Below are 72,089 nucleotides of genomic sequence, written 5' to 3' on the forward strand. Positions count from 1 at the left end.
ACTTCACTACTGTCTTCTCTCTTTGAAATTACAAATAATTTGTTTTTAACAACAACTAAACTGTGGTCATACTTACGGGAGTTCATATTTGGCATTGTTGACCATTTATTTGGTAGAACATCGTATGATTCAACAGAGTTTAAAGTATTTTCATTATCAATCCTTCCACCAGAAACTACAATTCTTTCTTTAAAAACAACACAAGCTGCGTTTGATCTTGACTCATTCATTTTAGCAACTTCTTTCCAACCGTTATCACTTGTATCAAATTGTAAACAAGAATTAATTCTAGGTTCATCTTTTTTACCTCCAATAACAAATATTTTATCTATGAATGAACACACACAAAAATATTTACGATCATCATTCATTTCAGCTACCTGACTCCATGTTTTAGAATTAATTGAATATTTATCAACAGACTTTAACCAATCACTATTTTTATTATAACCACCAAAAACATATATATAACCTTTTAAATAAACTACTTTTAGACTATCACGTTCCGTTTTCATTGGTGGATAATCATCTACATCTCCTAATCTGTTAACATCAATGCAACTTACATTGCTACAATTCATGTATGTTTCTAGGTTATAACCTCCACAAACCAGTAGTTTAAAGTGTTTTTGGTTACAATACCTACTAATGTGACAACTACTTGAAGGTTTGTAAAAACAATTCAATCGGTAGTCTAGCATTTTGGTTAAAAATTTTACATAACCATTATCTTTTTTCAAAAATATTGAATCATTTAAAAGATATCTTATAGTTTCTGTTGAAAGCAAATGTAGACGAACTTTTAATAAAAGATCTTCAGCATACTTGCTTCGTTCTTCAATGTTGTGGTTTAACCATTTATTAACTAATTTAAGTACTTCAATTTCTGAAGTAATTAGAAGTTCAGAACTTGCAAGTATTTTAGAAATAAAGTTATAATCTATATCTAAAAAGCTTTTATTATCACTTACAATTGTAAAACAACGTTGTATATAGCTAAAGGTTGAATTTTTGAGGCTAGATAGATTGAACAGATTCACAAACTGGTAAACAGAAGCAGCATTTTTAATTTGTATTTTTTCTTCTAAGACTGCAGAAATTGTACTAATTGCATTTTCGTTGAGGGAAAGTTTGTTAAATTTTGTAGCTGTAATTATTTCAATTACTTCTCGGTTCTCTATATCTAAATTTGTTTGTTCATTTTTACTGGATAAATCAAATGCTATAAATTAAAAACAGTTATTAAAATTCATCAAATCATTCATTATTACATAGCTTTGTTTAAATAACATTTCACACTTAAAACAAAGCTTATTTCCTTAGACTAATTTATAAACAAAGTTCATCGTTTTAATTAATAATTTAAAGTTTCGTTGATCGATGACGTACTATTGTTCTAAAATAAAGCTTGATAACTTAACTATTCTATTCCTACGCTTTGAAATAAAATATTCAAAAATTGATAATTTTTTAACTTAAGTTTACCTAAGTTAAAGTTTTGGATTTATTTTTTCTTAAAGGCGTTTTTGTTTATAAGCTTAGTAATAATGAGTACTATTTTATTTAGTTCTATCACGACCATGTAGTAAAGTTTTCTTAGAGTTACATAATGATTATTTCTATAAATATACGAAATTAATAACACAAACCTAATTTATGAAGCTTATTTAAAATGGATAATTCATCTAACTGATTTTTTTTAATCCCATTTTCTCTGCAATACTTCAGAATAGCAAGCCTTTTGTATTCTGCAATTCTGCTTACATCTTCAACAACTTCATCGAGTTTTATTTTCTTCATAGTATTTTTATTTTGACTATATTGTGTTGACATATTATATCTATTATAAATATTTAAATAACTTGTAAAATAATATTTTTTAGTAAAAAAACTTTAAGAAGATTTAAATACTGTATTTATTTTTGAAACTTGAATTATTCAATTTATCTTATAGATTTTTTATGGTTTTTAATATTTATAAAGTTTAAGTTTATTCAAGTTAAATACTTTTATTATGTATTTTTTGCTCAGTACAAAACAACTAAAAATTTTTTTATAGTGTATTTAGGTTAACTAGGTAGGTGTCAAATATGCACAAAAGAACACTTTTGCATCAATAGACATTTTTCATGACGTTAATTTTGTACGAGGAGTCACTTTTGCACGAAGACACTTTTTAACTGGTTGAATTGCCATTTTTTTAATGTTTTTGTTATAAATTGTTATTATTATTTTTTTTTACTATAACTCTTACCCCTAGCCCCCACCCTCGGTCGGTAGCTTTTTATTTTCTTCTTTTTTGATTTTTTATTAATATCTATTTATTTTTTCATTTTTTTTTAATTTAATTTGTACTTGATATTTTTTTTTTTTACTAAAACTTTTACCCCTAACCCTTACCCTCGGTAGGTTTTTTTTTCTTTTATTTTAATATTTATTAATTGTGAAAATGACCCTTCGTGCGAAAGTGACTCTTCGTGAATAATTGTCTTCTTGCGAAAGTGACCCTTAGTGCAAAAATTCTTGGTGCAAAAGTGTCTTCGTGCATATTTGTCCATTCGTGTAAAAATGTCTTCGTGCATATTTGACCCGTACCTAGATTAAGTATTTATCAACAGTATAAGAGGTCATAAAACATTGGGAACGGGTTAGAAATGCACAAAGAGTCATTTTTGCACGAGAGAAAAAAAAATATGTAGAACAAATAACTAATAGACAAAAACTAGGAATAAAAAACAAAAATATAAATTAATAAAAAACAAAAACAAAGTAATACATATATAAAGATAAAGAGATAACAAGTACCAACCAAACAAAACTAATCTACCATGTAACATAAATTACTCAACCAAAGCACTACGAGCCTACTCAGTATACTGATGAACCTTTTGTAGCTGTATCTAAACTAATCCTTTTTAAGGTTTTTAAAAATTTCTTGAACACCAGACCTTAACTTAGGACCCGAATACCTGAAGGAGTTTAGGCCAAGCCCCTGGTCTTTTAATACAATAATTAGTTGTTAAAAATAAAAAAGAAAATCAACCCGTGCAAAAGTGCATCCACATGCAAAATTTACACCGTGCAAAATTGTCTTCGTATTAGAGTGACCCTTTGTGAAAAAGTGTCCTTTCGTGTATATTTGACACCTACCTTTAAATTATAGATATCAACTTAATTTTTGCAACACTATAGACCAGGGTTTCCCTAGGGGGCCATGACAGATACTCAGGGGGCCATGAGCAGCAAAGGGGAAAGGGGGGGGGGGGGCATGAGCAGTAAAGGAGCCACAGGGGGGCCATGAGGAATAACTTGAAACTTACACTAGATCAGTGCTTCTGAACCTTTTTCTAGTGGCGGAACCCTTTTCCAAAGTTCAACTTTTCCGCGGAACCCCTAATTTTAATTTTGCATAAAATGTTTGATTAAATAAATTTTCTTTTTTAAATTTCGAAAGGCTTCGCGGAACCCCTGAGAGGCGTCGCAGAACTCTAGTGTTCCGCGGAACCCCATTTCAGAAGCACTGCACTAGATATTCTTGAGTTGCAGATGAAGAGCAAAAAAAAAAAAAAAAAGGTCTTATGTGTATTTTATCTTTATGGCAGTTTAGAAACTTACACTAGATATTCCTGAGTTTCAGATGAAGAGCAAAAAAAAAAAAAAGGTCTTATGTGTATTTCACGTAGTTTATGAGTAATCTATATGTTGAAGGGGGCCATTACTTTTTCAAACTCTTTAAAGGGGGCATTAGCAAAAAAGTTTGGGAAACCCTGCTATAGACAATATTGATTATCTTTCAAAAAAAGAACATTAAGTAATAATATGTATAGAAACTGAGATTACTTATATAAAAATAAAAAACTAAAGTTTATACTAATCAGGGTTGCCACTAGTTTCTGAAAAGTTTCTTCCAGGTTTTCCAAATTTCTCCCAGGATTTAAAAGTACACGTTTTAGGGTGTAATTTTAGTTTAAAATTAAGTTTAAGGTTCAAAACTGTGCTAAGTAGCATAACATTATTAAAAAATTTCTGTAAAGCTACTTAAAATATGACTTTTATTAAAACAGTTTTTGCAGATGACAAAAATTGTTATCAATATGATAGATTTTTCGTGTCAACTAATATTTTACTACTTACCATGAAAAAACTGTTCAAAATTTCTGTTTATCCAGGTTTTTTAGTAATTTTTGTTTAAAATTTAGACTTTTCCAATACTTTTTTCAAAATTTTTCAAAATTCCAAGTTTTCAAGGTTTTTTAGCACAAATTGTCACAAATTCAAAGTTTTTCAAAGAATACAGGTTATTTTGCCATCCTAATAATTCTTGGATAAATTTTTAATAGTCTATAATTTCTTTTAATTCTACAAAATAAATACCATGTAAAAAATTTTTTAAACATTTAATTTATTTTATTTTATTTAATAAAAAAGTTTTGGTAAAACCTTATTCAAAAGCTAAGTATAACATTGTATGTATACAAATTGTTATATTAAAGGGTAATTGTTTATAGTTTATGAAATTAACTAAAATAATAATGATACTTGTAGAAATCTTTTTTGATGTAACTCTTGTATGTACTTAGACATCTAAAAATTATTTAGTCAAAGCACTTAATTTATTAATAACAATCATTATGTATTTCATATTTAACATCTAACTATTTCAACAAATACATTTTTAGTTTAAAAAAATGTATAAAATAAGATAAAACCTAAAAAAAACTAACTAACTTTAAAATTAAAAAAGCATTATATTTTTAAGACAAAAAGAATTCTATGAAGTGAAAATTGATAAATTTTTTTTGAAACTGTTGAAGTGACAGTTTTGGCTAAAAACATTTTATATAAAAAATTTAAAGGCCCATTTTTAATGAAATAAAATATATAAGAAAAAAAAAACAGTTATAAGCTATAAAATAGAAAAAACTTAAGAACTAAAATGTTGAAAAAAAAAATATTGTTTTTAATATAAACACATCATTTTATTTAATTAACTTGTTAATTGCTCTGTGATGAAAAACAAGTATGTAGTTACAGTTTATATAAGTAAATTGTTTTCTATTTGTTGTTAATTCTATTGTAGTTAATTGTTAATTGTTCTAATAGTTATTCTATTTGAATAAGATTTATTTAAGCACTGACGAGGTCTTTGACCGAAACTTAGTTTGCAAAATAAATTTCTGAAAGAATAAATATATTACTTCTCCTCCAGCAGTTGAGATCTCTCTATTTGTTTTCTTAAAACCAAAACATATAATAAGTAAATTGTTTTCAAACATTAAAACTTCAATTTAAACTCTAGAGGATAGTTTCCAAATTAGGATGAAAAAATCGGCTAAAATTACTCGTGCATAGAATTTTTAATTTAAAAAAACCTAAGTTTTCAGTATTCATGGTTGTTTTTACAATTAAAGCTAACCTTATTCACAGCAACTATTTATTGTGATATTTTAAAATTAACAACATAAGTAAAACTAATCAAACAATATGTGTATTAAGTTATGCAAAATACTGGACTATTTAAAAAATAGTTATTGTAAACCATTAAATTCGAAGCGCAGTCAGTTTTTAGTTTTAGCCATTAGTTCACTGACTTTCGCTTTTAAATTCAAGCTAGACAAAGGTAGCCTAGATAAAAAGTCAAATAACTATGAATGTTAAACAATTTTGTTACACACGAGAGTTTAAACATTTGTGTATGGTTTTTAAATAATTTTTGTAATTGTTATGGTGAAGTTTATTGTGAATTTTTTTTTCAAATAATTGTGAGTTACTTAAAAGTGTTATTTTGTGTGAGTAATTAAAATAAGTAAATAACAAAAGTATGCTTATTTAATTGTTCTTATTAAAATACATAACCTACTTTAGTTTTCATTTTAGCACGGTGCGTCACTTTAGCACATTGGGTCAATTTTGCACGGTGTGTTAATTTTGCAACAATTGAAGCTTTTTAATAAGAGGATATTTGAAATTTTTTATTTATTTGATGAAAAATAAATGTTAATGCTATAAGTTTGTAGGATTTTTAAGTTTGAATTGTTTTTTTATTTGTCTATTAGTTTTTTACGGAAAACTTGTTTTTATATTTTTTAGTACTTTGTAGATGAAACAGTATCAAATATCTTAACACTATTTAATATTAAACCTAAAAGTGTTTAAGTTTGTTAATTAGTAATCATATAAATTTCAAACTAAAATAATGATACGATAAGATAGTAAAGATAATAAGTGTACGATACGATATGTTTTTTTAAATAAAAAGAAAGTTGAGATTTTTTAAAACTTTGTAAAAAAGTCAAGAATACAAAGTAGAAAAATTGTTTAAAACAAATTTAAGTATGTTTTTAGACGCTTTTAACGTACTAATAGTTACTGATTTTATAATTAATGTATAATATTTTTTAATTCTTTATACTACTTGGTAATATAATAATCTTAACAATCTAATTTTTTTTTTTGCTAGAAAAATTAGTAAAACAAAAAAAAATATTAAGTATTAATCCTATTTTATTTAAGTAAACCTTATAAATTTAATTATGTTGACCAAAAATGTTGAAAAATATATTATTATATGTATATGTATTATGCATAACAACTATATTTTTCAAGTACTGATTCTAGTTTTATACAAACATAAACTTGTATTATATTAAATTTTAATTAATACTACGTGTAAAAACTATTAAAATACTTGCAAAATAAAATTGTAATTTAAGTTTGATTTTTTTTGTAAACCAAATGCGTGTTTAATTTTAATTTTATATTTAGTTTTTAAACACGTGTTTTATATATTACATAATTCTAAATGCTTATATTTTAAAAACTATTATCGAAAAAAATTCAAATGAAGGTTTAAAAGGTTTGGTTTGTGCAAAATCACGCTCAGTCAAAAACAAAACTTCAAATACGGTTCAAGCCAAAATAGAAGATAAATAATTAAAGCAAAAATGACGCTTAGTGATAAACTGACGCCGTGCAAAAGTGACCAACCATGCTAAAAAGACAACGTGCAAAAGTGACCAACTGTGCTAAACTGACGCTTTAGGCTAAAGTAACACCGAGCAAAAGTGATGTCGAGCAAAAGTGATGCCGAGCAAAGTTGACCCACCGTTCTTGATTTCCAAACTCAACAAAATTTGATCGAATATTTTTCTTGTCAAGGGTTAGTAGTTAATTTTAGAAGCGAAAAGGTTTTATTAAAATTAGGTATGTACGAAATAAATTATTCAAAAAAAAATTAAGTTCATAGTTTTTTATATAAAAAACTTTCGTTACATAATGAACAATTGTAAATATGCTTTTTTATTTGGAAATTTTTTACTCAAACATTAAGTATAAAATTTATTTTCGAATACTGCCATAAATTAAGATTGTTTTTTATTTACAGAATTTTAAGCAACAGCATGAAAATAACTGCACGTTACAGGACTTCAAGACTTTTGTCCAGAAACCTAAACTTCAACATGATAGACATAAAAAGGTGATTATTACTATTTTGTTTTACATTTTGAAACCTTGTTCCAATTAATTAACTAAAAATAAGTTAAAATAAAATCTAAAAGGTGCTGTAGCAACTGCGTCTACCCAAGGGCCTGTAAGCCCCAGAAAAGTGTTTCCAGCAGATCGGTAAGGACCTTCCTGAGTTTGAAAGACGGATGAGGCAATACGTTCCTTGTGAACTTATTCTTTTAAAATGAGTGTTTTTCTCCATTATTTTTTTATAATTTCACAATTAATTAGTCAAAAAGCACCTTAAACGATTTACTTTGTTTCATGATTCTCCTATGTTCTTATTATATTGAAAACAAAGAGCAAATAAATCTTTTTTTACTACCCTTAATTTAAAATATTTTTTTATATATTAGTTCTGTATCAAAGTTGATACATTTTTTATTAATCAGTTGATTAGCTTTTAAATTAGTTTTCTTTTATATAGAACAACAAGTAGAACACTATTTTAGTTATTCGGTCGTATAAACAGATTTGTACGGTCTTTGTTATTGTTAAGTTTTCTTAGCATCTCAATTTTTATTTATAAACTTATTTTAAATCATTATTATAAAAAGAAAAACATATTTTACCTAACTGCTAAAAGTATGAAGTCACAGTTAGTGTAAATTAAATTTTCATTCAAGTTTTGATACATATCAGGGGTTTTGATTGGTTTCATGTTTCCTATGCGATACCTAAACAAAACTGGAATAAACGTAATAAAAAAGAAATAAAATGTAGTTTTTTTTTTTAAATAGTTTACTAAACTCATATCCATTAGCTTACTTTTTGCTTACATTTGCAAAGTTTGCAGTCGAACTTAGTATTGAATTTCGATTTTTTCTGTTTAGTTTTTCCCATTTAACTTTTTAGTTTATATTGTTATGTTTTAAATTCCATATATAGTTTGCTACTTTTTGTATGTCTTTTGTTAATGTTGTTGAATGATGATTTGTAGGTTCTATATCTTTGTTTGAAAGTGTTACCTCTTGATCCTAAGTACTGTTTGATTTTTTTACTTAAAGTTATTGTTGCTCTATTTATCATGTTTGAAACTAGGCATTGATTGTTTAGAGGACAAGGTTCTTTGCGGCAATTGCAAAGTTTAACTTCTGCTTTGCTTTAATCGTTTATATTGATTTTGTTTAATATTTTATTGTTGTGTGCTGTTATTTTGGTTCTAAAATTACTTGTACAATTGTATGATATTTTAATTGTGTTGAGGTTGAATATTTAATTGTATGGGTGCTTTTCGTCAATGTATGTGATGATCAGATTTAAAAGTTGTTTGCCTAAATTTAGAACTCACAGTTAGACTAAACGGTGGGTTTAAAAATATTAAATCTATGTTTCTTTTTATACTATTTTTTGATAGGAGTGGTCTTATCGTATTTTAAGGCATAACTGTATTTCCTTTATTAAAATGATGAAAAAGTTTATTGACAAATTGCTTACAATTCTGAAACTTTTCACCACTATTTAACATATAGTTAAGTTAAATTTAGAGTTAATAGATTTAGCGAAGGATACTAGAACGATTTGTTAGTTGTTATTAATGTTGTTATTAGAAGTAAAGTTGTTATTAATAAAGGTTCTTTGAGACTAGATGCTTTAAAAATTTCAACTTTTTGATCATAATTTGTCGAGAATATATTCTTAAACATTTAAGTTTACAAAAAAGATATCCATATACGCCTACAGTAGGCCTACTAGACTAACGCCATACTTAAATTCTAGCATACACACTTTAGAGCATTATTAGTTATAACAATTACCATCTTTAACATGTTTATTAGCTTTTTCTATTTAAATGTTTTTTATTGGTACCTTAAGTTTGTTTATTAAAAACCTATTTGCTATACATTTAGACTTTAGAGGCTATTCTAGTTCAACTCTGTCGAATACTTTTATAGATTCAGCTAACAAAAATGTAAAAGATGAAACTTGTTTATAAATAATAAAAATTATTAAGTATAGATATTTTGCTTTACTACATTATTAGCGAAAATTTTCGTATGTTTTAAAATAACTTAGTTGTTTGTAAACCTTTTTTAACATTTGTTTACTAAATTAAACCAATGAACAGTTGCGAAGTGATTATTAAGCTTAAGTACAAAATTAATAAGACCACTTTCTACAATGTTCTTTTGAATGCTGAATTGGAACCAAATATAAGATTCAATTAATTTTAAACTAAATTTAAACTCAATTAAAATTTACAATAAATAATGAAAGTTCTTTAAAAATCGCTTAATTTTGATTATGTTCATGTTTTCCAAGTTTTATATGAATTTATAACCACAGCTTTTTGATAAAAAATCTCATCAAATAAACAGTTTTAATATTAGACAGTATAACAGTATTAATTAGTACAAGGATATATGAAAGTTCATTCTAACAATTTATATTAAATTATTTGCAAACTTTCACAAGGTTTGAACCCAGTTGAAAATGTATTTACCTTTAAAAATAATACCATAAAAAAGACCTAAATATCCATAGTTTTTTCTAACTATTTTACATATATCATAGTTGCCCCAAACTCAAGCCACTATAGCCAATTTGAAAAAGTTTGAAATTTTCAGATCTTTAGAAAAAATAAAGGTTATGATTAACTTTAGGTGGGCACCAATATCGAAGTGAAATTCAATGTACAGGAATTTTTCAGATTTATTTTAATAATTTTCAGTTTTGTTTCGCCCTGCTTATGTACTTGTACTACTTAATGCAACTTTAGATGACTCTTCAACTGTATAATATAATACTATACTAATCTATAATTTTAGATGACTCTTCAACTCTTTAACAGTGTCATTTCAACATTGCGACTTTTAAGCTATTTTTTATTCTTTTAGTATTATGATTTGTGTAGGTTACATATTGCTGTGAATTAATTATAAAAATTAAGTCGGTTTTTAGGCCTAATGATAGTGTCATTTCAACTAAGTGTCATTTCAAATTATATTTTACATTAATAGATAATGTAAAATGTTTATGTAGGTTACATATTGCTTAGTTGTAATGACACTATAGTTAGATTTAAATAAGGCCTAAAGACCAACTTAATTTTTATAATTAATTCACAGTAGTATTTAACCTACATAAACCATAATACTAAAAGAATAAAAAATAGTTTAAAGTCGCATTGTTGAAATGACACTGTTATATAAAGTTGAAGAGTCACCTAAAATTACATTCAGTAGTATAAGTATACTTTCAAAATAAAACTGAAAAATTCCTGTATATTGAATTATACTTCAATATTGGTGCCCACCTAAAGTTAATCATAACTAAAATAAATTTTGTTTTAAGATTTTGTAAAGCAAAAATTATTTGGTAATTATCAGAGGACAATGTTGCACCAACATCAAACTGAAATTATATTATATTTGATATCTTTTATAACAATGATTTTAGGCAAAAGTTATATATTATAAATACACAAATAAAATTAAACTCAATTATGATAAATTAATAAAAATCAAATATTTAATTGCTTCTATTTTAGAATAAAAAGCGATTATATCTATACAGTAATTTGTGTCGATTACAATATTGTAAAATAAAATCAATTAAACATTTTGGTTTAAATTATATAAATAATTCATACTATGTATTTATATAGATTGTATAAAAAAAGTATCTATTTGAATTAAGCATATTAGGCTTAAAACTTTAACTTTAATCTAAATTATGGTTTAAAAAGACATCAAATACAGTTTCAGATTGATATTGGTCCAACATCATCCTAGGTAATAATCACCAATAAATTTATTTGTTTATTTAATATCAAGCTAATTTATATAGCTTAAAGGCCATTATTTTTTACTTATAAGTTTTTGTCTTGGACATGACTTTAAACTGTATCCTGGTGTATGACTCGATAACCAAAAGGTTTTTTGTACACCAGGTCCTTAGACCAAATATTTGAGCACTTTTTATTTTTATTAAATAAACTTTTATATAAGTAACAAGCATATATAGAGTTTAAAGGCATGGGGGGGTAAAATCACCTTTTTAAAAATTTAGTCTTATTTAATTGAGTTTTAACTAAGCTACTAGTTGCTTTTTATAGATTTTTAAAACTCAAAATATTTTTGAGATATAGCTGGTCAAAGTTGAAGACTACAATAGGTTCCTTATGGGAGGCGCAAACTAAAACGGCAAATAACTAAAAATACTAAAAATCTATCTTCTCCTATGTTTATTGAGATAAATACCTCAAACTTTTAGGAAATGATCCTTGAAATATTTAGAAAATTCTATCAGGACAAAATATATTAAAATTAAAAAATAAAAATTATAAAGCTAAAAAAAAATGTTTTTTTTTGTATTTTATATATAAATTTGTAACTTTTTTTTTCAATTTTGTTCTGACAAAATTTTCTAAATATTGCAAGGAACATTTCCAGAAAGTTTTTCGTGAAGTAGTCTGTTATTGCAGTTTTAGTTTGTTCCTTTCTCAAGTAACCTATTGTTGCTTTCAACTTTGACCAGCTATATCTCTAAATTCATTTTGAGTTTTAAAAATTTGCAAAAAGCAACTTGTAGCTTAGTTAACCCTTAATTGAATAAGATTAATTTATGAAAAAGGTTATTAACCCAACCCCTCTATGCCCTTAAACTCTATATATGCTTGTTATTTATAAGAAAACTTTGACCAGCTTTAACTCAAAAATTATTTTGAACTTTCAAAATCTGTAAAAAGCATTTTGTAGCTTAGTAAAAACTATACAAAATAAGATAAAGTTGTGAAAAAAGCGATAACCCCCCTATGCCCTTAGGCTTAATTACTAAAATTGTTTTTCAAATTTGATGTAATCTTTTTACATAAATAGATAAGTTCCTTGTCATTTTTCACTGCTTGTTAAAATTCAAAGTAACTTTTGAGATATAAGATATCAAAGTAAAAGTGTTCAAAGATTGTTTATGGGAGGTGGAAACTAAGAAGGAAAAAAGGGAACTATTTCACTAAAAGTCTATCTTCTTTGGTTTTTAAGCAATTGGTTTGAAAACTATTTTTTGAATAATCTTTGATAAAATTAAAAAAATTGTTTAAACTTAATAAAAAATATATATAAAATTAAAAATAAATATTTAAAATAAATTTTAATCATAAATTTTTATGTGGTTTTTTTTTCAAAAATCTTCCAATAAGTTGTTTGTAGTATTGAAAAGTATATTTCCCAAAAATGTGAATGAAGTTTTTTTAAATGAAGGAGGAGATAGATTTTTAGTAAACTTTTCACTATTCCAAAAGAATGGGATTCTATAATGTTGTATTAGAATTTTTACAAAACTTATTACATCTCAAAAATTAGTTCAAGTTTTTCTGTTCTCAAAAAATGAACATTTATTATAATACTTAAAGCTTTGAAATATGTTAATATGTTAATTTTTGTAAAAAAGAAATGGATCCTCTGTGCCCTTGAATTTAAATTTTGGTAAAAATAATATTTTACAGCTGACAATTTCATTTATTTATTAAATATATATTTAATAAGGCATTAATTCTTAGAGATTTAAACAAGGAGAGCCTGTAAAAAATAAAGCAACTGTTTCTGTACACTAAAACTTAACAATTTTGATATAATAATATTAAGACTTAAGTATTAAGGGCATAGGGGGGTCCACCTTGATTTTCACAAGTTGATCTTATTTTGTAGTGTTTTACTTGAGCTATCGGACATTTTTAATTGCTTCAAAAATTCAAATTAACTTTTGAGATGTAAGCAATTAAAGTCTGTGTGATCAATAGATTCCTTATGAAAGGGGCAAACCAAAAACACAAAGAAAATATTAGATCTACCCTTTCCTTCATTTTTTAATCAATAACTAGAAAATGATTGTATTCAGTAAAAAAAATGAGTATAGACAAGTCTTTTCGTATCTTTAAAAGTATGTATCTCATAAGTTTAGTGAACATTGAATGTAGAATCATACACATACAACATTTCCTTTAATTATTAAGAAGAAAAATGAACATGAGATATAAGTAGTTTGCGCCATTGGCAAAAACCTTTTTGTTAAGTATTTGAAAAAAACTAGATGACTTTAGAGATTTTTTGACTTTGACTCAAAGAGTGGCAACCCTGTTAAGGTAAATAAAGCTTAAATCTACTCAGGCCATTCAGTCTTTTAACAAGTTTTAAACTTAAAACTAAACCTACTAAGACTAGTTAAAATTAATTCAGGTTATTCTAAAAATTAAAACTTCTTTTAAGTTTTTAGCAAAACAAAGAGTTATTTCTATGACTAGGCAACAGACTTCTTTCAAATTCAATTTTTTCCTCGAAATTTGAATATTTTTTTTTGCTATCTTGATATTTCATGATGCTTAACTAACATTTTCTGTTTCAGTTCAAAATTTAACAAACTCAGTTGGTTATTTTGCCTCTTAATATTATTTTTTCAAATTTATAGTAGACTCACCAAGCTATGTTTTTTGTTACTCAGGCTAGATTTTTTACTTATATAAAAAGTATACTTTAAAATTTACTTAAAAAATTTCTTCAACAAGTTAAAAAATTGCCACCATGATTTTTATAACTGCAACTCTTTTAATTTGATAAAAAACTTGATGGGATAATTTTAACAATATGATTTTAAACTTAACAAGACTTTTAAAATATTTTAGTCTCATTTACTATTTTTTCAACAAACAACTTTTTTGTTCACAGTTTTTCATACTTGTAATATTAAACATGGGAAGCTACCTCAGCAAGCCGAACACAAAGACAGTGGACGAGGAAATAGGATCGAACGGGAGGTACGAGTGCGGCATTTCGGGAATGCAGGGATGGAGAACCTCTATGGAGGTTTGTTTGTTGCTTTTCTCAATACAAAAGTTACAAAGTTTTGATTTTTAAACAAAAAATAAGTTATTCTGTTTGAAAGCTGTTCTCAGTGTGATAAAGATGGCAAAAATGTTTATTTTAAACAAAAATGGACTTTAATGTGAAAGCAGAGTTTAGCAACACATGTCCTGCATACCATATTTGACCTGTCATTTAAAATATCTAGCTCTAGTTCTGCATTTGTATTGAAAAATAATTTGATGAAAAACAGCAAAATTAATTTTTTAATAACAATTATTTACAAACTTGCTCTTGCTTTGGTTTTAGTAAACAATAATGCTTAATGAATTATCAGTTTATCACTGTTTTGATTTTTAAAGGTTAATTTTAATACTTAAAATTTTTCAAAATTCCAATGGCTAGCTAAGACTTTTTATATTAAATTTAGCGTTTACTTTTAACTGCCTGCTGATCCCTGATATAAAGGTTTTTTTAAAAAAGTATAAAAGTTTAATTTAGCTTTTGTGATACAATAAGTTTTGTAAAAACTTTTGTAAACAAAACCAACTTTTTTATTTAATAAATTAAAATATTGACCAAAAGTGTACCTCTAACTTTGTTTCTGGCTGGCTACTTAAAATTTTTAAGAAATGTTTCCTTAACAAATTAAACAAACTTATTTGACGAAAAATTACAAATTTTAAGTATAACAAAAATTTAAAATGTTGTAAAAGTAGAAAATATTCATAAATAAAAAGTTTAAAAAAAATTAAGAGTAGGTAAAGACATTTAGTATTAAAAAAATAATAAAATTATATTTATGTGTAGAATAAATGTTTTTAAAGAAATATATATTTTAAAATTTTACTATATACCATTTATAAGTTACCTAATTATAACTATAAACTTAAAAAACTTATAACCTAGAAGATACTTTAAATTACTTCCTTTTGCTTTTGGGCATAGGGGGGGGGGGGGGGTAAACACCCTTTTTTGGTTTTTGATCTTATTTTATATATAGTTTTTACTAAGCTACAAGATGCTTTTTACAGATTTTAAAAAAACAAAATAGTTTTGATATAGCCGGTCAAAGTCGAAGCGGACAATAGGATCCTTATGGGAGGCGCAAACTAAAACGGCAAAAATAGACTATTTCACTAAAAATCTATCTTCTCCTACGTTTTTTGAGATAACTACCTCAAACTTTCAGGAAATGTTCCTTGACATATTTAGGAAATTCTGTCGGAAGGAATTTTTTTAAAAATAAAAAATAAAAATTTTATATAATAAATAAACAAAAAAAACCGGTTTTTTTTTGTTTTTTTGTTATAAAATTATTATTTTTTAGTTTTTTTAAATTCTGTTTCGACAGAATTTTCTAAATACTGCAAGGAACATTTCCTGAAAATTTGAGGTAGTTGTCTCAAAAAACGTAGGAGGAGATAGATTTTTAGTGATTTCTAGTTATTTGAAGTTTTAGTTTGCGCCTCCCATAAGGATCCTATTGTTGCCTCTGACTTTGACCGGCTATATCTCAAAAATTATTTTGAATTTTTTAATCTGTAAAAAGCATCTTGTAGCTTAGTAAAAACTATATAAAATAAGATCAAAAACCAAAAAAGGGTGTTTACCCCCCTATGCCCTTAATAAGTTTGGTTTTCTTATTTAAAATATACAAAAAGACCTACTTATATAATTAAGACTATATGTAGTGTCATCCATTTTTTCTAAAAAGTTATTTTTTGTTATAACATAGCATTTTTATATAAACAGTTTATGTCTTATAACAAGTAAACTAAAACTTAGCATTTTGACAAGGTTTCAAACAAACTTTATCTTCAAATTAATAAAAAAATCCTGTAATACTTTCTAAACTATGCACTTTTTCATAGTTTTGCTTTATTTTTAAACTATAATTTACTTAAAGGACGCCCACTGTGCTGAGTTGGACTTTGATGAAAAAACTGGATTGTTTGGCGTTTTTGATGGGCATGGAGGTAAATTAAATACAAAGACTAAAATTTTTTATCAGAAAATAATTAAATAGTTTTAATACTATAATACTTTCTTTATCTCATAAATAATATTCAAACAAGGAAATCATGTATGGACATAAATTAATTTTACAATTTAAACTTGTATTTTTTTCACAGGTTGTGACGTGGCAATGTACGTGGCAATTCACATCGCTAAGGTCCTCCATGAAACAGACAGTTACAAGAGTGGAAAGTTTGAGAAAGCCCTAAAAGACACCTTCATGGAACTCGACAAAAACGTCTTGGACAAGAACACAGAAGATGTTGGTATTAATTCATAATAAATTTTGTTTATTTAATTTTTGTTACTTATGTAGTTTTATAACAAGTGTAGCACCACATACCTTACAGTTTTAAAACATTATTGCCCTTTTCCTCCCAAATTGTTTTTATTTAAAGTATAAGTTATAAACTATAAGTTCTGATATATTTTGGTTTAGAGCAGGGTTTCCCAAACTCATTTTCTAAATCGCCCCCTTTTCAGAAATTTGAAAAATAATCGCCCCCCACGATTTTACAAAGTAGTTTTTCTCTTTAGTACAAACTTTTGAGTCGAAAAAATTGCGTTCAAATTTAATTTAGTCTAGTACTTCTTATGCACGCACTTTTGAGCTGTGTTCAAAGTAGTTTTCAGGGCTTGAGAAAATAAGTTACAACCGTTTTCTTATAAGCCCAGTAAAATTTATTAAAATACTTAGTTATCCAAAAGCCTTGTGTAATCTGTAATCAATCCTGTTTAGATATGAAATGTTTAGAAACTAATGGAACTTTTAGGGTAGTGGTAGACAACTTTTGAAGACAGCAATTCATATTTACTAAAAAATATTTTCTAGTTTTAACTTGTTAAAAAAATGTAATTGCGGGCTGCATAATTTAAAAAAATAACATATAAGAAGTTAAAAAACTCGAGTAAAATTGTAATGAAATGATTTAGTATTATTGTGATCTAGGAAATACTATTGTGAACTGAAAACCAAATTGAAATGGATTTCAAAATATTAAGTATCTAAAAACTAAATTTTGTTTATTTTGCACAAGTAGTATTCAAGTTACTTAGCGGGTCGAAATTTGACTGGATCTTAACCGTACGTTACCCATCTGAAATGTTAACTGAAACCTGACATTAAAAAAATCTTTCATAAAACGAATTTCGGAGATTTAGAAGTTAATATGTACTAAGTAACTTATTTAAGCCGCATAAAATACTAAAATTATTTTATAAATAGGCATATTCTAAAATTACTATACCAGAGTAAAAAAACTACAAAAGAATGAACAGCTTATTTTACACATAATAAAATGATATTGGAACATAATTTCTGATCTAGTTATAGGAAGTTTGACCGACTGGTTGATTATCACACATGAAAAGTGGTTTCATCAACAGCTTCAGTTGATGCAATAAAATTATTAATTTCAATGCTAAGATATATTATAAGCAAGTTAGTTGCAAAGTTTAAAAATTAATTTTTAAATTTTTAACTATATGTTTTGTAGTAGAATACCATTAAATAGTATTTGATTTGGAATAACCTTTAGGAAACTAAACCTTAATTTTAACATTTTCTTTTCTCTTAATTTAAATTAAAAAAATCAAAAGTCTTACAGTTAATTCTGTGAGCAGAAAGTAATCTATTAAAAATTTGTTTTAATTAGGTTAAAATTTTGTTTTGTAACTCTAGCAGTCTTGTTGATGGCTTATTTAATACTGTTTAATTTTTTTTAGTTATTAGCCTATAATAATTTACCGAAACAAAATAATGAAAAACTAAAAGCTAGTGTTGAACTATTAAAATAAACAACACATTCTAATTGCTAATATATTAAAAATTAAGATAAAACAAAAAACAGTTGTATTAATAGTTTAAAATTCATTATTATATAGATTTTTTAACAATAATAAATCAAGTTAGGAAATAAAATTGAGTTTAAGAATCTTTTAAATGAAAAATTTGAAGTCATTTCAAATAGAGACCTCAAATCTATATTCTTTTTAAACCAAAACAAATACTTCAATCACTATGCTATAAAAACTTTTAGTGTAATGTAAAACAACAAATATAAACTACAAAATTAAAAAGGTCAAAATAAAACTATTAACAGATTTAAGACATAAACCATTTATTAAATACAGTAGACTTCCGCACTTTGAACAAAATCAAAAGGTGCAAACTCAAAAACTATTACCCTTTTTTTACAAAATGATAAATTTAAATATGTTATATGCAATAACGTTATGAGTAAACATGAAATCAACTAAAACATAAAACAAACATTACTTAAAAAATATATCTATATAAGCTATTAAAAATTATGTATTTATAGTTTTGTTAATATTTAGTTAGTAATAGACCTTACTTAAGTTAAATTTTAGAAATATAAATTTGCACTTTTTTTTGGGTAAAAAGTACGAACTCAAGGGGAAGTCTACTGTAATCAATATTTATTAGGCATTATGCAAACCTGTTGTAGAATAAATAACTTAATAAAAATAAAATTAAATCTTAATATAAAAAGACTACTGAAATACAATACAAACCAGGTTAAATAAAAAGTATTTTAAAAGATCAAATAAAATAAAAAACTTTCATAAAGTTATGTCTGCTACTGAAGTCTAATATAATGTGAAGGATGAGGTTAATGACTGCTTGCAAGTTTTTTCTAATCTGATTCTTAATCAGTAAAATAAAACCTTCGTTACAAATATCTAGATTAGATCTTTTGCTTAAGATGTTGATAACTGAACCGAAAGCTTTCTCAACAACATAGCTAGAAGGAAAACTATAAACAAAATTCGTCTCAAATGATTGGATACTTTTGCCTTAGTTTTTGTTGAGTCCAAAAGCTTTTATATCGGTCTTTGGAAAAATTTACTTTAAGTTCATGGTCAGTTTTTAAATTTGGGAAGGTTTTCTGTAAGTCATTTACTTCAAAAAGATCTGCCTCGAAGAGATCCATAGTTTTACCTATATGATAGCTTTTTTGTGTCAAATAGAAATTTTACTACTTAATATGTTGAAATTGTTAAAAATTCCAGATTTGTTAGGTTTTTTTGCCTAAATTGTCAAATTCCAGTGTTTTTAGGTTTCTAGGTAAATTGGCAACCCTGTACAGTTTTATTTCTTAGTCTAACTTAGTGACTTTTCAAAAAACAATTGGAAATATCATGAGATGATAGTTAATAATATATAACATAGATTTTTACCAACCATTTATGATCCCAATTAACATATATATATATGTCAGGTTATTAAATGGTGAGAGGGATTCCGATCGTCTGTGATCTATGTAATTCTTTAATAAGAAAATATATGAATGAAAATATGTAATTTACTGAAAGTAGGAGTCTTAAGTACTTTTTTTTTTCTCTGTTTTTTACATAAACAAAATAAACTTTTTTTGTTTGAGTTTTACCTCAGAGTAAAATATTTAATAGCAAGCTAAAATTAGTAAAATAGCAATATAAAAATTAAAATTTTTATGACAGATATAAATTTTAAAATCGCCCCCTTACCAGTTATCGCCCACCCTTTCGCCCCCTTACTAGTAATCGCCCCCCGACTTACTAAAATCGCCCCCAGGGGGGCGATATCGCCCACTTTGGGAAACCCTGGTTTAGAGTTATAAGACTTAGTAAAAATAAAATTGTACATTAATTGTAATAATCATATTAAACTTAAGTTTTTCATCATTTTCTTGTTTAACAAAATGTAACCTATTTTCTGAACAACCTATCAATGACCCTACTGTATTTTACAAATTATATTTTTCTTATAACCTTATCTGATTTTATTCCAATTTTTCTCACAAGCAGTTACAAAGCTTTTAATTTAATCTAATAATTTCTTAAGGCATTGAAGTTCTTGCAAACTTACTCTTCAAGCGAAAAGCTGCCAAACGTTGAAGAATTAAAAAAGCAGATTAAAGAATACAAAAAGGAAAGCCAAAAGCAACATAAAGAAGGTTTTACTTTTTGAGAACTTTTATCAAAAAATTTTGATACAAATGAAAACAATTATAGTATCAGTAAAATTAGTTACTAAGAATTAATTATGTTTGCATTAATTCAACATAATTTATAGTTTAAGATTATATTATTGAAATTGACTTCAAAAAAAGTGCTCAACTTACACAATGTAAAGAGCTAAATATAATAAAAACAAATGTTTAAGCACTGCTTTGGTTTATTACCGGTTTCGGTGGGCCTTAGCCGACCTTTTCAAATAATTTCAAAACAGTAAATAACATTTAGACATTGGCAGTAATGTGAATCTGAACTCATTGATGCGTAAAAAATAAACATTAACTATTCAAATTTTAATGAAAAATATTGGTATTAATTAATAAAAATAAAAGAAGTAATACTAGTTTAATTAATACTAGTTTAAGATTATATTAAAAATCACAACAAAGAAAACACTGTTATACTTATATTCTTGAGAGAGAAAAAAAACAGGCTTGAGTAAATAAATTTTTGCACTTTAATTCATCCTTTTTAGCTAGTTTTTAATGTGATAGGATTTTTAATCTGAGTGTTGATAATAACTCAAGTTTTTTATCTTAAATAAATACGAAGTAAAGTTTGCAGAAGTATTTGTTTACCAAGAACTATTTTATTTTTTTTATCTATGATTTTTTTTTTGTTAACAGTAGGCATTTAAAGTTTTAAAAAGTGTTTTGATCAGGGTTGCCACTCGGTCAGGAAAAGTCAGGAAATCAGGAAAAGTCAGGAAATTTTTTTTAAAATGACAAAAGTCAGGAAAAGTCAGGAAAATATGGGGGGTTTTGAAAAAAAGTCAGGAAAAGTCAGGAAATTTGATAAAATTAAAAAAAAAAAAAAAAAAAAAGTCAGATTTTGTGAGTTTAAATTTACAAAATTACTTGTTTTCCAAAGCCTTCAAATGGTAAAAATTAATTCAAAGTCCTATAAAGTCAGAAAAAAAATCCAAAATTTTCCTGAAATTTACAAAAATATTTAATTATATTTTAAATGCCTTCATCTGGTATAAATTAGTTATATATCCATTATAAAACAGCAAAAATTTTCTATTATCATATTGAACAAGTACCCTACTTGAACAAGAAAATTTTGTAAGCTTTTTAGTATTGATGATCTGTAGCAAGGACACATTCATAGTGAAACTGTGATATATAAACAAAAGTTTATCTAGCATAATTATTAAATCAAAGTGTTTTTTGTTGAAGTAAATGATTCAATAATTCATTAGATGAAGAGGTTAAAGTGCTAATAAAAAAACGGAGAAAATAAATTTTAGTACATACATTAAAAAAAAAACAGTATTTGATTTAGTTCTTTATTGATTCAATGTTTTAACTGTAAAAGTTCGTTATTGTTTTAAGATTTGAGTTGTGAAAGTTCCTTATTGATTTAAGGTTTTAATTGTAAAAGTTCCTTATAAATTGTTTCGATTATTTAGATACATTCATGTTAGGAAATGCTAAAAAATTTGTCTTTTTTCAGACAAGCTGTGTTTATAAAGTGATAATACAAGTATTTTGCTTATAGAGCTGTTTATTACAAACATCAATCATACACAGATGATTCAAGTGATGTACTGGAAGTCTGGTGATTGAATTCAGCAAAAAACTGATGTTTTTAACCGGTATTAAAATTATATTGAAGGCTTTATATAGTTTCAAGTGTTAGGTTATGTATTTTAGAATAAGTTTAATTTAAGAGTTTGATTTAAAAAAGTCAGGAAAATTTTTGTAAAAAGTCAGGAAAAAGTCAGGAAAAGTCAGGAAATTTTTCTCAACTTGATCAGTGGCAACCATGTTTGATACTTCTTCTTGATAACTAAGTACTTTAATAAATACGTGGACTTGATAGCCATTTAATAAAATTCCCAGAAACCAATTGCAGTTATTTGCCAAGGATTAAAGTAATTTTATTTTTATAATTTCATTACAGCGGAAGACGAAACGCAGAAGTTGTGCGAAGAAGCAACGATGAGCATCGAAGAAGTGTTGAAGAGATACGAAGTCATGGCTGTGGTGAGATTTTTATTTATAAATTTGTACTTTGTAAATGGTGAGATTTATTTTACAAATTTGTACTTTGTAAATGGTGAGATTTATTTAACAAACTTGTACTTTGTAAATTGTGAGATTTATTTTACAAATTTGTGCTTTGTAAATGGTGAGATTTGTACTTTAACAAAGTTTGCTGTAAGATTATTGTTTATAAATTCGAGCCTGGTGTTTTAGTTGATGATTTTGAGTGTATTGAAAACTTTGTAGTAATGTGATAAGTTGGTAAAAAAGTAAACCACTGATAAAAATATACGAAGTCATGGCCGTGGTGAGACTTGTTTTACAAATTTGTAAATGGTGAGATTTGTACTTTAACAAAGTTTGCTGTAAGATTATTATTTACAAATTCGAGCCTGGTGTTTTAGTTAATTTTTTTGGGTATATTGAAAAATTTGTAGATATGTAATAAGTTGAGTAAGCAGAATATTCGAAAAAAGTAAACCACTAATAAAAAAATACGACAAATTAGTTTTACCTGCATATATTTTAATCTTGATTTTAGTTTAATAACCTTGTGTGTTTACTTCAAATTTATAGCTCCAATTACATGAAAATGGCAATATTAAACGGTTATCTGAGTCTTCCGAATATTTATTGCTAATTGAAGCTGTATTTGCTGTCAATTATCAAGCTTGTAAACTGTTTTAATTTTTGCCATAAAATTTCTTTTAAATAATTTAGTTTGTGTTCTGAAAATACTAGATTTTTTAAATATTTAAAAAATCTTCAAGTTATGTATGAAGAAATTGTCTCAATTATTAATTGTTTGTTAGTTATTTTTTCTCAGTTATATAAATTTAATAAACATATTAGCTGCTTTGGCACACTTTCTTCTTTTCATTTGAATTGGCTGTGTTATTTACACTACTATCATCTATAATTTTTTTTTTAGTTTAATTTATTATAACATAAAACAGAAGAAGGCAGTAGAGGATAGCGTTGAGCCAGAAAAAGCCACCAAATCTTCAGCTAAACACGAAGAAAAGAAGGAAAAGTTGGAAAAAGCTTTGGACGACGCCTCAAAACCAGGTTATTTGATTAATTGTGTTTTTTATCTTGAAAACAAATTTCTTACTTGAATAAGTTATGTTATTTTTGTAAAGTCTTATCAATTTTATTGCCATATAGGTACCTAGATAACTGAGTAATAATAAAAAGTACTTATATAAGTGCATAATAAACCGACAGAAGCTAAATAATTTTAGTAACTAAAAAAAAAGCTTAAAAACCTATTAGAAAATTTGATCAAGATTTCAAACTTCTAATAATACGAAATTGTTAAATTACTTTTGGCATAAATACTTAAAAGCCAGTAGGCTTGGTTTTACTAGTCTCTTAAAATTTTGCTAGCTCGTTTTTAATTAAAAAAATAATTATCAATTTGTAGTAAGAACTTTTGAGTATTATTGAAAAAATAAAAAATTATACATAAATATGTACATTTTAAATTAGTCCCTTTTGTAATCTTTTTTAATGTTATACTGAGCCTAGTACACTGTTAGTGACAACACGAAAAGTACATGATATTATCGGTAAGAAAATTAAATGTTGATTTTATGAGTGTGATGAGAAAATATCCTTTGATGTTGTTATTGGTATTCATTATAAGCAATTAATTATAGTTTATGGCTTAAAAATTTAAATTATTTGTCCAGGAAAAATAGTTTTGTTGTGTCAAAGATGGTTTCTTTTAAAGAGTACAAATTTTAATTTTACACTCTTGTTTTAAATTTGTTGCAGTAAAATTTAAAAGGTGACCATGCAGATTAAGACCAAGTTTTTTTAATTTAAAAAATATTTACACGAACAACAATGCAGCCTACATCAGGGTTTTCCTTTACTTACTCTTATAAACACCTGCTTGGCAGAACTTAAATAAATAATCGTTCACATTTGTTAGATGTCGCCTACATATTCATAACATAATAATTAGTCTTAACTTGAATTATCTAAAAAGCTGTTTAATAAGTAAGTTTTCCATTAATTAATATTTATGTTTTCATTGAAAAAACAGTACTAGATTATGCTAAAAGAAAGTTTTATATACACACACAAAAAAAAGGTGTTAAATAAGTGACATATCAATAAAAAAAGACAAACCATCATTTTTTATTTCCACAAACAATACAATTTCGTATATGTCGGTCAAGTTTATAGTAATTTTGAGAAAATTAATTTTTAGAGTTTTCAAAAATGATTTTGTTATAAATTGCTGTAATTTATCATACTAAAAAAATTCAAACAAAGTTCAAATATTTTAGTATTATATATAAAGTTTTTTGTGATATTTGCATATATAATAAAAAATTAGCTAACTTTATTCAATTGACCATATGTTTTTTATCAAGATGTACTTTTTTGCTGAGCAATGTATTTTTTACCTAATTAAACAACCTTGTTAAAAAGATTGACTTAACAAAAACAATAAAGTCTAACGGAACTAGAAGGAAAAAAAAAAAGAGCTAGCCCTAATTAGTTTATTTCTTTGAGCTAAACTTATTTTTTAGAAATTATCACTTCAGTAATTTGTATTGAATTATTTACATTGAAATTATAGCTTTGAGATTACGTTTTGTAAAACCAGAAAAATATGTGCTTGAAAAATTTATCTTAACTGAGTCTGGTTACTAAGATTTTACAACTTTTTGATTAACTGAGTTACATTTTAAGTAGTTTAAAGGCAATTTAAGTTTAAAAAATATTTTAGATAAAATTAAAGCTACTCTTCACGTGAAATTTTCAATAATTTAATTTTTACAATATATTTGTGGATATAAAGTTTAAATAATGATACAAAAGGTGTCAATAAAATGTCAAAACAAACTTGTTTTGTAAATTTGAAAAGGATAAAATTAACAGTGTAAAACAGTTATAACTTTTTCGGAACTCATTTTGAAAGAACTTTACCTCACTAGCGTCTCAATCTATTCTTTGTTTGCTTTTAACAACTTGACCATAAACCAAAATAATCAAATATATACTTTTAAAGTATTGTTCAAAAATGTAAAACAGACTTGCTTTAAAAATACTTATCTACTTAATGATTTTTTTCAAGCATTGAAAGTTGTTATTGTTTCAGTTAAAGAAGAAAGCAAAGAAACTTCTGAAGAAAAAACTGAAACTTCTGAAGAAACTACTGAAAATTCTGAAAAAAACATTGAATATTACACTCCCAAGCCTCAAAATGGTGTTAAAAAGGTTGTTTAGTTAAAATTCATGAAAACAGTATTTGATTTTTAACACAAGAAGATTTAAAAACAGTTCGAACAAATTACGTTGTAATGTTTTATGTCAACACCCTTAATATTTGTTAACAGTCATTAACAATTTCCATGAAGTTCAATATCGTTAAACGAAAAACTATTTTTTTCTGTAAACAAAAGAATCATAAAACATAAACAAAACATTAAGAATAGAAAAAGTCTTCTATTTGTATAAGACCTATTTACAACAACTGAGGATCTCCTATATGTAAATATAGGAGTGAAACATTGTTTTGTTAGTAATAAACTGTTAGAATAAATATTGGATAAATAAAAGAATTAAGTTTTATTTATTTTTTGCAATTTAACAGGAAGACGACTCAAAAGACGTGAAAAGCTGCGGTGATTCGTTGGTGAGCGGCTCGGAAGAAAAATCCGAAGAGAAAACGAGCGAAAACGGAAGTCCCTCAAAAGGTTATTATCAGTTTAAGTAAAATATTAAAGACTGTACAAAAAAATATGTTTGATTTGTAGCTGATTGATTACTTTGGTTGTGGAAAAAAGGATCTGCATTGAATAAATCAAATTGATAACACCAATTTATATATTGTTATCACTAACTTAACTTGTACGGATAGCACTAACCGGTCTTAATATTTTAAAGGAGAAACTCCCAAAAAGCTGACGAAGGTGAAGCCGGAAAAAATCAAGAAATCACCGCAAAAAGTTGAACTTGACGATGAGGAAGAAGACGAAGAGGATGATGCAGGTAAAAGAAATAATAATAATAATTATAAAATAACAAAAAATAAAATTATAAGGAAAATTTTTCTTACTTTTACGGACCATTCTTTCGAAATAACGATAAGATTTGACCACTCTTTTGAAATAACAGTTAGAAAGGAGAGTTTCAATTTGTTGTTGAGGTGATTTTTACATTGGCTGTTATCAATGAGTATAAAGTACATAAATATAGTATTTTGTATTCTTTTTTATGTTTTAAGTTTACTTAAATTGATACAACTTGTATATTGTGTTTTATGTCACATACCTGTGCTTGGATGGTATAAAATGTAAAAAAAATAAACATCATATTTTTCTATTGAAAAAGTTATTATAAGTAAAAATAGGTTTACTTCAGTCCTTTTTATACTTAAAAGTTTAGCAAATCAATATGATATTTGGTATTGTTAGTATAATTTAAAACATGAAAAAAAGTCAAAATAAACAATAACTCACAATAGAGTAAGACTTGCAAAAAAACTGTTCAAAGTAATATATAAAAAAATTACTGACAAACACCATAAAATTCTTTGGGAGTTATACAAGTTTTTTTATTACTTACCTACTAAATTCATTTCCCCAGTTTTAAGAATTTTAACCATATAGATAATAAGAGTTCAGGGCATAGGGGGGGGGGTCCGACATTTTTTTTACTTAAAATAACATTGTATTTTATATGAAAGCTTAAAGTACAAACTACAAGCCAGTTTTTATAGAATTAAAAAATCTTATTTAACTTTTGAGATATTGTAATTACTATATAAAGCTTCCGATGCAAACGTATGGACCACAAATTTTTCAACGTCAATTTTCTCAAAAAATTAAAAAATCACTAAAAACCTATCTTCTCCTTCGTTTTTTGAGCTAGAGACCTCAAACTTTCAGGAAACTTAACTTTTGTAATTTAGAAGACTTTGAACGTTAGAATTTTGAAAATATAAAAAATAAAAATTTAGATAAAAAACACAAAAAAATAAGTGGTTTTTTTTATAAAAATTTTATTTTCCAAAATTAAAAAAATTCCTGCATTCAATCTTTTTAAAATTTAATAATACATTTTCTGTGAAATTTTGAAGAAAATTGTTTTACAAACGAAGGAGGAGATAGATTTTTAGTGAAATAGTCTCATTTCGCATTTTTAGTTTGCGCCTTCCATTAGGAACCTATTAAGGTCACCGACTTTGATCGCTCATATCTCAAAAAAATACTTTGAATTTTTTCAAGGGGTTAAAAATGTCTGATAGCTCAGATAAAACTCTATAAAATAAGATCAACTTGTAAAAATCTAGGTGGACCCCCCTATGCCCTTAAACAGTTTTACTTTTGCTAGGTTATTTTGTTTCTCAATAAGATATATTCATAATGTCTGGGTCCGAAGTTAAAGAAGTAGTGGCTACATGCTATAGTATCTTTGATTATAGTAAATCACTTTATTTTAGGGTCAATTAGGTATTATAATTTTAGGTTTTATATTAGGGCCATTTAATTAAAAATTACATGTTGTTGTGTTTAATGATTATGATTGAGTTAAAAGACTCATATTATACATTTAAGGTTTAAATGTTATTACTAAGGGTAAGGCAAGCAAAAATGAAACAAATTTATAAGCAACTAATTGTTTATAAAAAATACTTCTGAAAAAAAAGTGTTTTTTTTTTTGAAAAACAAATGGCTTATAAACAAAAAAAAATAGCGTTAGTTGAAAATTGTATTTTCTCAAAAACATCGAATAATATTTTAAAAAACATTTCAGATTTCCAAGTCATTATTAAAACAGTATGCTAAGTGAAAAGATTGCAAAAAATCACACACACACAAAGTCAATCATTTTGTCAATCATACCATATATTTCAGACTTCCAAGTCAACACGAACGACGACGGATCGGAGGAGGAATCCGAGGAGGAGGAATCGGAAGATGAGGACAGCGAGGAAGAAGATGACGATGAGGACAACTGGGAGGATATGGACGAAGCCGACAAGAACTCCGCATTTATGCTCAACAAGTTCATACAGGAGTCGAGTTCTGTGGAGCAGCCCGGCCATGATAGGTTTGAATAATGATAAGTATAAATTAGTTTATATAATTTAATTAGTGTTTGCTCAACAACCCTTTATGATAAATTGGGTATTATCAAATAAAGTAATATAAAATTAAATTAAGTATTTCAAAAATATTAAGTTTAATGTTTATATCATCGACAAAAAATTTGTTGAAAAACCTGTTTATGATATGTTGAATAAGAAATAAAAAATACTTTGATTTTAATACTAATTTAATGAAATCTGTTCAAAAATGAATCAAGCTCTGTGGAAAAACCTGTTCATTATAGGTTGAATTAATTATGTGCTTTTAGAGCATGTTAACAATAATTAGTTTTGTTTAAGTAAATAAAGACCATTGTCTCTCAAAGTGTGCACAAAAGTGCTTTGTACCCAACCCTGATAAGTTGGATATAGATGTATTTAAAAATTATTTAGTTGCAAGTTTTATATATTAGGTGGTTTGTATATTTCTATTGACAGGATTTTTTAATTCCATGGATTTTCATGGATTTTTAAATTCTACAAAAAAGCACTGAACTTCCCTGGATATAATTTAAATAATTATGAAAATCTTGTTTACAAATTTTTTGCGTAGTGTTGAAATGTTGCTGATAATGTACTGTATAAAGTGTTTTTTGTTGTTGTAGTACATTTGTGTTTTAGAGTTAAGGTTAAAAAAAGTATACTTTTTTATATATAAATAAATTTAAAGGGAAATTAAACAGTATTTTTATTAAGAATTTTGTTAGTTTTGAATCAAACTTATGTAAAAGAAATAAAGAATAAAGGGTAAAGTATTTAAGTGGTTTTAAGAAAAGCTAATATTTTGCTCAACGAATAGTACTTTACCTTAAAATATTAATCAAAATTGTTTTTGTTTAGAGATTAAAGCTAGCTGATATTTATTTTGATTGGTGTATATTTTATTTATTGAAGCTCAAGATTTGAATAAAGTTTTTCTTATTTTAAAAGTTGAAATTAAAAGAAAGTTGTTAATTATTTTAAAATTAAAGACAGCTGCTGAGCAATTTCAACTGATCTACTTGGATTAACCTGCGCACGATAGGTTGGCATATATTAAAAATAAATAAATAAATTATTTTTAATTTTTAATTAAAAGAGAGTTGCTGAACAATTTCGTCAACAATCCCATCTACTTGGATCAACGTGCACATGATAGTTTGGCATATTAAAACAATTTAAGTATACTAATTTAAAAATAACCACAGTTATTAGGTTAGATGTTGAAAATGTTTGTAAACTCATTTTGAAAAAAAAATCCACATTTTATAGAGGATAAAACAATAATTAGTTGGTATATAGAGACCATCACTTTCAAAATAGTACATGCTAAACTTTCTAGTGTGCACAGGTTTTTTGTAATTTATTGAGCACTGCATTTGCAACCATTTGAGGAGTATTTGAGAAGTTTTTTTTATGTTTTGTTTGGTTTAAGAATATGGATTTTAGTAATAGTTTACTGAATCAATTAGGTTTTTAGAACATTCAAATTTTTTTAGCTTTTTGAGGAGCTAAAACTTTGCAATAAGTATTGATTTATTAATGTTGACCTCATTGAAGTATATGCTAGCTTTTTCAAACTAATTTTTGCAAATATTTTCTATTTCAGCAAAATTAGAATGGTCTAATATAACAGTTTTTTTATTAAAGCTGAAATTTTTAAGAAATTTACTTAATTTTATGGTTTTAAAAGATTTGGATGATTAAAAATAGGAAAACTAAAAAGATGAATTAAATTAGAATTGGTTAAATAATAAAACTATCATCCAACGCACTTAACAGTCAGCAGTTCGATATTTTTTTTTTGTATTTTTCCATTTTACAAGCTAGCATATCAACATTAAGCTGAGAAGTAGTTGAAATTGCTAAACACATTAAAAAAAAAACTCAAACTGGAGAAGTATAAATATATTACTGTCGGTTGGGCTTTGAACAGTTTTATAAGCAATCAAATCAGCAGATTGTGTATGGATACATCATTTCTCATATATTTGAATAAATTACTTCAAAACTTTGGTTATACAAACCGAATAAAGTTTTATTTAATTCAAATTTCTTGCAGGAAAAGATGAGACAATAAAGGGTTTCAACACACATATTGCGACTTAAAAAACGGACACATCAATAAGAATCATGATTAAATCGATCTTTTTTTATTTGATTAAAATATTAGACTGCGTCCTTCAAAATAAAAATAGCTGTTTACCCCAATGACCTTAGTCTGTTTAATTTATTAATATATAGTTTATCTAAAAGTTCAAATTAAAAAAATTTAAATCTTTACTTCAAGCCCTTAAGTTGTTAATTTTGGAATAATTTTAAAGCACACAACAAAGTTTGACATATTGAAATAAGTAACAACTTAAGTTTTATCAAATTATACAAGCGCAGATAAATTAAACATATATATCTGTATATAATAGTATGTATTTTTTTTTTGAGACACAATAATAGTTATTTGTATCTTTTAACTCTTGTCTGATCAATATTTATTTATTATTGTTTAAAAATAAATTGAACCATTGCTGTTAAAATAATTTAAACCTATTTTTATTTTGTTAATAGACCAACATAATGTATTAAAATAATGTATTTTATTGTTTGGTATTGTATATTGAAAGCAACTCTTAGTTTAAACATTATTAGAGTTATGTAATTTATTGAAAATAGTTCTGACAGTACATGGAATAATCTAAACTAAAACATTTAAAAGTCTTGATATACTACAAGGATGAATTTTTAGAATAAAGCTTCCTATAATGAGTGAACTAGTACAAAAATATTACTTTTCATCCATACTTGTTAATTTAATGTTTATAATAAATAGCAATGATTTACATATATTATCATTACTGTTTTTATATTGTACTTGAATTTTAGTGTTGTGTAAAACATTATCAATTAATTGAGCACAACACGCATAGCTGATATCGGACATACTGTTATTCTTATCACTATTTTTATTATTTCAGGGTTGCCAAAAAACCTGGAATTCTGAAAAAAACCTGGAGTTTGAGAAATTTAAAAAAGTCCGGAGTTTTGAACAAAAATCACTGAAAAACGTGGAATTTTAAACTATTTTTACATGTAATAAAAAAAAATCAATAAGATACGAAAAATCTGTCATAAAGATTAAAAAAATAATATCATTACAATTTTTTTTTGACAGCACAATCAAAGTAGCTTTACAGTATCTTTTCAATGTTGTTCTGCTATTCAAGACAACAAATTCAATTTTATTTAATTTCAAAATGAACCAAAACACTTGTATCCAAAAACCTGGTGGTAGTTTAGAAAACTTGGAAGAAAATTCTCAATAACACCCTGTGTTATAGTTATTTTATTATAATAATAAATAATAATTATTATCACAGCGGAACAACGGCCACGGTGGCGCTGTTGGTCAACAAGAAGTTGTTCGTAGCGAACGCGGGCGACTCAAGGTGCGTGGTGAGCAGGAAAGACGGGAAAGTGCACGCCATGAGCGAGGACCACAAGGTTTGTTTAATTTTTTTTTTAAGATAAGTAAACACTAAAAGGGTTGTAGTTTGCTGCACATTGCTCATTAGTTATAGATAAATACTATAAGGATTGTGTTTGAGTAAACTTTTTATTTGCTCGATCAGCAATAAGTTCAATTGTTTTTTTGTTACAAAGCAGCTCACACAGCCATGAGTGAGGACCATAAGGTTTGTGCTACATATTATTTATAAGTAATAAATATATAGTTTATGTTTTCTATAAATGATAAGTGAACACTAAAAGTTTTGTAGTTGGCTGCATATCGTTGATTAGTTGTAAATAAATTTTATAAGATTTGCGTTCAAGCAGTTGAAGTGTTTGGTTGTTAAAATATGCGTATATAAAATCCGTTGAAGTGGTTTTCATTTTGCCATTAAATTTATTGAATGAAGAGGTTTTCTTTAAAATTATGTTATAAATCAGCCTAGACCCTCCTGTATAATATGATTTAACTTGTCTTTTTTGTACTTAGAAGATTGCTTATAAACAGGTTGAGTTTTCATAAAAACAGTCAAGGATTTTATTGTACTTAAAACCTGGTAATTGTTTTAATGAACACAAGTACTGTACTTGGTAAGTGTTCATGTATTTACATATCTTAAACAATGATTCAGTTATTGGGTGAGCACGTTGTATAGTAGTGGATCTTTTTGGTATACTTTTGTATACAGTTGGCAGAAATTAATAGAAACATACTTTCGTTGGCTGCTTAACTTTCGTAAACTTAAAGTAGAAGATTTTAATTTTTGTAACTAAAACTATAGCAATATAATGATATAGTTATCATCCAATCACAGTAATACAATCTTGTTATTAGATATATTTCAATACAATTTAGTGAAATTTTAATTCAGTGGTTATTCTCGTAATTTTATAAAACTTAGTTTACAATTATAAAACTTACTATTTGATTAATTGTTTTATTATTTAAAAACTATCAGCTCACCTTATGTCTGATATGTTTATTGTTTTGATAAATTTCTTATATTTTCAGCCGGAAGACGAGATAGAAATGAAGAGGATACATAAGGCAGGTGGTGAAGTGAGCGAACAAGGAAGGATAAACGGTGGATTGAACCTAAGCAGGGCTATTGGTTTGTTATTATTTAATTTAAATATATGTATTAAGGGTTGCCACATAGTTAGAAAATCAGGAAAAGTCAGTTAGAAATGGAGGTTTTTGAAAAAAAAATCAGGAAATTTGACAAAATAAAAAAACATTCAGTCAGATTTTGTCAGTTTGAATTTACAAAATTCCTTATTTTCAAAGCCTTCAAATGTTAAAAATTAAACAAAAAATCCTTAAACGTCAGACTGAAATTGCAAAATTTTCCTAGAATTATAAAATTGTTTAATTTCCAAAACCTTCATCTCGTAGAAATCAATAAAATATCGTTTGTAAAACTGCAAAGTTTTTCTATTAACATATTGAACAACTACCCTACTTGAACAAGCAGTATTGTAAGCTTTTTAGTATTGATGATCTGTAGCAAGGACACTTCATATATAAACAGTGATACATACACAACAATTCATCTAGCATAATTTTAGAATCAAAGTGTTTTTTGTTGTAAATAAATGAGGCAGCAAAATTTGAAGTAAAAATAAATAAAAGCAAAAAGAAAAGAAATGATGCCCACAAACTTTGGCTAGATTTAGAGAAAAGATTCTCTTCGACAAGTGTAGGGGCAGCAGATGAGAATGATTTAAATAAATGAGGCAAATGATTTAAACTGCCAAGAAAATGAAGCGGGATGCAGACCAGATGAAGGAAACTATATGTTCATTAGATGAAGAGGTTGAAGTGTGAATAAACAAACGGAGAAAATGAATTTCCGTACATATAAAAAAACAGTGTTTGATTAAGTTCTTATTGGTTTAAGATTAAAATTGTAAAAGTTTGTTATTGTTTTAAGGTTTTAGTTGTGAAGGTTCGTTATGTGTCATTTTGTTTATTTAGATACATTTATGTTAAGAAGTTCTAAAAAATTGTATCTTTTTCAGACAAGCTGTGTTTATAAGGTAATAATACAAGTATTTTGGTAATGAGCAGTTTATTGCAAATACATCAATCATACACAGATGGTTCAAGTGATGTAATGGAAGTTTGATGATTCAATTCAGCAAAAAAATATTGTTTTAACCTGTATTATAATTAGACTGAAAGCTTTATATAGCTTTGAGTTTTAAATTATGTAATTTAGAATAAGTTTAAATTAAGTATTTGGTAAGAAAAGTCAGGAAAATTTTAGTAGAGAGTCAGGAAAAGTCAGGAAATTTTTCTCAGCTTGATCTGTGGCAATTACTTATATTTGAATATTAACTTAAAAAAGTATAATTATGTTACATAATAAATATAATATTGGAAGAATAAAGCGTGAATTTAATTTAAGCAGGGCTATCGGTTTGTTTTATTAAAGTTATAAATATACAACATATGTGTATTATGCTAAAATATGGTATTATCTATTATATTATTACATTTGTTTATTTTTTATAAATCTAAATATATAGCTGTATTAAAATCTGGTACCTTATTTAAAAAAAAACCTTATTCAGTTGTATTATTTGATTAAACCTATAAACAAAATATCTGATCAAGATCGAAAACAAACTTTGAAAACTTGTCAATTTTTATATCAAAGTTGTCAAAATGTACCCTGTCTTTTTAAATTAATTAGGTTTATAAATTCTTAACAACTGGAAATGTTTAATTAAAATTATTAAATCTATAAAACGCCTTAGAATTATACAAACCTGTCGTAGTTTAAGCTTTTTAAATGGCATAAGTGGGTGTCAAACATTTGTTTTAATAAAAAATAAAATTGGTTCATGTTTGAAAGCGTATAGTAAATATTATAAGATGATTTTTAATCAACAAAAAAATGTTGAATTAGCTTTTGAGATATTACAAATTTTGTAAAAAATCGTTATAAACGTATAGAATTTTAAATTTTATAAAGTTGTTTTATTAGTATTCTGAAAAACTCACTAAAGTTTTATATCCTCTGTCATTTTTCAAGCTATTGACCACAAACTTCAGGAATTGTTCCTTGCATTATAAGAAAAAAATCCTGTTGTAAAAATTAAAAAAAGAAAACTTAATATAAGTTTTATAATCTAAAGAAGAAAAAAATCATTACTTTCTAGTTTTTGTAAAAAAGAAAAAAATACTTGAACTTTAAACAAATCTTACAATAGCATTATTATTAAGTACCTTAAATTTTAAGAAAGGTTGCTTAAAAACTGTAGGAGAAGATATATTTTTGAAGTACAGTAACCTCTCGCATCTTAACGCACTCATGAAGTTACGCACTTTAGAATTCTAAAAAAATTCAAAAATAAAACTTTTTTTTTTTGATATTGCACAAATTAGGTTTATTGTATTTTTTAATTTAAAATATGTTTTTAAATGCTAACTCACCTCTCAAACTAAATCCTAATTCAAAAAATTTAAAAAATAAAAATTTTATAACAAAAAAACTAAAAAAAACTGTTTTTTATTTTATTTGTTATAAAAGTTTTATATTTTAATTTTTTTTTAGTTCTTTTCGACAGAATTTTCTAAATAGTGCAAGGAACATTTCCTGAAAATTTGAGGTAGTTGTCTCAAAAGACTAGGAGAAAATATATTTTTAGTGATTTCTAGTTATTTGCCATTTTGGTTTGCGCCTCTCATAAGGATCCTATTGTTGCCTCCGACTTTGACCGGCTATATCTCAAAAATTGTTTTGAATTTTTAAAATCTGTAAAAAGCATCTTGTAGCTTAGTAAAAACTTTATAAAATAAGATCAAAAATCAAAACAGGGTGTTAACCCCCTCCCCCCTATGCCCTTAATAACTTGTAAGTTGCAAACAATAACAACTGATAATGTAGTAATAAAATATTATTTAATTTAGTTTATTGTAACTAAAGCTGTTTTGCTCCTTAGAAAGACAACTGTAACTTATTGCAACTATCTTTAACAGTAATCTCACGTGTATATATTTACTATTTTTTAAAATATGATATTCAGCAATTTTTTTACATGTAAAAGTGAGCTGAAATCAATCTTATCACAGTTGTGTAGTATTATGTATTACGATCAACTTTGATTGAAATCAATTTTTCAATTGTTTTACTGACACAGTCAAGTTTGTTGTATCTCAAGATGTTTTGAGAGTCAACTGAAGATTTTTAACCAGCTCCAACAATATTCTGTCTAACTAATTGTTTATTCCTACAAACAGGCGATCACAATTACAAGAAGAACAAAACGTTGCCGCACGAAGAACAAATGGTTTCTTATGTCCCGGATGTAACAACCATCGAACTGAATGAACACGATGAATTTATGGTGCTTGCATGCGACGGTATTTGGTTAGTTGGAAATGATTGGTAATTAGTAATTCATTGATTGTAAATGTACATATTCACGATTGAAATGTATAATTATTGTTTTGAGAAAAAATGCTTGCCATGGTGTTTGGCCGGTACCAATTTTTATAAGTAATTAGAATGATTTATCCTAAAAATAAGAAAATTTCTTTTGACGGTATACGGTCCGTTTTCAGTAAAAATAATTAAATGTAATGATAATAATACTTAATTTAAATTTTTTTATCTAAAGTTACAGAATGTTGCATGAGATAAATCAAATAAAATTTGAATAAAAGTAAATTAAGTTAAAAAAGGTTCTTCAATGAATGAGTATCTAGCTGAGTAAATTAATGAAGTGCAAAATTATTTTTGATATTATTAATTTTGTTATTCAGATATTTATCATTGTTGTAATTTCATAATAAACTATGCTCAAGAAATAAAAATTATATGTCTACAAAAAACTGTTATCAAAGTTGTGTCTATTATCTATGATGGTAATGCTCATTCTGCATATTTGAAATAGTTTTAATATTTTTTGATACAAATGTTAGACTTAAGCACAAATTTTGATAGTTTAAATAAGTGATTTTTCATAAAAAATTACCAATCATACTGTTGTACAACCCATTTTCAAAGTTTAAAAAAATTGGTCTTTAAACTTGAGAAAGATAAAAGTCACAAAAAAGTTTTATTGAAACATTTTCTTAACAGTTATTCAAAATAGGAACTTGTTGATTTTAGAGTATTCCTTGAAAGAAAGATGTGATAAATTGACAACTGGTTTGAATAGATTTTAAGAAGTTTATAATGTAAAAAGTTTAAATACCATAAGCTTAAGTTTTGTATTTTTTCATTATGTAAACGAAAGAACTCCGTTTTAGGTTCCAATTTGAACATTTTTAGAGCAATTTCACTATGAGTAATTATTTAATTTTGAAATACGATTGTAGAAATGTGATAAAAAGCCATCCTAGTTTAATTATTTTTTGGTATCAAATCAATCAAATTGTATGCTTATTATTTATTTAAAGCTTTAGTAAAATCTTAAAATAATGTTTTTATTAGATGATATAAAATTGTTATTTTTAATATATATAGGAATGTAATGGAAAACCAGGCAGTTGTTGATTTCGTGCGAGAAAGATTGTATCCTGAAAAATACAACAAGAAAGATAAACCCCTCAGCTTAATTGAAATCAACAAACAGGTAATTACAAAAATAAATTTTAAAGTTTATAAACTTATCAAAATAAATGTAAATACATAATCAGGTGAGTATACAGTTATATTTTATTGTAATTTTTTTTAATACTCAATACTATCAATTAAAGTAGTACATTTGACTGAATAAAAAAAGAGTAAATCTAAGAATATGATAACTAAAACTTATACTTAACATTTTCAAAAAATAGTTTAAAAATATTTAATTTTAAAAGTTTATTGCTTCACTATTTTGTTCTTTCGTTCTTAAGGAACAAAAAAATTTGATAGATTTACAAAAAAAAAAACTTTTTTTTTTTATAATAGTTATACACTTCGAGTTTTTTAATTTCTTTTTTATGTATGAAATTTGACAAATGTTGATCCAAAATTGTTTTCATATAAAAGATTTCATTAAAACTATAAAAAGTAATTCAACTTGATTTAAAAGTTAATATATGTAATTTTATTCAGAAATAATTAAATCTACTAAATAAATAAAATAATAATAATTATTATTTTTTAGTTTTTGTGTTGTCATTTTTCAATTATCTGCAAGTTTCAAGTTCTTCAACATTTCCAATGTTTAAATTAGTATATGAAATAATTTTTATAGAAGAGTAATTGTATAGAAAAAAATATTTTCATCAAATATCCAATTGATTTTCAATTTAAATTTAATAAAATTAAACTTTAAACTATAATATTTTCTATGGTGTTCATTGATGTTTACTAAATAAAACAAATGGATGTAAAGAAAATTTTAATTAGATTATTTTAAACTCAACTTCAAAACAACCATTCATTCATTATAGTATTTATAATAAATTATCATTTATATTATGTATAAGAAGAATATTTTAGTGAAAATAATTTCAACAGTTGTTCGACAAGTGCCTGGCTACATCCACATCGGGCGACGGTACCGGATGCGACAACATGACCTGCATGATCGTCAAGTTCCAACCCGATTGGCTCAAATCAATGAAGCGGCCGTCCGACTGTGACGACGAGCTTCCCGCCAAATCACTAAAGCGCGACGACGAAGTTCCCGCCAATTCTTGAATATAGAACAATTTGTCACAATGGTGCGTTAACACTGAAACGAGAAGGATTCGAATGCAGTAAATAGTTTTTTAATTTTAAAATCATTCCTAGTTTTCGGCGGATTGCACACTTTTAACGCATCGTTGTCTTCACATTTTTTTTGTTCGCCTCTTAGTTTTTGTTAAGTAATTGTGTTTTAGGTTTTTTGATGCTAGCTTCCTTTACTCTGTTGTGATATGTTTTTGTTGAATAAATTTAGTGAATTGCGTTTTAATTATAAAAGTTTGATTTTATTTAACATAAGCTATTTTAAGGTGTTTTAAATACATATTGTCAAATTAACATGTGTGTCTGTAAGGTGATCTTAAGACTGAAATGGCCTAAAAACAAAAAAAAAACATATATTTAATTTGTTGAGATAAGTTGAGTAAAAAAAGTATATTAAGCAGGGTTGCCACTCGGTCAGGAAATCAGGAAAAATTTAAAAAAATGACAAAAGTCAGGAAAAGTCAGGAAAAAATATGGGATTTTGAAATTTTTTTTTTAACTTTTTTTTTTACAAGTTAATCTTATTTTATAGAGTTTTTTCTAAGCTTAATGATGATTTTTATCGTTTTAAAAGATTCAAATTGTTTTTTGAGATATGACTAGTTAAAGTCAGGCCGCATAATAGGCTCCCTATGGGAAGGGAAAACTAAAACAGCGAAAAAAGACTATTTCATTTAAAATCTATCTCCTCCTACATTTTTCAAGCAATCTTCTTCAAACTTTCACAGTCTAATCTTTATACAATAACAAAAAAACGTTACTTTGGGATTAAAAAATTTATTAGTAAAAATATATTTTTTTTGAAAAAAAAACACTTTTTTTTTTTAATTTTTGTGATAAAATTTTTATTTTTTTATACTATTAAAATTCTAAAGTAACGTTTTTTTCTTTTGTTATAAGGAATGTTTCCTGAAAATTTGAAGAAGATTGCTTGAAAAATGAAGGAGGAGATAGATTTTTAGTGAATTTTAAAATTTCCGAGAAAATTGACCCTGAAAAATTTGCAGTCCATACGTTTATATTGGAAAATTTTTACAAAAATCAAATATCTCAAAAGTTAAATGATATTTTTGATTTCTATAAAAACTGGCTTGTAGTTTGTAATTAAAGCTTTCATATAAAAGCCAAAGTTAATTTTAGTAAAAAAAAATGTTGGACCCCCCCTATGGCCTTAATGATCTGTAGCAAGGACACTTCCATAGTAAAACTGTGATATATACACAAAAGTTTATCTAGCAAAATTTTAGAATCAAAGTTATCGAACCATATCTTCATTAGATGAAGAGGTTGAAGTGCTAATAAAAAAACGGTGAAATTAATTTTAGTACATACATTTAAAAAAACAGTATTTGATTAAGTTCTTTATTGTTTTAATATTTTAACTGTAAAAGTTTGTTATTGTTTTAAGGTTTGAATTGTGAAAGTTCCCTATTGATTTAAGGTTTTAATTGTAAAAGTTTCTTATATGTCGTTTGTTTATCTAGATACATTTATGTTAGGAAGTGCTAAAAAATTGTGTCTTTTTTCAGACAAGCTATGTTTATAAGGTTGTAATACAAGTATTTTGCTGATAGAGCTGTTTATTACAAACATCAATCATACACAGATGGTTTAAGTGATGTACTGGAAGTTTTATGATAGAATTCAGCAAAAAAATGTTGTTTTTAACCTGTATTAAAATTTGATTGAAAGCTTTGTATAGTTTCAAGTGATAGATAATGTATTTTAGAATAAGTTTAATTTAAAGTTTGAATTATAAAAGTCAGGATAATTTTAGTAAAAAGTCAGGAAATTTTTCTCAGCTTGATCAGTGGCAACCATGATTAAGTTTAATGTAAATTAAGATTTATCTAAAACATACCCTAGCAAAACATTAAATGTTTTACAAATAATTACGACTTAAAAAAGTACGGTTTAATTGGATTTATTTTCTCTATTGTTTGTAACTAGTTTTTTGAGCCCGCCAAACGGTTTTCTTAAGATACTATTATACCTGATTGATACAAAATCTTGTAACAACAAAAAACTTAAAAGTGTTTTAGAAAATCATCTACTAAAACATACTGCTACCAAACTTTTAAATAACTGACATTGGAGGTTTATAGTAAGCATCGTTGAGTGCAATTACGAAATCCATATGAGGTTTAAACTTTCTAAAACCTTCAAAATAATGTCAAAAAATCTCCACTAAAGAAGTTCTAATATCAAGGCTAGGTCTTTGATTTTTTCAGAAATTGTTGAAGATGGTCGTCTGGTACATTTTATTGCTTATAAATGATAAGTAAAAAATATTACAAAAACCTTTGCTGCCGACTTCGTTTTATGCATTTAAATGTACAATCTGTTGAACTAAGTTTTGTACCCTACATTTCTCAACTTTCATATACTATTTTTTAAAGATTTAACTCGAAAAAAAAAAATTAAGTGATCTAAGCATTAACACATTTTACAAAGAAGATAAGACAGCTTCCTGTTAGACAATTAATTTAACTGTGTCTGTTTCCTACACTTAAAATATACAATGTAAAATTACTCTATAATAGCATCGTAAAGTACATATAGTTTTATTTACCTATTACGACGCATAATCTTACAATTTAATAAGTTTACTGTTTTACACAAGTATGTTTAGTTATCTACATATTTTTAAATAAGTAAGGCTAAAGATTGATATGACATTAAAAGCACTTTGTTGCTTAAAGTGTGATTTAATTTTAACAATGTAAGCATTCAAACTTTCGAGCATCATGTTTTCAAATGACTTTATTTATATATATATATACAACAAAGCTTGTTGAAGATTATGAATTATCTATTTACTTCCATTAAATGGAAATAATATTACATATCATCTTATTAAAAGAAAATTGTAATAAGTACACAACAGTAGAAACTACAAAATCTCACAATTAGAAAAAAACTGAATAACAGTAAATGTTTAGTAGATAAGTTATCTTACTTATGAAATTAGAGCTTTAGTATCAAAGTCTGCAGAGCAGAACCCTGGACCTTCGTATGCCGTGAGACAAAGCTCAAGCACTGGTGTGATCTCACGGCATACGAAGGTCCAGGCTTCTGCTCTGCAGAATCTCGCTGATGTTTTTGTTGATTTATCTAGCATCATTGTCACTGTTTTATCATAAATGTAAAAAGAAAAAAGTAGTCACTTTCATCTCAAACTATTTGAGCTGCGTTAAGTAAACATTTTAAGTAGTATGTTTTTAGACTGTTTTTGTGTTTATTTAGTGTATTATGTTTTGTTATCGAGCACAATATAAAATTAATGATTCTCTTAGCAGAAACCACTGTCAGAAAACTCTCTTTTTCTACTTATAAGCTTGTCTATGAAGACAGACTCTGAAATATTTTTGTCTAAATTTTCTCCTCCATCACTAACCACTTGCCAACACTTTAATGTAGTCTATGATGAGTTCGCGATTTTCGTTATTCAATACTTTCTCCACGAAGGACTTTATCTTAATGATAGTAAGTTATAGTATATTAGCTGTAGCCAAAATCTAAAGCGTCTTTTAAAAACTTAAATTAAGAAAGTTTTCAGCTTTAACTGTCAAAAGTGACGTCGAAACTTCTCGCCTTGGAACATTATTGCTTTAGAGCAGGGTTTCCCCAACTTTTTTCAAATGGCCCCCTTTAAAGAAATTGAAAAAGTTATGGCCCCCTTCAACAAGATTACTCATAAACTACGATAAAAAACACCGAAGACCTTTTTTTTTTTGCTCTTTGTCTGCAACTCAAGAATATCTAGTGTAAGTTACAAGTTATGACCTCATGGTCCCCCTGTGGCTCCTTTACTGCTCATGGCCCCCCTCTTCTCCCTGATAAAATGCAGGTGATTATTAACTCAAAAATTTCATTTCAGCTAACTTGCTGAACAACAATTATCTAGCTTCGACAGAGAATAAAAATTTAACACATTAGCTCCTTAAACTACTCAAACACTCCTTTGTAAAGATCATAAAACACTACGGACTCAAAAACCATTTTTTAAGAGTATAAAAGCTATTACACCTTTAAAATTGAAAAACTGTTTTGTAGTATTTTTACTTGTAAGCTTACTAAAACTTGTTTGTAAATCGCTATAAATGTATACAATTAAAAATAATAAAATATAGGAGAAAATTTTATTAACATGAACTCATGTAATCTAAATAAATTATTCTCAATGAAAACTGAAATAAAATAAAGCTCTTTTAATATTTTAAGTATTTCAAATATATTTATAATAAATATTTATAAAATATTTATAAAGTTTAATTGTCCTGAAGTAAATGCAAAACGTTTTAACTTTGTTGTTGTTTTTAATAGAAATTCAATTAAAAAAAATAATAACTATGTTGTGGAATAGTTTATGGTAGTGTAAATCTAGATAAATTTCTTCTTTAAATCTATCATACATACTATCAAGAACTTTTATAAAATCTCTTTTATAACGCTTTTACAGTAGCAACTTGTTAAATAAATTAAAGCTAAAAATTATAGCTAATGTTATAACATCTTAAAGGAATATTAACTCTTATTTTATTATAAAAAGCTTTAAAAATATTAAAAGCTTCTTACTTAAATAAGCAAGTAAGAAAAAGTTGTCTAAAAAACAATGTTTTTTATAGAACAAACTGGTCTGAAATTAATTTTCTTTACTTTGTATAAATTATACTTAAGTTATAGGTGTATTAGACAAACAATAAAAAGTACCTAAAAGGTAAAATAACTTTAAGTAATAATATATGTAAATTGTTTATTTAAAGACGAAAAAAGAGTCTAACGACCTGGAGTTAGGCCAGCGACGTAGTTTTATCTTGAAATAAAGTTGTGAGAAACAAACAAAATAAAGCTTTTAAATTTTGCCCTTAAATATATTTCCAGTACACAGTAGTTTTTTTTAATGTTTTAAATTTTATAAAGATATTTTTCAAAATTACTTAGCATGCGAGAATTTATTTTAAAAATTCTTGCAAAAAAATGTTTCTTATAATTTTGGCTCGCCGACTATAAAAGTTGTCTATTCCTACATTAATAGAAAAACAACTAAATAATTTTTCGAGTTTTACAAAAAAATTCAGAGTAATTTTAAACAATCTAATTAGTTTTTTTTTAATTTAATAGCTGTTATTTAGTTTTGTTTTTAACAGACATATTTTGGTTTTAGAAAGTTAAACTTTTTTTTCAAAGTTTTGTTGTCAACCTATTTGTAGTTAGTTATAACCATTTAAGTATTTTTTTATTCAACATTAGCTTTTATTTGAATGAGAAAAACACTTTCAGATTAGTTTTAGTTTTTTACAACTTAAAAATAAGTAGCTCAACGTTTTGAATTTATATATGCTGGCATTTATTTCTAAGCCCTTTTTTTAAACAACTTTCTATTACTTGCTTGTTTAAGTAAGAAGCTTAAAGAAAAACTTTCAATGTTTTTTTTTGTAGTGTAATGATAAGAATAAACATAACAGGTTTCATTATTTAATTACAGTCAGTGAAAATTTTACACTTACCTAGACTACAAGAGCTGACTTTCAATAAAATATTCCTGCACTTTGCAAACACATAACTAAAATTTATCTAATGATTGGATAGTTAATGTAAAAGTTTACAAACTGTTGTTTTTCTCATAGTTTTAGTTTTTTTTTTTTTGTAATAAAATTTACTAACTTGTTTAGTTTTTTGCTAGATTAAGCAAAATACACCAAAACAAAACTTTTAAAAAACACGCCACATATTTTTTTTATTCGTTTATTGACACGACAAAATTACAGTTTAGTTTGAGATGACTCCTTGGATCCAGTCGTAGACGACAACGTTCTTGGACCAGATGGATGCCATGGAAACCTTGCAGGTGCTTGAACCCCATGAAGTGTTTCCGACCAGGTACCAGGTTCTTCCTTCTTGCACGGCGAGTGGACCGCCTGAATCACCCTGTGTTACGTCATAATAAGTTTTTGTGACGTCATAACGTTAATCGAGTTTACTCGTTAATACAAAGGGTATGCAAAAAATTAGTTATAAATTTATTCATATAAGTAAAAAAATTGACAAGCATAAAAAGGAACTAGGGATAGTTTAAATGTTTAAAATATATGAAAATACAAATTTTATTCAGATAAATAAAAGCTTCCGACTTTATCTTAACTACAGCATAACATCGTTTTACTTTTTTTTAAGCAAGCTAAGATTAAAATCAATACAAACAAAAGCTACAAATTTAAATGAAAAAAAAAAAAAATTAAGATAAAGTCATATAAAAACACAAATAAATACAACAAACCATGCATCCGCTGTTGACGCCCTGTCCTCCGGCGCACTGCATGCGGTCGCTCAAGTTTCTCGATCCCCAAGTTCTGGCGCAATCTTCCATGGAGACGAGGACGGTGGTGGCCCCTTGAAGTTGGGTTGGCACGGCGTTGTTGGCGGCGTTGGTCAGTCCCCATCCGGTTATTTGGGCGGAAGTTCCGGCGGCGTATTCCTTGTTGGCGACGGCAATGTATCCGATCTGTTTTAGCGTGAATTAAAGTTAATTGAAAACTTAAAAAAAAACTATTTTTTAAGCTTTGTTTTAAAGCTTTTATTTTTTATTATACAGTTAATTTTATTTTTATTTAGTTTAAAAAAGCTTTATAAACATTTTTTGTTGTAAACTTGTGTTAAAGTTAATTAAACGCTTTTGGATTTAACAAGATAACTAAATATTCAAAATGTTCAAGTTTTGCTCTGAAAGCTATATTGTTGTATAACACAGTTTTGTTTGGTTTAAAATTTATAAATCGACTATGCTTCATAAAAGTTTTGTATTTTAAAGTTTTTATCTAACTGTGATACAATTGTGTATAATTTCAAACATTAAGTTATTTTAGAAACTTATTTCTAATAATTAACAATCTAACATCAGCATCTTCGTTGATTGGTTCGCTGAGGGTGAGGATGGCGTAATCGTAATCATTGTTTCTGGTGTTGTAAGAAGGATGGCATTGGAATGATCCTCTCACTGATACTTTTGGGTAGCGGTAGTCAGTTGTTCCGGCAACTACGGTGGTTCCACTGGTAGAAATTGTATATAATTTAATATAAGTTAGTTTTCTTTATAAACTTTTTAAACTTCCACTGGTGAAAATAAGTAGTTTTGTGAACTTTCATAAGTTAAAATTAATTCCACCTAAAATAAAATACTAAAAACTTTTTAAAGTTTAAAAAAATGGTTGTTTCAAAAGAACTTTATGGCCGTACTAATGTAAAAACTTTATATATGTTTACTTTAACTTATATTCAAGTATTTCAAACACTTATATTTTTCTACTTGCAAGTATTTGTTGGATAAAAGTTGAATATATAACATTTTATCAAACAAAAATATTAAACTAAATAACAAATAAACGAACAGGTTGTTGCAGTGGCAAGCGGACATGACGTAGTTGGAGTTGAGGAGGGATCCTCCGCAAAAGTGGGATCCGTATTTTTGGAGGGAAACTTGCCACGGGGCGACGGAAGTGGAAGTGACATCTTGACCGTTGACAATTCGAGATGAAAAGTCGCTGGTAGCGAATGGATGCAGTGCTGTGATTGTTGAAATAATTTTTAATGTTTTTTTTTAAGTATTTTATAGTAGTTTTATTCAAATATTAAGTTAAAGTTATATTTTGCATTTCTTGTAATGATAGAACTTAAGAAAATTTAAAGTAAAACATGTTTTTAATACTTGATAAACTTGTAAAATAAATGAAATTAAAAGAATAAACTTAAAATAATTTTGCAAATTTTATAACTTGTTTAGTTGAATAGTCTCAAAATTAGTATTGTATTTTGTTTTATATATGATGTAGTTTTTTTAATCTTTTTTTTGTACTTCAATAGTTAAATAAGCTTTAGGTTTTATCAATTTTTTAAACACTTGTTTCGTGTTTAAGTACAAAAGTTTTAGCATTTTAAAACTAGCTGGTGTTTGAAAGTGCATTTTGTAAAAAAAAGTTTCTGTTGGTTATATTTTTCTAAGATAAAATATTCATTATTTTTAACTCACCAGTAGCAACTGAGAAAAGACAAGCGAAAACGAACAACATTTTCTTTCTTCAAATTTTCAAATGAATATATTTTTGACGATTTCTTCGCTTTTAAGCAGAAAATTAACAACATATTCGAAAATTCTCATGCTCAAAATAAATTTTAATTAAATAACACGCGTCAGTTAAGTAATTTTCGTAATAAAATAAACAAAAACAAAACGAGGTTATGCAACTAAGTTCAAAGACAACTTCATATTTTGCAAAAATATGTTTATATCACATATTTATTGTATAACTAACTTAGTTAATAACTAAAATTTACCTACTTCTGTTGATAAAATATATGTTTCCTTTTACAACTTACTTTAGAAACCGTTTACTTTCAGTTTTCAGATAACTTTACATGTATATAACTTTAATTATAATGTTACTTTTAGTGTGTAATTTATACTCAGATAAAAAACCTAAAGCATTTTGTACAGTTTGTGTATTTTATATTTTTATGCAAGTATTTTATTTTAATATTAAATTGCTACTCAACAAAAATATTTTCATAAGTTAAGTTTTACTAAAATTTAATTTTAAAGCTTTTACATAAAAAAAATCATGGTAAGTTATTTTTGTTATATTGTAAAAACTTCAGCAAACAGCTTAACACTTACTTTTATTAAGCTAAATAACTTTGGTAAGTTGACCTATAGATATTTTATTGTAAGTTTAATAAATTTCTCTAATTAAAAGTAAAGGTAAAACATTATTATATTAAAAAAACTACCATAATGAAATTATAATAAAGTTTTGCAAAAATTATATTCACTCTTTTAAATTTTCAAAGTTAATAGCTGTATTAAATTAAATGGAAAAAAAGTTGCTCGAAATATTTCTCTCTACTACTAAAATAACTCTGTATTCTTAAATAAGTTGAAAAATATTTTAATGACTTCTTTAAAAATTAAGGCAAACGCTTCACTCGATAAAAATTTCACGCATACTACATTATTTTACATTTATTGTTGTTTTAGCCAAATTTTACTATTTTTTTCTTTTAAACCATTTTAAGTTTAAATTTGCTTAATTTTACATAAAAGTGTATAATATCTATAAAATTTGTTTTTTATAATTCACTAACTGTTTCTATATTTTAACTAGTTAATGCAAAATTTATAAGAACGTAGAAAAATTTAAATTTTATTATATGGCAAAGTACTGGGTTTGAAAAAAGTTAAAACTCTAACTAAAAAAACTGTTTTCAGCAGTTCTATTTACATCTTTTACATTCAAAAACTTATAAACAACACAATTTTTCACATATAACTTTGTCTAATACTGTTTGTTTTTGTAACTTGATTAGCTTTTGCTAAAGTTTTGAGCCCGATAGTTTTTGAAATTTGTAAAAAAAATTCAGAACATCTTTAAGTAACCAAAGTTTAAGTTTCCCTTAAAAAAGTTAAAAAAAATTGTCTAAACTAAACATAATTTTAAGTAAATAAAACTTTAATTTTTTTTAATCAAGTATAATATAAACTTCTACCAGTTTTTTAATTTTATACTAATAAAATCTAAAGTCATTTGAACACAAAAAACTAGAAACATTGTTTATCAACTGATATGCCATAAAACTTTTGATATTACCATCGTTTATGACAGGGTCGGCAAACTGCGACCTGCTAAACAAAAAATTCGGACCACTGCTAGGTACTTTTTAGCTAAAAACAGTAAAAAGAATGTTATGGTAAGATGCAACTAGGTTCTTGATTTACTAGTGCTTTACTAGTGCTTATTTTGTCACATTTTTATTTCAAAACATTGTTTTATGCTCATGAACGCATATTTAAAAATTAATTGCGGCCTGCGAAAAAATGTTTCTATATATTGCAGCCCGCGACGAAGCCCACCGACATTTGGGTATAAGCGTTTAGTTTCTGAATTCGTGCAGCTTTTTTAACCAATCAGAAGAGCTTAATTTTTTGTATGAAACATACAAAAAATCATACAAAAATTAATTTCTAAACTAATATTGTAACTAAGCATTTAAGCTATCTGGTAAGTTTTTTTATGACGTCGGTGCAAATTTTATGTCCAAAACAAATTTTGAAATGAAAAACACAAAAACAAAAAGTGTCTGGTATTTCCATACTTGCATTGCAATTTACTACTCATCGAAATGAATATGTCTACTAATCAAAAGTCTACGGATTTTCTGGACCAAATCATGAAACGAATGGACGAGACGATCGGCTGCATCGGCAAAAAAGCCCCTAAAGAGGAAGAAAGCCGCCAGAAGCTTGTGCTGAAGTTCTACCGAAAGAACTTTGAAGATCCGATCGATTTCGACTGCGGTGACGAAGAGAAACTATTGAAGGAGTACCAGAGAAGGTGTCAGTGGAAGGTTAAAGTCCCTTCAGCTGTTCAAAGCTCTGGTGAAGTCGCGGAAAACGTCGAGGAAGAAAAAGTCCCAAAAAATTCCGACAAGATCGTGGTCGCTCCGGACGAATTTCTGAGGCCGTGGACTAAAGAAGAGCTTACGAGGCTGTGCAGGCCCGATTACGAGTGCGACCCGGAGATCGAGACGAAGCAGAGCAGGTTCCTCTCGGACGCGGAGCTCCTGACGCCTTGCGCGAGCACCACGCAAAAGAAGCGCGTCTCGAGGCCCGAGGAAGCGGGGAGCAAGGCGCAAACAGAAGCGTCCAAGCCTCCGGTGATCGCGAGGCGCAACGTTTGCGGCTTCAACAGGAGCAAGAAGACACTCAGGGAGTTCGTTGCCAGCAGGGCTGGGTTCAAGAAGTTCAGCAGAAGCAACTTGAAAGCCACGGCGAAGAGGCAGCTGGCCCGCAAGCACTTTCAGCTTCCGTCCAGCAAGCGGCCTTCCGAGGAGGAGGACCGGGAAAGGGCTTACAAGAAGCGTCGCTTCGTCATTGAACAGCACAAGCTGAACCAGCAGATGACCAAGTACCCGAGCGACCAGAGCCAGCCCGACTTCACTTGCCGGTCGAAAACGAGGCCCGCGTGGTCCAACCCGCAAAAACGAAAGAGCTTGGAAGAGAGGGCCGATCAGCAGAAGCGCGCCCAGCTCGACTCGCAAGCTTCCTGGAAGCCGTTGGACGCGAAGTACGAGAAGAGCTTGCAGAGGTTCATAGACAACACCAAGTCGAACCAGAAGAAGGACAACTCTTCGAAGCTGATCGAGTTCGTGCCCGTGACCAGCACCCGCAAGCGCAAGTTCGTGTCCAAAGTCCGCCACAGAAAGAACAAGTAAGACAAGTTTTTTTTTATTTAGTAAAGAAATAAAATATTTTTTAAATATTTCATTAGAATTAAAAATACTTAGTTTAGCTAAATTAACTGTTTTCAGTACTTTTCCTTGAGTTTATTTCATACAATCTAACCTTCTTTTTTTTTTTTCTTCTTAAGAAAATATCTTTAAAGAAAACTTAGGTATGTTTAATAGTAAGAAGTTTTTTAAGTAAATGAATTTATAAGTTTTTAAATTAAGTTTTCAAAAGCTTAATAACTTAATATTTAATTTTAACTTTACTTTAGTCTTATCTGAAAAAATATAAGAACATAGGTATTTAGAAATACATACAATTTAGATTAGTGTTTTATTTAAAACTTGTTTAAAGTTGTTATTTCAACTAAAAAAGATAGCTATCATTGTAAACTACGCTGTTTTATAGGTTAAGATTGTTATTTGAAGTTTGATATTTAAGCATAAATTATTTGTACAGATTTCCAAAACACTGAAAGCAAATTTTTGAAATTATCAAAACAATTAAAGAGTGCATTGGATTAAAGAACAACAATGTTTCTCCAAATGCTGATGTACTACTGAATAATGTTTAATTTATACAATAAAATATTATCATAGATTAAAAAAGTGGTTTTTATTACATGTAGCTTATTAATATACTTTATAACATTTTCATAGTGCAAACTTATGTAAAGGACACAAAGTAATAAGATAATTGGAGTGAAATCGAGTTATTTTTTTCGTCTTTTTGTTTGCACTTTTTATAAGGACGCTATTGAACTTGGAACTTAAAATTTCTTAGGCAGCTGACAATCTGACAGCTGAGGCAAAACTCGAAAAAATGAGAATTTTTAAAACATGAATGATCTTTTATGCCATTTGTTAATCGGAACATGATTTTGTCACTTCAGTCAAAATAATTTTCAATTAAGCTTCTGAACAAGCTAATTTTATCTTAAAAGATTACGTTTCTAAATTAAAAACATAATATAGAATTTGTTAACTATATACGCAACGTTCAACAGCAATAAAGTTTTGTCCTTTTTATGTTAAACTACTTTTTTAACAATATTAGTGCAATAATTTAGTTATTCGTTTTTTACATAACTTGCGATCCTATACTTACAAGTTATAAGTGTTTACTAAATCTACTTTTAATAGGATAAATACTTAAAACTTAAACCTGTTAAAAAATTTATTATTATACTTTAAATAAACAACAAATGGTTAGACATTATGATTATATTTCTAACGGTGTTAGTTTTAATATCAGTTCAAAGCAACTTAGTTTCAAGCCGATCTCGATTTAATACATTTACTGTTAAGGTATTAGCATAACTATCTATTACAATGAACCAGTAATGTTAGAAATACAATTTATTTATATACAAAAGTAAAGTATAAATAATAATTTAAAACTTACGAGCACAGCTTTAGCTTAACACATATAACTGTACCGGTTGATCACTTTTATACGAGATTTCTGTACAGTAAAAGTGGCAGTTAACTTATAAAATCAAGGTGTAAAACTCTCCTTCGAGAAATATCCTTATAAGAACAAATCCGAGGCTATGTAACGATTCAAATTTGATCAGCAAAAGTCCTGGAGAGTCCACTTGCGTTTATTTCGATTTTTTCCAACCAAATAGTTGAGCCGGTTCGTCCGATTCAGTCCGACCACATGGTTTCGTACCTAACAATTGATTTTCATGTTATTAAACTACTAATAATACAACTAATTACTAATAATACGTCCTGGACATGGCATTAATCTATATCCTGGTGTATGGTTCGATAACCGAATGGTTTTACCGTGCACAAAATCCTTGAAAACTTTTAAGCGCTTTTTTTTTGTTCAATTAAATATATAAAATAATTAGTTTAACACTATAAAGATTTTTATAGTCATGTTTGGTTTTAAAGGATCAGTAAGTAATAGAATAATCAAATATAAAAATGTTTACTTTATCTCTTAAAATTCCCGGCTAAATTTTTTGATTAATTTTAAATTAAAAAAATATGACTGACCATTTTGTACAAGGAAGACAAAGACTCGTTCTGACAAGGATTTTTCCTCATTGCCTTGTACAAACTGTCCCGGAATCTAATAATTTTCAAAACTTTATTAGTTATCCACGGTTTGTGGTCCGCTTGATCACTACCAGCTGTGGCACTTAGCATCTAAAGTTAGAAAATAACAAATTTACTAAACTTTTATGACAACTCTGTTGAATTTGCTTTTTATGTTTCCGATTAGAAAAAAAAAGTTTTCAAAACTTCAAAATTAGTTTTTTAAATGTTGAACTATTTACGTACGCATTAAATCTAGGGTATAAACATATAAAACAAAAAATAGCTTAAAATTAACAAACTTTGTGTTCTAAACAAATCTGTCTTTTAATGTCAGAATTCAGTTGACAAAATTCGTTTGAAATATCTGCTGGAAAGATGGAACACTCAATAACTTGTAACAGTTCATTTTCTTCTACTAGTTCGAAATAATTGTCACTCAGTGAAATCCCGCTCAAATGTATTTCTGCATCCTTTTTTTCTTTAAGTAGATCAGCTTCATGCTAAAAAGCGTTTATAAATATTTAAGAAAATTGTACTGTTTTACAGTTGTGGTACAGTAAATTTATTGAGGTATTTAAAGATTAAGCACAGTTGGCTTTGAACAAATTACATTTTAAAGAATGAACTTAGCTAAGTTGTTTACATAATCAGTATGTAAATTTTCACAGTACTAAAGTTTAAATCATTTATTTGTTTATTGATGTACTCCATTTTACAATGTATAACAGTCGGGTTATGTAACACAGATTGTATCTAATATTGACTGTCAATATAAATAAATATGCTTTATACTTAAATTAAAATATTCATCTTCTTTATATCATATTATTTTCTTGTACTACTTATTTTGTTACCAAATTTAGTAAAAAAAAGTCATGTTGTTTTACGTATGTTAGAAAAAAAAAAGCACTGTGCACATTGTATTCCTACGTACTTTTATGGTTGGCTAACAAAATTTATAACCTAGTAAATTTTTAGATTTCAAGTTTAAATAAAGTTTATTATAAATGTCTATAACAATTTTTTATTTAAACCAGTTAATTGTATAGGTATCTAAGCACAAAAACTACATGTTGCTTTTCATTTGAAATGTCACGTTATTTTCAATATTACTACCACTTATGCCAGAAATCAGCAAACTGATTTTTAACTTAATAATTAGAAATTAATTATGCTCGACTATTGTATCAAAATATAATACCGATTTTTTTTTAATATTACTAAAACTGATAAATATTATTTTAGGCATATAAGTTTAAGCTTAGATAATTCTTATAAAGTAATTTATAGGTTATTTGTAGTGATATAATTATTAAAAAATACTTAATAATGTTCGAAAAATCTTTATTATGAAGGCTTCATAGTTAGTTTTAAAGCTTTTGAACTGTTTATGTAAGCATCAATGAATTTACAGTATAAATCAAAAGAACAATAAGTTGTTTAAATAAACCAACTTGATTTACTAAACGTCTCTGTCTTTTAACGTCAGAATTCAGTTGACAAAATTCGTTTGAAACATCTGCTGAAATCATGGAACACTTAATTGGTTGTAAGAACTCGTCTTCTTCTGCTGGTTCGAAATAATTGTCTCTCAGTGAAATCCAACTTGAATTTATTTCAGCATCGTTTTCTTCTTCCAGAAGGTAAGCTTCACGCTAAAAAACGTTTCAAAAATAGAACAAAATTTTAATTCTTTTAATTATTATTTAACAAACTTGTTTTGGATTAAAAAATTATAGGTTAAGCTGGCTTTGAACTATTTAGATTTCAAAGTGTTCATTTATCTAAAAATTTTATTGTAATGATAATTGTTCACGCACGAAATTTATCTTTATAGTTTATAAATTTAATTAATTATTTTAACATTATGTATTCTATTCAGAATTAAGCAGTTCTCTAACCACTTTCTGCTCACGAATGCTCTGTTTAACCCTCTCCAAGAGTCTTTCTGTGTGCTCAGGCAAGTCGTATACTTTGTACTCGAATGTAGGAAAATCTTCCATGGCAAAAGTGTTACTATAAATTACCAGATTACTTAAATAGAATTCTGTCAGGAAATTCATTAAAAACAGGTTTGAAAGTATAATATAATATTGATAACAAAAACTATTTTAAAGTAATTAAGACCAGTTTTAGTGGTAAAAATATTAAATATTGCCTAAAAACTTTCAACAAACAATTAAAATTAAGCATATTAAAACTTTAAGTAGCCTAAGTACCATTAAACACATACATGTAAAATTAGAAGCACACATTGTAGTTCCTACAAAGTATCTAGTTAAAATAAAATTTTAAGTATACTTATTACTGATTAATCTTTTAATTAAAGCGTTTAAGTTTTCGACCGATTTGTAAATATTAAAACTTCTAAGTTTTTTTCACGACATTAAAAGTAATTATTTAAAACATGTTTAGTTACCAATCTAACAATTTAAAACAGTTAAAAATGTTTACTAAAGCAGTAGAATACACGTTCAACATTTAACTTTATTTTTAAAAACAGAATTGTTATGCGTTTTTCAAAAACGCAATTAGATACCATTTTAAAATTTTTTTACTAAAAAACTTGGTTGGTAAGTCAAATTTTATTGTTACAGACTTTTTTTCACTTCTCATTAAAAGCAAGTAGTTAAAGTTTTATAAGTTATGACGATCCATAACAGACAGTTAAGCACAGATGACAACATAGTTTTACAGAAGTTTATTTGATTCTACGACGAATTTGCTAGTTGGTTAGATAGTATTACTATGAAATTACTATATAGATATATAGTAGTATAGCTGTAATGTAGTTATACTTTTTATGGGTACCAATACACAAAAAGAAAATTACAGATTCTTTTAATAGTATACGAATTTTAGTCTTAAACTGTGGAAGCTGTAGAAAAAAAATTTTTTAACAAATAAATTTGCAGAATTAGAAAATTTAAAAGCGAAGCTATGTAAGTTTCTTTTATAATAAAAACGTAAAAAAATAATAAGTATTTACTTCTAATCTTAATCATGAACGATTTAGTTAAAAGTATTTAAAAGAAATATAAGTTAGTTAAACAACGGTTTTAGTTCTTTGAGTATAACAATATATTTAGCTTATAAAATAACTTCTGTTATAAATTTTTAGGTAAACTTTACTTATTTTACTTTATAACTTGACTGTTAATAATTTTATTAAACTTAATAGTAATGTCTTAAACGTCAATCTTTTTTTTGCAAATGTTTAATATCATGTTAAATATCTTGTTACTATTAATAGTAATTAAAAACTAGTTTTATAGTTTTATTGTATCTTATTTTTCAATTTTAAGCCTTACACTTAAGTTTTACTTTTTGTATTTCTTTTAAGTTTTATAAGTAATTTTCAGAGTTGTTTAGAATTTTTTAGAGCTTAGACATAGTAAACACTTAAACTCAAGATAAAATAAACTCTATACTGCTAGTTTTACTCTTTTTTTTAAATAATTATAAGCATTTCATATAAGTTTTTAAAATTCTTTGAAGTTTTATATATTTTTGAGCTGTTTAGAAGTTTTTTAAATTTAAACTAGTAAGCAAGTTAAAAGAAATTCTATACCGTTTATTATGTAATATGTTATTGACGTGTGTTGTTTAATCATCGTCTATTTCAAGTGTGAGAATTTTATTTTCTGGTGTTTACTTGAAAAATATCATGTTTAAAAGCGAAGAAATCGTCAAAATTATATTCATTTGAAAAATTGAAGAAAGAAAATGTTGTTCGTTTTCGCTTGTCTTTTCTCAGTTGCTACTGGTGAGTTTAAAAAATATAATAGAATGTTATTTATAAAAAAAATTATCATTATTAAATTACCTTAAGGCTGTTTATATAGTAAACTTAAAATGCGAGGTTGATGTTGTTATTGAAAACATGTACTACAAACGACTAAAAATTTAAAGTATTTCTAGATTTATTTTTATTACAGAAAACAAAATTCACATAAACAAAAGAAACTAGTAATAATTGAAAATAAATAAAAATGTCATGTAACTTTGTAAGCAACCTTTAAGGTTAAAGTATAAATGTAGCGAGTTTGTATAGAAAATAGCTTACGAGTTTATAAATTACTACGTGTTAAACTTACGATAGCTTAAAACTTCAGATTGTATTTTAAGATACTGCAAGAAATGATAGTAAAGTAGTTTACTGTTGTTGTAGGATAAAAAAACTTTTAAGCACACTAATTAACTTATAAACTATTTAATAATGCAACTTAGAAAAAATAGCGAAAAACGTTATAAACTTAAACCTAATTTTTTATCTAGTTTAATTTTACCCGATAAAATCAAAAGCACTTCTTTTTTTATTATACAATTTAAGAAACAATAAAGTTTATACAAATCTTAAAAGTGCCCATTTGCAGTTATAAATTTTCAATAAATAAGTAAAACAAATAATATTCAAAATAAAAAAAATTATCACAGCACTGCATCCATTCGCTACCAGCGACTTTTCATCTCGAATTGTCAACGGTCAAGACGTCACTTCCACTTCCGTCGCCCCGTGGCAGGTTTCCCTCCAAAAATACGGATCCCACTTTTGCGGAGGATCCCTCCTCAACTCCAACTACGTCATGTCCGCTTGCCACTGCAACAACCTGTTCGTTTTTATTTATTATTGTTTTATGCTATTTTGTTTGAAAAAAAAGAAACTCAACAATTATTTTCTTAAACAAAAACTTGCAATTAGAAATATATAGTTTTAATAAAGTTGCTTGAAATAGTTAAATATAAGTTTAAGTAAACACTAAATTTTATACACGTGAATTACAACGGTTATTGTTTTGCAAAATTAATAAAACCTTTTAATATTTTTAAATTAAGTATGATATAACTTTAAATAATAAAAATATTAACAAATGTTTAGTTTAACCAGTGTAAATTTGAAGGTTTATAAACAAGCTAACTATCTTATATTGAAACGTATATTAATTTCTACCAGTGGAACCACCGTAGTTGCCGGAACAACTGACTACCGCTACCCAAAAGTATCAGTGAGAGGATCATTCCAATGCCATCCTTCTTACAACACCAGAAACAATGATTACGATTACGCCATCCTCACCCTCAGCGAACCAATCAACGAAGATGCTGATGTTAGATATTACCAGACAGTATAAACTTATTAATACTAAACAACTTAAATACATTTTTAATTAGATTTTGTTACAGTACTTGAGTTAGATAATAACTACAAAATTGAAAATATTTAGCTTGTAAAGTCGATTTATTAAATATAAACCAAACACACCAATGTATCTTTTGATAAATCATCAAATATACTATTTCAATTAGTTTTTCTGAATTAGTTAAATTTCTTACAATCATGGATTGGACCAGGTATTTTATTATATTTAACTTTAAACTCGCAAAAACAGATCGGATACATCGCAGTCGCCAACAAGGAATACGCCGCCGGAACTTCCGCCCAAATAACCGGATGGGGACTGACCAACGCCGCCAACAACGCCGTGCCAACCCAACTTCAAGGGGCCACCACCGTCCTCGTTTCCATGGAAGATTGCGCCAGAACTTGGGGATCGAGAAACTTGAGCGACCGCATGCAGTGCGCCGGAGGACAGGGCGTCAACAGCGGATGCATGGTTTGTTCATTTATTTGTTTTTTTATATGACTGTATTTTAATTCTTTTTGAATTTTACTGTGCTTAAATTTATAAGTTTACTTTATTTTATTTTAGTGTTAGGTTTTTTAAAAACAAATAAACTTGTTATAATTTGAAAAAAAAAATAATTTAAGAATTTATTTTACTTTAAAATTACAACCTTTTTAATTTTGCCAAGTTTTTTTACTCAACAATTTTTTTTTTGTCGATAAAGTTTAATTTTCTTTACATCTGGTATTAACAAGCATTATGACGTCACAAAAGCTTATTATGACGTAACACAGGGTGATTCTGGCGGTCCACTCGCCGTGCAAGAAGGAAGAACATGGTACCTGGTCGGAAACACTTCATGGGGTTCCAGCACCTGCAAGGTTTCCATGGCATCCATCTGGTCCAAGAACGTTGTTGTCTACGACTGGATCCAAGGTGTCATCTCAAACTAAACTGTAATTTTGTCGTATGAATAAACGATTTTAAAAATATGCAGTGTGTTTTTCTTAAGATTATGTTGTGCTCTACATTACAATTTAAACAAGGTATTAATCTTAGTAATAATCTCAAATAGCAAAAATGTTTCAATGAAAACTACCTCTTTATTGTAGGTAGAAAAGTTTGTTTAGTAAGTAGAAAAGTTATACTGTTATAAAAAAAATTTTGTTTGTTGAATTAATTACAGTAATAACAGAAGATTTAGCTTGTTTAAGGCACCGTAAAGCTTGATCAAAGTTTTAATTTTTCAAGCAAACATCATGTTTATAAAAAAATACAAAAAAACTTAATACATTTGAAGCTTCTTTAATAAATGATAGCTATGTATGTAAAAGTTTTATGCTCGTGATACATCATAAGCAAGAAAATTTTAACTCCAATACTATAACACTATATAAAAAAATATATAAGACATCATCCTAATTTCTATATTTTTAAACTGTTCGTGTAAACAACAAAAGATTTTATCGATCAAAAGTTGTTGTCAAAAGTTTGTGCTCTACTGTTAAGAACATTTTAAAGTTTATAAAACTGTTTTAGCTTTTACATAGTTGGTCTAGAATATAATTATGGCTTAGTATAACAACAACTGCTAAATAGTATCAGTATACTGTTGTATTAGGTCTGAATTAAATTGTTTTATTTTAAAGTGTTGCTAATTGAAAAAAACAATACAAAATAAGTACATACGATTAACTTAACTTAAATTAACAATAAATATTTTAATCCAAATAGATATTTTAAGAATTAATCTAGGTTACTTAAAAAAACAAAAAGTCTTTCTACATGCTTAATATAACTGTGTATTAAAAACAAATAACGTTTTGTTTTTACAACTTGAAAAATTTACAAAAAAAAAGTTGTAGAGAATACATGACATGCAATATTAACAACATTTTATTGTTTTAGAACTATTTTTTTATGAATAACTGTTTATTTTGGAAATGTTTAAGAAAGCTCGAGAAAAGGTATATAGTTAAATTTAGACTAGTCAATGTGTATCTAATATACAAACTAAAATTAAAGTTTAGAACATGGTTGATAAAACTTAATTTAAAATTAAGACGGTACCATCTAAGGGTTGATAGAATGTTTTGTTTATAAAAGTAGCTTAGTTGAAGCAAATGTTAAAGATTAATTGTGTTGTTAGTAAAAATAGCATATGTTTACGAGTAATACTTAAAAACTTTTTTTTTTACCATGGAATATAAACTTATGTGTTTGAAAGTTTCTTTAAATATTTTTTTTACCAGTATTATATGTTTATTATACAAATTGTGCTAAAAAATACTGATACAAAAGTATTGAATACTTTTAGATTGTTTTAAATATCGTTTTTAATTTTATTAAGTTATTTTTGTTTTTCAAGTAAAATTATAAAAGTTTCAAATTGTAAATAAGACACGATCACGTTACATTTAAATGAGTATTTTTATTTAAAACTAAAAAAGAAAACTATCTTTGAAAGATAAGACCAATGAATGTTAACACATATATAAAAAAAAACTTTGCCAAAAAATTTAAAAAACATTGACACACAAAGAGTTCAATAATCTTTTAACGCTTATTTAACGCGAAATAAAGCTTATTACAACCAAAAAAAAATCGATTTATCTAAACTTAATATAATTTCTTGTTATAATAACAGTAAATTAAACAAAAACAACAGCTTTACTACTATAATTATATGATTTATAGACTTAATAGCTTTTTAATGAGATTTTAGACGGTAATAATAAGCGTTTTTAAAACAGTAGATTTCAAAGATATTTTATTACATATAAACAGTCAGAGTTTTTGATTCATTATAAATATAAAGTAGTAAAAAATCAACACAAATGGTCGACGAAGGTTTTTATGACTTCAGTCACGATAAAAGGGGAACGTTTGTTGTTTTCTCTTATTCGGTTAGTTTTTGAAAATTTATTTACTTTTTACATAATGTTTTAGTCTAGTCCTAAAAGTTCTAACGCTTTTTAGTTAATTATGAATTATGCTACCTTTTTGATTAATTAGATAAACAATAAAACTTTTAAAAACACCTTAAGTTTTTTTTCAAGTATTTAAAAAGCGATAGCTAGTTTTCTGTTTGATTCTTTTAAAAGTTACTTTAATCTTTTTTTTTGCATGAAAATCTATATTTGTACATTTGGTATGTTCTGCCTTAAAATCCTCATTTTTAATCGAACTTTAGGTGCAATTGTTCTAATTGTCGGATACTATGTGTATATGTTTGCCCAACTACCCTTTCTTAAACTTTATAACAAATTTTCTCATCAATTTTTTTTCATAAAATTTCATAAGTATGTATTTATAAATTCTTGCGATAAGTTAAAATGTTATCGATATTAAAATTAGAGTTTCTAATGACTACGGCACATTTTACAGTGCAATTTATCAGGCAAAACCAAAAAAAAAAAACAGAAAACACAATCAAGATTAGTTTTGAATAAAAAAAATTTCACTTCTACCTTTTTTGTTTAGGTTATTTTACTTTTGTGATAGGGTGTTTATTATACTATTTACTAATATTACTTAACATTTCATCGTTATATTTTCTAATGTTTTATACACAGTTTATTGAACGACAAAAGAACAGCACTAAAAAATCAGGTCCTAGGACCTAGTGTACTAAAAACCTTTTGATTATCGAGTCGATAGAGTTTAAAGTCTTGTCCAAAACATTATAATCCTTTTTGCTTTTTTTGTTATAAAACTTATTCTTGATTGAACAAACTTAAGGAAGTCAACGAAACGACAGTGAGCAAACTTCCAGGCGTGAAAACCGAATACGAACGCGATGATGACGTAGCCAAGGATCTGGTTTTCATCGAAAAGCTCGCCCTCCAGATGGGATTCAGACATGATGACGTCATACTGTTTGATAATTTGACGGCTGCTGAAACGTGGCAAGCTTTAGTTTGCGGTCAGTTATCATTGTTTTGATATTATTTAGTTTATTATCAATATAGTGTCAGAATTCGTAACTGGGGCCAGGTCTAACTAAGACTAAGATAGTTAGGTCATAGCTTCACCTAAAAAAATAAACGACTACCTTGTTTAATACCATTAACAATAAAAAGTATACAACTATAAAGAAAACAATGTATTACTTAGTATCGTACTAGTTTTTAATTCTATTAACTTTGTTCTAAATTTGATTTAAGTTTATATTCTTACAATAAGTTTCAAAATTTCTCATTCATTTAGTTCCAGAATCTGTCAATGGGGCAGGGTTCAACCAAGATTGCTCGGTTTGTGTGATCATCTCTCACGGAGACACGGATGGTTGGATTGCAACCAAAGATCGCCATTTCAACATCAGTAAATTTTTTGAAATGTTTTCCAATGATAAATGTCCGGTTTTAGCAGGAAAACCTAAAATATTCATTCAATTGGTAAGTTTTCTATAATTATTATCAGACAAATAACAAAAAAATATGTGAAATTTAACAAGTAAAGATTAATTTGTTTTTCTAATATAAATACTGTTCTTCTTTTGTATATAAATGACAAAAACTAGATAACTTAGGTCTTGTATTATAAAAAAACATACCTTTTCTTATATCTAAACGTATTTAAACCAAAATTATTGTTAAGAAAAACCGACAACATATTTTTTCAAGTATTATTACAATCGACACTTAAAAAAAAAAATCACTTGAAATTTTGTTATGTGTGTTTGAAGTAACAAAATTATTTTTTTACTAAAAAAACATTTTGTTAGTATTCTATATATATCATATTAATAAAAACAACTATACCTAAAAACTTTTGAAGCAATTTAGAAGTAGTTATTTATATTTTTTTTTCTTACGAACCAAGTCTGATGGAATTGAAACATCTAAAGTTTTCAGACTTGCATGGGCAGCAAACAGATGGGTGTTTTCAGAGAAAATAATAGAAAAAACAACCGTGCTACTTTAACATCGTACAAAAGCATTCATAGTGAAAACGAATCCGAAAACTTGGTTCAAAAAGAATCGTTTTCAACAGAAAAATGTTTCAAAACTGTTCGGACAACATCCGTTCAAGAAGACTTCGTTGTTTTCAATTCAACTGTCGAAGGTAAATGGTTTTTGATTTAATTTTATCGTTGACGTATCAAAGAATCACTTAATAACTTGAATAAGTTTGTTAGGTTTTGCCAGTTTGGTCAAGTCACAGCAAAAGTTCGGTTGTTATGTGACTTATTGTTTGTATAAAGCCTTCGAGACTCACGGAAACAAAAAAGACTTTTTACAGGTATTTTCACCAATACTTTTCTTTGTTATTTAACATTTCTTGTAATGATCTAATGCTTTCTTCTAAATAAAATGGGTAGTTAAAATTTTGAAAACAAAAGATAACTAAATGTTGTAAATATTAGTTACATTACTTTAAAAACGTAATATTAAGGTATGCATGTTTAAATGATGGTCAAACAAGAATACTTCAAACTGTTTTATTAAATTACTATTCAGCATTTGGTTAAAAATGAATCTATTGAGATGTTTCAACTAAAAATAAGTTTTTATAGCTAACTTTACTTACAAACAATACTTTTGACAGAAAAACCTTTCTTTAGAAATTATTGAAACTTTAGTCAATTTTCATTTAAATATTTATGTTAAAACATGTCAAAACAGATCATTAGTACAATGGATAAAAAAGAAAAGAAAGATTTATATCAAACTAGTAAAAAAGTTTTTATCCATTTTAATATAAACATTTTTTGTATTATAGTTTTAGCAATAGATTTCAAACTAATGCTAATTATTTTAATTTATATACAAATATAAATAACAAATTCTCCACTCGTTATAATAAATAAAAAACTGCCTATAGATGCTTATTATAGGTATAAGTTTTTTTCTTAAGTTACTCAATTACTAAATTAAGATGGTTGTTCAAAAAAAAGTTTCATAGCAATATAAAACATAACTTTATGGTTCTTATAATAACCACAATATTTAAAAACTCAAAAACTTTTGATAAGCATAAAGAAGCAAAACATATCCTATCTATACTTACACTTATCCAGTTATTTGTTAAATAGTTTACTTGGTGTCTATCTGTTTTCATCACTTCTTCTAACAAACAGTTTCTCGTTTTTTTCAGTCGTAAAAACTTAAAATAAAAGCTAAAAATGTTTTTTAGCTTTATTGAATACCGGCAAAAGTTTTTTTTTGTAAAGTTTTAGATATCTGATTTCTATATTTATTTCTATTTGTTTACAAGGACCTTATTTATTAGACCAACGACAGATTTATTTTATTGAACACATTTTAATTTTTTAATTGTAGCCCTTCAAACATACATTTTAAGAATTTGAAGTCTCGAATTTTGAAGTGTCAATGCAACCCATTTATACGATTTTCTAAAACTGAGTGATTTTTTATTGTTATTTGTAACTTGTTTACATTCTGTAGTAATTATCTATTAACTTGTTGAGTTTTTGGAATTTTTCTATTGTTACAGGCAAGTACATTTGAATATGGAGAAACAACCCAAGCTAATTAATTTACTCTTTATATTTTCCTTAAAATTCTCGTTCTTTGTTTTTTTTTTCTATGTTTTTTTACTATTTGTTTTGTACTTAAAAACCCTACTAAAACACAATTAACAGAAATAAAAAAGGTACTTAACTGAAGTGCAAAACTTGTAAAATAAGTTAAGTGTGTTTAGGAGAATTTTTAGTTTTTTTTTTTTCATTAAATTCAAAAACAGTTTTCACAAACCTCACACTATTTTTATTTAATAAAAAATTTTAATGCATAAAAACTAAAGGCAAATTATTTGGTGAATTTTACAACAACTGTTTCATTTACTTTAAATAGTACTACTTTTATAACGAATGTTTTTTCAGGTCCTGACAGACGTGACGTACATGGTTGGACACCACACGATTGCACGGAAACTGCGTGGCATGCTGACCGCAAGCAACATGCCTTCGATCAGCAGTCAGCTCACCAAAAAAATCATGTTCAACGAAAAAAACACAGAAGCAGAAGAGGATATAAAGAGGTACAGTTTTTGTTTGTATTTAATATTAACTACAGTAGAAAAACTACTCTCAAGTTTTGATTGTACGTAACAACAGTTTGTAACTATTCTAACACGGAAACGAGTTGAAGAACATAAAAAAGCTTCAGTTTATTTTTTACTTTATTTTGTTCTTAAATTCGGTAATAAAAAAATCTTTTAAATTATCAGTTTTAAGAAACACTAAGTAACTCATAACACGCAGGAACTTGTTTTCACTATGGAGCTTGGAACAGCGGTTAAACTGCGTTGTGCACGAACAACTTTTAGACATAGTCTCTGACCTGGAAAAACATTTTTATGTTTCGAATGAAAATAATTCGCTGTCCAAAGTTTTACAACAAGGACCGCATTGCCCGAAAGAAAGAGGGTTTCCACTGAGAAAACTACTATTTTTAAATCTATAATAATTTTTAAAAGCTGTTTTTGTTTGATAATTTAAATCAGTGGTCGGTACGCTACTTCGAATCCGTGAACCCTAAATTACAAAATTAAAATCCTGTACACCCCGATTGGCATTCTTTAGCGCCGCTAATGTTTAAGAATATGTAAATACTTTTTATCTTTTTTTTTATTAATGATTCGGTAACACCTAGTTTATTTTTACACGCTAACTTTAAATTTATCAGTTTACCCAATCCATTTCAATAAACTTTTGATATCGATGATCTAATTTTTACAACAATATTTTACTTGTATTACCCAGATCTAAAACACAAACAAGATTAATTTATACACTCCCACTACCCCAATTAACAATCAGTAGTCTTGGTGATTTTTTTTTGAATGGTAAACTTAAATATTTAGTTAAGTTAACTTAATAATTTTTATTAAGTGATTACTATCTGTGTTTAACAAAGGTATTTCCACGAACAAATAACGAAATAAAAAAAAATGACACCAAAAAGTAACGAAAAAAAAAGGCATGAAAAATTATCACAGCTAAATCCGTTTGTTGATCTGGAACTCTGTGAAGGGTGGAAGAATTTTTACATAATGTAACAGATTAGAACTAGGAGAGTACAAAAGTGGTCGTTTTATTAACAACAAAATGGTCAATTAGATATCAAGGTTAAATATGTCTTAAATGTAGAAAGATATGAAAAAAAAAAACTTAAATTTAGTTTCTGCGCGAAAAAAAAATCATGTACCCAAAAATAAGTTTCATGCACCCCAAAAGTCTCGTGCACCCTAAAAGAAATTTCATGTACACTAGTGTGCACCAGTGTACACCGTGCCGACTACTGATTTAAATCATACAGTAACAAAAAAAAATTTTTTTTTTATTTAAGTTATGTATTTTAATGAAATGGTATTTTTTATTTCTTTGACAGTTGCAATTTGAAGCAACAAAAATTGTAGACTTCTTGTTTATTTGTCATAAAATAATTATTTCTTGCCTTTAGAGCAAAATAAAAATTAATAATTTTAAGGAATATGCTGTGTTTTATCTTTTTTAATGCTTGAAAGCTATTTACAATTTACATCAAAAAATACTCTTAAGTAAGCAATTCATGGAAAAGTTTTCAAGGCTAATGTTATGTCATAAAATTTTATAATTTAAGATTTTAAATTTTTAAGAACTAGTAAAGCATAGAAATCAAGCTCTAAAACAAAGTACTGTTTTTTTTTGCTCATGCTATAAGCTTTTTTTTTTGAACAAAAGAACAATAAAAAGTTATTTTTTTTACTTACAAGATTACTATTAGAATAAATAGTTAGTAATTAAATTTTAATTTAATCCTACATTTAGTTTATCATTTAATCTTAAATAAATTATATTTGATAAAGTAGCAGTTATGTTGATTGTATTCAATGTATATTGTTATGAACGTACACTTTTGTAAAATAAAAGTTTAAAAAAATCTTTATTTTCTAACTTTCATCAATAACGATGATGTTAGGTTGGATATTATCTGCTCTTAAACATTATTACTAATAACGGTCATTTTAAGTTTTACAGACGTTCAGACGGAACATCAGCTTATTTCCTATTCTCATTTAGTTTAAATGTGCTTCATTCGCCGGCTCCACTCATCTCTGTGTCGTTGTGTCCACCTCCCTGCGCCTTGCACTTACCCTGTCTCGCGTTTACCCTCTCGTACGTCTGCACGACAATTTTTAAATTCTTCCTCTCACAATTTCTTTACGCTTCTTTTTTTTAACCCTCTGTTCTCAACGTGAATTGTGATGTCACACAGAGTTTTAAAGTTCTTCCACTTTAACTCTTTGTAATTAATCAATAAAACGAAAAGGAAATGTAATGACTGCTTCGTTACAATTTAAACCAAAAATTATTAAGTATTTAAAATAATTCGTTTTAATCATTTAGCAGTGTAAACTTTAAAAAGTATGTATAAAGATAGCTAGATAATTAAAATTTGTAACGCCTGTAATATACAAAAACTAGTTTAAGTACTTGAGGAAAGTTTAAAATACTTAATAAAAATAAAATATCTTTACAAAATTTAAATGCACCGCAACAATTTACTTTTTTTTAAGTTATTAGATCGTTAGATATAAGTAGGTATAAAATTATTTCAGATCAAAAAACATTTTAAGCTTATATAAAGTTATCAAATCTCTATCACTCTAATTTTCTTCATTTGAAAGAATTCAGTTTGAAAGTGTTGCCGGTACCACTGTCGTTGAACTCCCAGTTTAAATGAGAGTTATTAGAATAGCACAGCGTTTAGCACGGTGGGTCACTTTAGCACGGAGCGTCACTTTTGCACGGTGTGTCACTTTGGCACCGTGTGTAACTTTAGCACAGCGTCACTTTTGAACTAAGGATCACTTTAGTATAGCGTCAATTTAGCACGGAGGGTCACTTTGGCACGGTGCGTCATTTTTGCACAGTTGATTACTTTTGCACGGTGAATCTTTATTCTACGGTCTAACTTTAGCTCGGGGGTCATTTAGCACCGCGTCATTTAAGCACGATGCGTCACTTTAGCACGATGAGTCACTTTTGAATAGTGCGTCATTTTTGCATGGTGTCTTTTTAGCACGGTAGGTCACTTTAGAACGGCGTCAGTTTATCACCGAGCGTCATTTTTGAAACATTTTTTTCTGCTCTATTTATACTTAGCTTTTTTCTGTACTGAGCGTTATTTTGCACAAACCAAACCTTTTTAAACATTCATTTGCAAGTTTTTCGATAATACATTTTTAGTTATAAATATTTAGAACTCTGTTACATATAAAACACGTGTTTAAAAAAAAATTGAAAAATTTTAGTAAACACGCATTACATTGGAAGTATTTTAATAAATTTTAAATTGTAATACATGCTAAGCTTTTTTGACAATGGTGTTAATTTAAAAGTATATAACATGTATAATTATAAAGATTAAGCAACGACTAAATACTTAAAAAAAATCTTACATATAACTAGTTTTACTAGTATAAATATTAAATCAATTTATTGATAATTCAAGTTATTGTTCAGTTTTATAAAGTAAAAATATTGCACACTTAAAAACAAAATTAAATTTACCTATGTTATTTAATTTTTAACTATACTATTTTAAGTTTTAACGTTAACCATTAAAACAAAAAAAAATATTTTAATGTTTTAGAACTATATTAGCTTTATAGATTATAGATTAGTTTTAAATTCTTAAAAATTCAAGTTCATAGACAACATTAATACAAACGTAATGAAATCTTAAGTTCTTTTTTTTACGATTCACAGCTTTTCATATTTGTTAACGTGTTGAGTAAAAGGCTTATAGTGAAAATGTTGCAAAAATAATAAAACTTTATTTACTGTTTATGAAAACACAATTAATAACAAGCATTAAATTGTTTAATAAATACTGAAAGATAGTTTTTTAACTATAGAACTTTTAATAAGTCTTAAAAAATACAAATGCTCTTTTAGTAAACATACTATATTATAAAATGCAACTCGTAAACTTTCAAGTATATCAATAAAAACTTTCTCATTAAATACAAAAGTAAACTATTCAAGTAAAAGAATGTTTAGAAAATTTCTAGGTTGTTACATTTAGTTTTAAAAATACAATCTAACTTTACTATACTACAGCAACCTGCCAACTAGGTACGCACTTCTTAGGTACGAACTGCCGGTATGGTACACACTTTTTAGCCGAAAAACGCTGTGATCAAAATGCAATTTTATCTTTATATAATTAAAAAACTTTTATACTATATAATTAATAGTATGATAAAACAATACAGTAAGAATGATTATTGTGCAAAATTACTATAAAACAACACATTTAATTTAAAACAACAACTTTTCGCGCGCGGGTATCTACTATAATTTTTTAAAAACATAGTCGGGCCGGATCCGGCCCGCGGGTCGTACGTTGCCCACCCTAGAGTAGCCTAATAACTCAAACTACTTTATGTTTTTATTTTGTCAGTTAACTATTTTTATAAAGAAGTTATTCGTTATTTTTTCCGATGCATAATTTTAGATAAGTTCGTTTGACTGATTTTAAATATGAAATCAATTTGCTCTTTTAAGGTATAAACTAATAGTTGGAACTCATGTTAACAGTAAGTTTTAAGTAGAACAATTGAATATAAGATTTAGATTTTTTAGCTTTTCGTAATTCATTCAAATGTAAAAATTGGATAGTTAACTCTTCAAGTTAACTTATACCCTTTTTTATAACCAAGACACGTTCATTAACAATGTATACATTAAAAATATTACTTTTCATTTTTAGTTTAGAACTGTTGCTATTCTAAACACTGTTTCTCATGTTAATAGAGAATTAAACATCTTCGTTTAACCATTTTAACAAGTATATCGAATTGACTAATTATTTAAATATTTTTGTTTCTACAGTAGTTAATTTAACCTTTTAAAATAACGTTTTTCCCACAAGCTATATTGTTTTTTCACAAAACGATTATAACTTTTTCTTTAAAAGTACTTGCGTTTTGAAATAACTATTTAAAATTTAATGCTTAGTATTAAACTTCACAAAGTTATCCAATGAGTTTAAATTGTAAAAAGTTATTTTTACTTAGTATATTCGTAGTCGTACAGCAAAATGTAATAAAAATAAAATAACTTGTTTGTTGATTAGCTTAAATACCATATATTTTTTAGGAGAAACAATAAAAAGCTCAACTTGCATGCAAGAAGAAGGTTTTTTTGTATTAGCTTAGTGTTTTTCAACCTTTCTTCATTAGTTTTTGTTATGTGTTTAAATATTGTCTGGTAACTTGAAGTAATCAGACATTTATTATGAATTAAAAAAAAAGGAACGGGTCAGAAAACCACAGCGTCACTTAAACACAGAGTGACACTTTAGCACAGCTTTTAATTTAAGTTTTTTGATAAACTTTAATTAATTCTAGTTAGGTTACATTTTAAGCGTAAGTTTTAAATAAACGGGTTGTAATGTAAGTATTAATCGAGGTTTGTAAACTATTTGTATTTGCTTTTTATAAGCTCTGATAACTTGATAGCAATTGAAAATCTACTAGCATCATTTTTAAATTCATATAGCTTTTAATATCGTAATACAACAAAATGTTATGTTCCTTTTATTTATACATGCACGCGAGTTGCAACTTTTTTATATACTTATCTATGAGTTACAAAACTTATCTATAGACCACTAAATGGGTAAAATAAACTTAAGTCAACAATTTTTCAAACGGTTTAACTTTTTTTTTATTTTTTGTTTCAAATCTATTCGGAACAGCTTAATTTAAAGTTCTACTAGTAATAACTTTGTTTATAAGTTGTTTAAGACGATACTTTTAAAAGTTTTAGAAGTAACTTAAGCATTTATTATTTTGTTTCCCTAAATAGTTATAAAGTAATTGGACATCATTTAAGTTTACATTTTAAAACATCTAATGTTATGAAATTACCGAAATTTCAAAAGATTTAAGGCTAAAGAATTTTGTTCAAAACAAAACGATGAACAAACTAATTTTTATTTCTTCAGTTTATACAACACTATATTAATAAATTATTAAAAACTATCTTATGAATAACGAAGAATAAGGTAACTTAATTTAATTTCTACGCGGGATTTTGTACATCTTTAGTATAGTTTTAATAAAGTTTTGTTACTTTTGTTTGTGTTCGTTTTATCAATGAAGTCTACGTTAGTGTTAAACTTAAAAGTATTAACTCTAACTTTATACATCTAGTTAAATTTAAAAAAAAATTTAAATAAGCTATTGGTAATTTTTTGTTGTATGAGCTTAAGTAATATGTATTTTAGGAAAATTTAATATAGCGTTTAACGACTCAATTACTTTTTAACTAACTAGCTTCTTACTTTGTTTAATATTTAAGTATAGTTATTTTCTAACAACAGAGCCACGAAGCATTTTTTCTAACTTATTGCTACCAGCTAGTCATTTTTCATTATAAACGGTAGTTCACTCAAATAGACTGCCAAGCTTTTTTTACAATTTTTTCTTTACATAGTTATATTTTTAAATATTAAAAAAACTTTGATAAATGTTTCTCCCCTTGAATTTAGTAAGTGTATCATTCAACTTGACAACATAAACGAACCTTGATCAACTTAAGTGCTTCCTTCATGACTTATACTTCATTATTTTTATTAAAAAAAACTTCTACAAAGATCAAAGATTCACGAAAAAACTTATTTAATTTTTTAAATAGTTTTGAATTTTCCAGAGAGACGTTTTAAAAATTGAACTAAAACTTGTCCAAAACGAATAACCTGCTAGATAGAATTAAGCAATCTTGGATTAGCGCTTTTTATTATTAGCAATTATTTTTATTCTCAATATAAATAGTTGCATAAAATTAAATTTGGTTAAAATTCAATCAAAAAAAAAAAGTTATAATCGGTTTCGAACCTGCGACCTTCTGATTACTATCGACAATAAATACTGATCAACAATCGTAAGATAATATTTATAAATTGTAATAGTTATACTTTATTTACTTTCTAAATAAATATCTTAAGCTAAAATATAAAAATAAAATAAAAAAGATCTTAGATCAAGAAATTTAAGTCAGTTTTAGTTGTTGGTAATAGTAATTAATTATCTTTTATTGTAAGGGTTCGTAATGCGTACTTCAGAGGAAGTTTAATTTTACTTTAAAAGCTTCATCATTTTTTTGGCTTTATATTTTAGTTAAGATATTTATTTGGAATGTTAATAAAGTACAATTATTACAATTTATAAATATTATCTTACGATTGTTGATCAGTATTTATTGTCGATAGTAATCAGAAGGTCACAGGTTCGAAACAGATTATAACTTTTTTTTTTGATTGAATTTTAACCAAATTTAATTTTATGCAACTATTTACATTGAGAATAAAAATAATTGCTAATGTTAAAATACGCTAATCCAAGATTGCTTAATTCTATCTAGCAGATTATTCGTTTTGGACAAGTTTTAGTTTAATTTTTAAAACGTCTGTCTTGAAAATTAAAAACTATTAAAAAAATTAAATAAGTTTTTTCGTGAATCTTTGATCTTTGTAGAAGTTTTTTTTAATAAAAATAATGAAGTATAAGTCATGAAGGAAGCACTAAAGTTGATCAAGGTTCGTTTATGTTGTCAAGTTGAATGATAGACATAAATTTAGTATAGTATTATGATTTTCTCAGTGTTCAACAATATTGATATTCAGTATTTGATACTAATATTAATATACAATCATATTGATGCGAACTAAACTATTTGACGAGTGTGAAGTTAGCTGGAATGAATTTAAAAATTTTTCAAACTTTGGATCTAATTATTTTCCTTATCTTAATAGCTAATAAAAAACTTTTTTTTTCTAAAGAACGGACCTTTGTATAAAAACTAAAAAAAATATCTTTTGGATTGGGGTTTCGTTTTTTGAGTTGGACCCCTTAGAAAAAACTGGGTTTTATTTATCTTTTTTTTTTGAGTTAGAAAGAAAAAATAATAATTTTTTAACCTTCTTAATAATATGTGTATAAACGGCTATAATTTTTTTTTTACTAATGGTCAGTATTTTGTAAAATTTGGCCTTAATTGGGTT

The 72,089-nt window shown here is 26.6% G+C and overlaps 3 protein-coding genes across 4 annotated transcripts; 2 read left to right on the plus strand and 1 right to left on the minus strand.

Moving 5' to 3' along the window:
- The first annotated feature begins 14,172 nt into the window (after positions 1-14,172).
- Positions 14,173-38,723, plus strand: LOC145840557 (protein phosphatase 1G-like). 2 transcript variants are annotated; one of them, XM_082947857.1, is made up of 15 exons: positions 14,173-14,306; positions 16,213-16,282; positions 16,439-16,584; positions 20,173-20,284; positions 22,254-22,336; positions 23,293-23,404; positions 25,455-25,573; positions 25,950-26,052; positions 26,243-26,347; positions 28,216-28,411; positions 31,802-31,925; positions 32,944-33,043; positions 36,181-36,310; positions 37,412-37,520; positions 38,396-38,723. In XM_082947857.1, exons 1-15 carry the CDS (start codon positions 14,193-14,195, stop codon positions 38,576-38,578), a joined length of 1,806 nt encoding a protein of 601 aa, XP_082803983.1. In that variant the 5' UTR covers positions 14,173-14,192; the 3' UTR covers positions 38,579-38,723. The 2 variants fall into 2 exon arrangements, with proteins under 2 accessions (XP_082803983.1, XP_082803984.1); XM_082947858.1 differs by having other exon boundaries at positions 23,296-23,404.
- A 5,657-nt stretch (positions 38,724-44,380) lies between these two features.
- Positions 44,381-46,674, minus strand: LOC145841253 (chymotrypsinogen A-like). The gene is made up of 5 exons (XM_082948619.1): positions 46,635-46,674; positions 45,998-46,171; positions 45,511-45,665; positions 44,889-45,113; positions 44,381-44,539 (listed from the first exon to the last, which is right to left on the minus strand). The coding sequence occupies exons 1-5, from the start codon at positions 46,672-46,674 to the stop codon at positions 44,381-44,383; spliced, it is 753 nt and encodes a 250-aa protein (XP_082804745.1).
- An 8,992-nt stretch (positions 46,675-55,666) lies between these two features.
- On the plus strand, positions 55,667-58,019 carry LOC145841254 (chymotrypsinogen A-like). Its single transcript, XM_082948620.1, has 5 exons — positions 55,667-55,706; positions 56,378-56,542; positions 56,876-57,042; positions 57,331-57,555; positions 57,861-58,019. The coding sequence occupies exons 1-5, from the start codon at positions 55,667-55,669 to the stop codon at positions 58,017-58,019; spliced, it is 756 nt and encodes a 251-aa protein (XP_082804746.1).
- The last annotated feature ends 14,070 nt before the right edge of the window (positions 58,020-72,089 follow it).

The sequence above is a fragment of the Thalia democratica genome, chromosome 7 (assembly GCF_965202585.1).
Source record: "Thalia democratica chromosome 7, ktThaDemo2.hap1.1, whole genome shotgun sequence".
Lineage (NCBI taxonomy): Eukaryota > Metazoa > Chordata > Thaliacea > Salpida > Salpidae > Thalia > Thalia democratica.

Coding starts and splice junctions, on each gene's coding strand:
- LOC145841254 (XM_082948620.1), top strand. CDS start 55,667: ATGTTGTTCGTTTTCGCTTGTCTTTTCTCAGTTGCTACTG. Junction 55,707..56,377: donor TCTTTTCTCAGTTGCTACTG/GTGAGTTTAAAA, acceptor AAATTATCACAG/CACTGCATCCATTCGCTACC. Junction 57,556..57,860: donor GCGTCAACAGCGGATGCATG/GTTTGTTCATTT, acceptor GACGTAACACAG/GGTGATTCTGGCGGTCCACT.
- LOC145841253 (XM_082948619.1), bottom strand. CDS start 46,674: ATGTTGTTCGTTTTCGCTTGTCTTTTCTCAGTTGCTACTG. Junction 45,114..45,510: donor GCGAACCAATCAACGAAGAT/GCTGATGTTAGA, acceptor ACGCTAAAACAG/ATCGGATACATTGCCGTCGC. Junction 44,540..44,888: donor GCGTCAACAGCGGATGCATG/GTTTGTTGTATT, acceptor GACGTAACACAG/GGTGATTCAGGCGGTCCACT.
- LOC145840557 (XM_082947857.1), top strand. CDS start 14,193: ATGGGAAGCTACCTCAGCAAGCCGAACACAAAGACAGTGGACGAGGAA. Junction 16,585..20,172: donor TGGACAAGAACACAGAAGAT/GTTGGTATTAAT, acceptor TAATTTCTTAAG/GCATTGAAGTTCTTGCAAAC. Junction 26,053..26,242: donor AAACGGAAGTCCCTCAAAAG/GTTATTATCAGT, acceptor AATATTTTAAAG/GAGAAACTCCCAAAAAGCTG.